At 38.2% G+C, this 72,089-nt stretch overlaps 3 protein-coding genes and 1 pseudogene across 3 annotated transcripts in view; 2 read left to right on the top strand and 2 right to left on the bottom strand.

Annotated features, from left to right (window-relative positions):
• The first annotated feature begins 15,272 nt into the window (after positions 1 to 15,272).
• LOC130071357 (general transcription factor II-I repeat domain-containing protein 2-like) lies at positions 15,273 to 17,085 on the top strand (annotated as a pseudogene).
• Positions 17,086 to 30,668: 13,583 nt separating this feature from the next.
• sstr2a (somatostatin receptor 2a) lies at positions 30,669 to 34,039 on the bottom strand. Its single transcript, XM_056236113.1, has 2 exons — positions 33,654 to 34,039; positions 30,669 to 31,936 (listed from the first exon to the last, which is right to left on the bottom strand). Exon 2 carries the CDS (start codon positions 31,867 to 31,869, stop codon positions 30,730 to 30,732), a length of 1,140 nt encoding a protein of 379 aa, XP_056092088.1. The 5' UTR covers positions 31,870 to 31,936; positions 33,654 to 34,039; the 3' UTR covers positions 30,669 to 30,729.
• Positions 34,040 to 44,651: 10,612 nt separating this feature from the next.
• On the bottom strand, positions 44,652 to 45,694 carry LOC130071371 (somatostatin receptor type 2). The gene has a single exon (XM_056236117.1). It carries the CDS (start codon positions 45,690 to 45,692, stop codon positions 44,664 to 44,666), a length of 1,029 nt encoding a protein of 342 aa, XP_056092092.1. The 5' UTR covers positions 45,693 to 45,694; the 3' UTR covers positions 44,652 to 44,663.
• An 8,142-nt stretch (positions 45,695 to 53,836) lies between these two features.
• LOC130071350 (zinc transporter ZIP11) overlaps positions 53,837 to 72,089 on the top strand; it is a 178,440-nt gene continuing 160,187 nt past the window's right edge. Inside the window, exons 1-3 of the mRNA XM_056236092.1 lie at positions 53,837 to 53,930; positions 54,659 to 54,771; positions 59,964 to 60,002. Coding sequence (XP_056092067.1) covers positions 54,664 to 54,771; positions 59,964 to 60,002 — 147 coding nt within the window. The 5' untranslated portion in view covers positions 53,837 to 53,930; positions 54,659 to 54,663. The remainder of the gene's footprint in view (positions 53,931 to 54,658; positions 54,772 to 59,963; positions 60,003 to 72,089) is intronic.

Raw genomic sequence — 72,089 nt, 5'->3', positions numbered from 1 at the left:
ATTGAATGAGTGCACTTGATAACATCAACTATGATAGTGCTCTATTTAAGGCTATGGGGGCGATTTCGGTCCGACACTTTTTCACAGCGCTCCATTGACTTTAACACAGGCGTCTCATATTTTTGGTCCCATTACCGTCGTAGTTTTATCAAAAATATGGTTAAACGTTGTGCCTGGGGCATTTGTAACACAGATACGCGTTTCCCAGAGAGGTTGGAGGGGGGTGTGCGTTTTTTCCCTTCCCAAACCGAACTCAAATCCTGACAAGTGTCGTCTAGCACACGCTGCTAATAAATACAACGTTATACTCGCGTAGTCCGTTTGCTTTGTAATAACGATTATAGAAGTGAATAGAGACCTACCCAGCTTTGCATGAACAGATATTGTGAGTCCCAGCCTCCGTCTCCATTAGTAGGATATGCGGTGGGTCATTTGTTGACTGTGACCGGTATGCTTTTGCCTTTATTTGGATGCCTTGTTCCTTGCGTTTCCCCTGTATGTCGTGAATAAAGCCTTCGAACGTATATTGCAGCCCCTTTTGCCTACTTCTATCGGACACTTTTATTTGCTGCTTTATGAAAGTTTGATCAAATTTCAGCAGGAAGAGCTGTCACAGCATAAGCCATGTTGATACCAGAGCCCAGATGAAGTTTGTTTGTCGGACGTAGCAACAGTAACTAAGGGGGGCGGGGCTTAGCCAAAGGCGAATTGCATCAACACGTTGAATAATGCTGCGCGTTTCAAGGCACTTCAGTGGGACTTTAAGGTGTGTTTGGCAGACCGATCGGTGTATGACATCAAAGAGCGATTCAAAAGCACTCACAGCTTAATATGTGGTATACGACATGGTGTGAACGCAGAAATAGTTGCCAATAAGCCATTATGAAAGAGGCAAAGAGCTATTTCTACCTGATTTACAATTTTTTTGGTAACGCTTTAGATTACAGCCCGGAAAGTACTGCGTAATTAAAGCGATTTTACAGCGTAACCTTCGGTAATTATAGTGTACTGTACTTACAATATAAGTATAAGGGAACAATATTTTAAGTTTGGGGAATAAAGGGGTAACATATAAAAATATTTATACTGTAAGTATCATAGAACTAAGGGGTACTTATTCTACTTTTATGATATAACAGTCTTACATTTGGGAGCAATTTAGCAAGAACATACACTGCGTACCTTTTTGAAATAATGGTGAACCAGTACATACTGTATAGGCTTTTTTTAAATTGCAGGGTACATATCTATGCATTTATAAAGTAATCTTTTTAACAAAAGTGCACTGAAAACGAAAACTATTGCAACTTTTGCTTAAATATCGGGGAAAGATACTCTTGTTTCATGTAGTGGTGCTTGTTACCCTCTTGTTCCATGTAGTTACAGGGTAAGTACAATAAAAATGCATACACAATCTTATATCACTGACTCGGAAACCTTTATTTATTATACAAGCACCACTTACCCTGTAACCACATGAAACCAGATATATTTACCAGTATATTAAAAAAAATGCAATAGTCTTAGCTTTTCTTGCATTGAAACATGTTAGCCCAAACATCTACACTTTTGCTATTTTTTTTAAATGCATAGATATGTATCCTATCATATTTAAAAAGCCTATACAGTATGTATTGGTACACAATTATTACAAAAAGGTACACAGTGCATGTTCTCGCTAAATTGCTCCCAAATGTAAGATTGATAATAGTAGAATAAGTTCCCCTTAGTTTTATAATACTTACAGTATAAATATTTGTTTATTTCTCCTGGTTGTTACCCCCTTTATTCCCCAAACTTTACATATTGTTCCCTTATACTTACATGTAAGTACTTTATAGGTACACTATAATTACCGAAAGTTACACTGTAAATTCCTCTTAATTACACAGTACTTTCCGGGCTGTAATCTAAAGCGTTACCGTTTTTTTTTTTCAATTGCTAGCAAGCGTTTGCCAATACTTAAAGTACTTTTTCTAAACTCTTAACACAGAGACACACCAAGGCTAGGTCACACAATTAGCCAAATAGTTCATTTTCGGGACAAAACCACATTTTGTTAAATAAATATAAACTCTACATTTCAAAACGCTAAAAACCTTTTTCTACATATACTAACTCTATCAAAATCGAATCGTTCGGTCAAAACACTAGCTTTTCTATCCAACATGAACATATAGTCAATCGTAGCACAACATCTGTCAAAATACTGACAATTGATGGCATTATGAAAACTGCATTACTTGTCATGTTTCAGTTCTCCATGCAGACAATGCTAAATATATATTTTATTTTATATATATATATATAATTCAGTTTCATACTGTAAGCCATTCTACATTTTTGGGTGTGTGCATTCTGGGCAACATACTATCTAAATGTGAAGGTATTACTTTATAAGGCCGTATATTCTGCGTATATAACAGTGGTACTGGAATCACTAAAAGCTTTATATGAAGCGTTTACTGAAATGAAAACATAAAATTGCTGCCATTGATCAACAACACGTCCAGCATGCATGGCCTTTGGTTACAATAGAAGCTTTCTTCTGCTATAGAATGAAAAAATAAAAAAGGTAATTGTGACTTTTTATATGCACAAATCAGACTTTTTTTCTTTTCTCAGAATTGTGAGATATAAACTCCCAATTACCTTTTTTTATTTTCTATTCTATATGGCAGAAATAACCCTCGGGTTCCACATGTGTAAGGGGAAAACATAAAGATGCACCACACATTATCCCCCTCTCCCCTAGCCTTTTATTCCTCTTATACATGAATGACATGCAAGCTGTTTGTGACTGTAAGTTGTGTTTATCTGCTCTGGGTTCAGACAAGGACGTCCTCAAAACACAAGTGATATTACTGTAGGTGAGGAGCTTTGCAGGGTGAACTTTTATTTAATTTAGGTAAAACTGAATCCATATTACAGTGTTTTACGGTCGCTAGGACACATTTCTCAATACTTAGGTCACTTTTTCTAAACTCTTCACACCGTGAGCACAACAGAAGTATATGTGAGCTAAACTGAGGATCATTTATCATTGCTTTGGCACAAAATGCATTCAATGACTACAATTTTTAAATTACTTTAATTCTTTTCTCACTTCAACAAAACAACCACCTAAACTCAGTGTACCTACAGGCCAATTTACACATGCTTACACACTGATTTCAAAACAATAACATAATACAAAACTGAATAAGACAGCATTTTGCCACATTTCTACAGTAATATTGTAATGAAATATATTTTGAATCTAAAAATTAAATGGTATATAAACAATTGGACCAACCACGGCTGATTCCTATTGTATCTGAATCGGTGGATGCACATTGTTGTACTTTGGAATTACTCCAAAAACATAAAATAAATAAAGTATTGAAGCATTCTGCATCATGTCTAACTCATTCTAGTCACATATATTGCAGTGAATGCTAAACCGTAGAGAGCTGGAAGAAAGAAAGCATTTACAGAGGAAAACACTGTATAAAGTTTCCTGTTGTTAGTGTTTTTTAGGTCATTGTTTTATGGGTGACAGAGTGTGTGTGTTTGCTGTCAACCTTATGAAGAATGTGTTGATTTGAGACATGTACGAAGTGATTTTGTAGTTTTAGTGCATTTTGAATGTGAAGTGAACTGCTGTGCCGAGCTGAACGCTGGTTAGGAGAACTGTGGGAAGAGTTTAGAGAAAGTGACCAAAGTATTGAGAAATGTGTCCTAGCGACTGTAAAAAACTGTAACTGAACACAGTCCTAACGTATCTATAAAGGTAAGGGGTTGTGTAATCAAATACAACCACTGTTAGTTATGTTGGATGTGTTCTGGACAATGGTTTACGGTAAGTGGTACAAGTATGGCTATGAACATTTTAATGCTACAAAATTTCTTGCCAGATGTGTTCGTTTTTTTGGATAAGCAAAATTAAAAAATACTTGCATGTTTAATACTATGTCATGCATGCATTTCTTGGATGTCTTGGATGTCTCGTCTATGGCTGGATATGTTACCGAGATCTCAAAATAAATTGATACGGTTGGTTTTAGGTTTTAGTAGTTTGACACATGATGTTGATGCTTCCCATTTTAGACATCTTAAGTGGTAAACAGAGTCGTGCACTTTAAATTAAAGATGGTACACAAGATAATTACAGTTTTTCTGAAGTGCTAAAACACATTTCTTGAAACAATCACTCACTTTATCAAAACCTTAAACGCAAAACCGAATTTTCAAAGCACATTCACAGAGCCTCTGACTCTTCTGGCAAAATCAAACAATCGCCTCAAAACCATTTTATCTGCTCAAAATCAAGCAATCTCTCAGATCATACACATGTGAGTCAATGTTATAAACTCTACAGATCATTGGTTAAAAGCTACATCAAAAAATGGAGAGCGCAGAATCCAAAGCATGCAGTTACAGAATAAAAGTAAACAAATTTTGCAATTACGTAAAAAAGTATAGTAATGACAACTTACAGTAAGGTGAATAAATTGTATATGGTATCCACTGCAAGTGTAGTGTTGTCCTGAATATTGAATAGTAGGCCCATCTTTACCTCTGTATATTCATCACTTGCTACTGTGAACATACAGTGACCAACTGCAAAAGCCATAAAGGTTAAAACGGTAGCCAACAATGAAAAGCATGTTACAGTAAAGTACACTCAGAGAGTCAGGGAGAGAGATTCAGCTTCAGCTTCACGTCGGTCCGGCCGGAGGAGTTTCTCCACTTCTCTCACACTCTTCCTCCTCTTACACACACTCTTCCTCCTCTTACACACACTCTTCCTCCTCTTACTCACACTCTTCCTCCTCTTACACACACTCTTCCTCCTCTTACACACACTGTCATCTCTGAGGGAAAGGGAAAAACACTATACACACCTGCTCTTCCTCTTACTCACACTCTTCCTCCTCTTACACACACTGTCATCTCTGAGGGTAAGGGAAACACACTATACACACCTGCTCTTCCTCTTACTCACACTCTTCCTCCTCTTACTCACACTCTTCCTCCTCTTACACACACTGTCATCTCTGAGGGAAAGGGAAAAACACTATACACACCTGCTCTTCCTCTTACTCACACTCTTCCTCCCATTACACACACTCTTCCTCCTCTTACACACACTCTTCCTCCTCTTACACACACTGTCGTCTCTGAGGGAAAGGGAAAAACACTATACACACCTGCTCTTCCTCTTACTCACACTCTTCCTCCCATTACACACACTCTTCCTCCCATTACACACACTCTTCCTCCTCTTACACACACTCTTCCTCCTCTTACACACACTGTCGTCTCTGAGGGAAAGGGAAAAACACTATACACACCTGATCTTCCTCTTCCTCACACTCTTCCTCCCATTACACACACTCTTCCTCCTCTTACACACACTCTTCCTCCTCTTACACACACTGTCGTCTCTGAGGGAAAGGGAAAAACACTATACACACCTGCTCTTCCTCTTACTCACACTCTTCCTCCCATTACACACACTCTTCCTCCTCTTACACACACTCTTCCTCCTCTTACACACACTGTCGTCTCTGAGGGAAAGGGAAAAACACTATACACACCTGCTCTTCCTCTTACTCACACTCTTCCTCCCATTACACACACTCTTCCTCCCATTACACACACTCTTCCTCCTCATACACACACTCTTCCTCCTCTTACACACACTGTCGTCTCTGAGGGAAAGGGAAAAACACTATACACACCTGCTCTTCCTCTTCCTCACACTCTTCCTCCCATTACACACACTCTTCCTCCTCTTACACACACTCTTCCTCCTCTTACACACACTCTTCCTCCTCTTACACACACTGTCGTCTCTGAGGGAAAGGGAAAAACACTATACACACCTGCTCTTCCTCTTACTCACACTCTTCCTCCCATTACACACACTCTTCCTCCCATTACACACACTCTTCCTCCTCTTACACACACTCTTCCTCCTCTTACACACACTGTCGTCTCTGAGGGAAAGGGAAAAACACTATACACACCTGCTCTTCCTCTTACTCACACTCTTCCTCCTCTTACACACACTGTCATCTCTGAGGGAAAGGGAAAAACACTATACACACCTGCTCTTCCTCTTACTCACACTCTTCCTCCTCTTACACACACTGTCATCTCTGAGGGAAAGGGAAAAACACTATACACACCTACTCTTCCTCTTACTCACACTCTTCCTCCTCTTACACACACTGTCATCTCTGAGGGTAAGGGAAAAACACTATACACACCTGCTCTTCCTCTTACTCACACTCTTCCTCCTCTTACACACACTGTCATCTCTGAGGGAAAGGGAAACACACTATGCACACCTGCTCTTCCTCTTACACACACTCTTCCTCCTCTTACACACACTGTCGTCTCTGAGGGAAAGGGAAAAACACTATACACACCTGCTCTTCCTCTTACTCACACTCTTCCTCCTCTTACACACACTGTCATCTCTGAGGGTAAGGGAAAAACACTATACACACCTGCTCTTCCTCTTACTCACACTCTTCCTCCTCTTACACACACTGTCATCTCTGAGGGAAAGGGAAAAACACTATACACACCTACTCTTCCTCTTACTCACACTCTTCCTCCTCTTACACACACTGTCATCTCTGAGGGTAAGGGAAAAACACTATACACACCTGCTCTTCCTCTTACTCACACTCTTCCTCCTCTTACACACACTGTCATCTCTGAGGGAAAGGGAAACACACTATGCACACCTGCTCTTCCTCTTACACACACTCTTCCTCCTCTTACACACACTGTCGTCTCTGAGGGAAAGGGAAAAACACTATACACACCTGCTCTTCCTCTTACTCACACTCTTCCTCCTCTTACACACACTGTCATCTCTGAGGGTAAGGGAAAAACACTATACACACCTGCTCTTCCTCTTACTCACACTCTTCCTCCTCTTACACACACTGTCATCTCTGAGGGAAAGGGAAAAACACTATACACACCTGCTCTTCCTCTTCCTCACACTCTTCCTCCCATTACACACACTCTTCCTCCTCTTACACACACTCTTCCTCCTCTTACACACACTGTCATCTCTGAGGGAAAGGGAAAAACACTATACACACCTGCTCTTCCTCTTACTCACACTCTTCCTCCCATTACACACACTCTTCCTCCTCTTACACACACTCTTCCTCCTCTTACACACACTGTCGTCTCTGAGGGAAAGGGAAAAACACTATACACACCTGCTCTTCCTCTTACTCACACTCTTCCTCCCATTACACACACTCTTCCTCCTCTTACACACACTCTTCCTCCTCTTACACACACTGTCGTCTCTGAGGGAAAGGGAAAAACACTATACACACCTGCTCTTCCTCCCATTACACACACTCTTCCTCCTCTTACACACACTGTCATCTCTGAGGGAAAGGGAAAAACACTATACACACCTGCTCTTCCTCCCATTACACACACTCTTCCTCCTCTTACACACACTCTTCCTCCTCTTACACACACTGTCGTCTCTGAGGGAAAGGGAAAAACACTATACACACCTGCTCTTCCTCTTCCTCACACTCTTCCTCCCATTACACACACTCTTCCTCCTCTTACACACACTCTTCCTCCTCTTACACACACTGTCGTCTCTGAGGGAAAGGGAAAAACACTATACACACCTGCTCTTCCTCTTACTCACACTCTTCCTCCCATTACACACACTCTTCCTCCTCTTACACACACTGTCGTCTCTGAGGGAAAGGGAAAAACACTATACACACCTGCTCTTCCTCTTACTCACACTCTTCCTCCCATTACACACACTCTTCCTCCTCTTACACACACTGTCGTCTCTGAGGGAAAGGGAAAAACACTATACACACCTGCTCTTCCTCTTACTCACACTCTTCCTCCTCTTACACACACTGTCGTCTCTGAGGGAAAGGGAAAAACACTATACACACCTGCTCTTCCTCTTACTCACACTCTTCCTCCTCTTACACACACTGTCGTCTCTGAGGGAAAGGGAAAAACACTATACACACCTGCTCTTCCTCTTACTCACACTCTTCCTCCTCTTACACACACTCTTCCTCCTCTTACACACACTGTCATCTCTGAGGGAAAGGGAAAAACACTATACACACCTGCTCTTCCTCTTACTCACACTCTTCCTCCTCTTACACACACTCTTCCTCCTCTTACACACACTGTCGTCTCTGAGGGAAAGGGAAACACACTATACACACCTGCTCTTCCTCTTACTCACACTCTTCCTTCTCTCCCTCTTATATTGTTTCCATCCATTGTTAGTATCAACATTTAGTGCAACATTTTGGGACTCTGAACTGACTATTTTAGTATTACTGTATGTACAGCTGGTTTGATCACATCATTGGAAATAAGTGTGAACAATTTTGAGTCGTTGTGTGTAAACGATGACAACAGTTGTGTTTAACTTTCGTAGTTGTGTTTAGTGTTTTGAAACATAAGTGCATCACAGTATTACAGGTTTTTACAGTCGCTAGGACACATTTCTCAATACTTAGGTCACTTTCTCTAAACTCTTCCCACAGTTCTCCTAACCAGCGTTCAGCTCGGCACAGCAGTTCACTTCACATTCAAAATGCACTAAAACTACAAAATCACTTCGTACATGTCTCAAATCAACACATTCTTCATAAGGTTGACAGCAAACACACACACTCTGTCACCCATAAAACAATGACCTAAAAAACAGGAAACTTTATACAGTGTTTTCCTCTGTAAATGCTTTCTTTCTTCCAGCTCTCTACGGTTTAGCATTCACTGCAATATATGTGACTAGAATGAGTTAGACATGATGCAGAATGCTTCAATACTTTATTTATTTTATGTTTTTGGAGTAATTCCAAAGTACAACAATGTGCATCCACCGATTCAGATACAATAGGAATCAGCCGTGGTTGGTCCAATTGTTTATATACCATTTAATTTTTAGATTCGAAATATTTTCATTACAATTTTACTGTAGAAATGTGGCAAAATGCTGTCTTATTCAGTTTTGTATTATGATCAGTGTGTAAGCATGTGTAAATTGTAGGTACACCGAGTTTAGGCGGTTGTTGTGTCGAAGTGAGAAAAGAATTAAAGTCATTGAATGCATTTTGTGAAAAAGCAATGATAAATGATCCTCAGTTTAGCTCACATATACTTCTGTTGTGCTCACGGTGTGAAGAGTTTAGAAAAAGTGACCTAAGTATTGAGAAATGTGTCCTAGCGACCGTAAAACACTGTAATATGGATTCAGTTTTACCTAAATGAAATAAAAGTTTATTCTCTTCTTCACCCTGCAAAGCTCCTCACCTACAGTAATATCACTTGTGTTTTGAGGACGTCCTTGTCTGAACCCAGAGCAGATAAACACAACTTACAGTCACAAACAGCTTGCATGTCATTCATGTATAAGAGGAATAAAAGGCTAGGGGAGAGGGGGATAATGTGTGGTGCATCTTTATGTTTTCCCCTTACACATGTGGAACCCATGAGGGTTATTTCTGCCATGGAATAGAAAATAAAAAAAGGTAATTGGGAGTTTATATCAGCTGTGGTTGGTCCAATTGTTTTGTTTTGTAAGTTGAACAGTTTTGAGATCAGTGTGTAGTGTGTAAATTGTCCTGTAGGTACACTGAGTTTAGGTGGTTGTTGTGTCGAAGTGAGAAAATAATTAATGTAATTTGAAAATTGTAGCCATTGAATGCATTTTGTGCCAAGCAATGATAAATGATCCACAGTTTAGCACACATATACTTCTGTTGTGCTCACGGTGTGAAGAGTTTTGTGACCTAAGTATTGAGAAATGTGTCCTAGCGACCGTAAAACACAGATTTGCAAACAGTGTTTTAACTTCCTGAACTTGCTTAATGTTTTACAGAAAGAGTGATTTATTCGACAAATTGGTCATTTGGTTCAGACAGAGAATGGGGTTTAGTGTTTTAGCAATTCAGAAAAACTGTAATAAGAGCTCCTTCATATTTTGTTATAATATAGGCAGAGTCTAATGGATATTACATTATGTCGTTTTAAAACAATGTACGTCGTGGGTCTTTTGAATACTCAGAATAAGTTGCCTCTAGATGCAAAGCGTATGTCAAATATGATTGGTTTTAGTATGAAAGTTAAAAGTTGGCTATTAGATAGGTTGTTTGGTGGATGTTTAATTGTGATGTATATTTTGGAAGTGTGTGTTCTAGACAGTGTTGTAAGTATAACAGTATGCAGTGTCTCTAGGAGTGAAGTTGTGCTTTACATCAAGGACCACAATGGAAATAAGTTTTGTTTAAACTTTATTGTGTTATCCTTGACAAATGAGTGTATTTTTCACTATTATTTTGTCTAATAAATCAAATCAAAAACTCTTCTTCTCCCTTGTCTTGATCCAACTAATCCTCTCCTTCAAATACTGATTAAAATGATTTTGTGGTGAAGTAAATACTACAGAAAAAAACAATGCAATTTACATGAAAAAGTTAGTTCAGGCAAGGATAAAAAAAAGCTATATTAGTATTAGTACTCAATTCAAGCGTGTAGAAATGAAAGCGTAAATATCAACGTTATACAATTAAGTAAAATTACTCAACTTTTCTGATTCTGGCGTTCCCATCATGCACTGGGCCTTGAATAATTCATGAGTCTGATTTGTCCAGCTGTATTTACACTGTTTCATCGTTGCTTCTGTTGTTAGGATTAGTAACTGGCCATTTTGTGACATTTGAGTTCATTTTCCACTCAAAATGACACATTCAAACACAAAAACAATCCATCAAATGTTATCGTCATTGTGTGTGTACCGGGGTCTCTGCGTTCATGTCTTATATCTTAGATATATCTGTAATAATAACTTGGATGTTTCTAAGTAAAGCATATCCTTTAAAAGTGTGGTTTTATTCAATGTTATATTATTTGAGTAAAATGTATTGAGGAAACTTCAACTAAATAGATATTACTCAACCTTTTACTATAGCCAAGTTAAAATGACTTATTTCCTTTGTTACTTTCACTTAACTTAGTTAAGTAGAGTTTACTTAATTCCATATGTGAACTTTACTTACTTTTTCTTTGGCAAGTTTTTGCACAAATATTTTTTAAGTAAATTTGACTTATTGTTTGTTTCAGTTCTCTCCTTTGTCCAAGCATTGTTATTTGATTCAGCTATCAATATTATATATTTCAGTGATCTGTTACCTAAAAATGCTTGAAAAGTTGTTTCAATATATCAACATGAATTGTGTTATTGATGTGTTCACATCAATAACACAATTCCATCTCCATCTGCGCATGCGCGTGCGGTGTTTGTTTGTGTTTAGAGCTCCGTCGAATTGATTCATTAATCCTTGATTTTCTTCTTTACCACTCATTTATTAACAAGCACTTTCTATTTTTATATCGTGTGAACCTATCCTCGATACTATTCCCTATAAAAAACAATCGGATTGCTTTGATATCGCTACTTAGATCCAACTTTGCGAATCTCGGCTACTAGCCTTTAGCCCGCTAGCATTTCACGCGTGGGCTCGCGCCTATTGACCGTCTGATTTTACACCCGTTTCACTGAAAGGATACAGGTTATATCCAGCATTCCAGTCCTAAATTAGTAGTGATATTGGTAGTAATGGTCTGTTATAATGGCGAACATATCGGATGTGTGTCTAACGTTACCTCTGAGTGCAGGTGAGGACACATTCGAGCTGATGTCGGTACGATTGGAACTGGAATCGGTGGAGAAACAGATCCGTGGTCTGCTGGAGAGGCAAGCCGAGCTGCGGGATCGGCGATCAGCGCTTGAAACGTCACGCGCCGATGCTCACAAGTCAGTGGTTAGTAACTTTTTGACTCCGACTTCCTCTACTCCGTGCGTTTCTCTGCCCAGGAGGACGCGATCATCTCTGGCTTCATTCACTCCGGCACCGACACAGCACCATGGACCCTGGGTGATCCCACAGCGGAAGACACGAGCCAGGACCAGAGCAAGAACCTCTCCGCCCCTCCCGGTCTTCGAGATCTCCACTCGGAACCGCTTCTCCCCTCTTCGCGAGTCGGAACGCGACGACGCCGTGATCATCGGCACTTCCATGGTCCGTCATGTCCGTGCTACCTCAGGTAAGGGTAAGGTGCGCACTCAATGCTTTCCTGGTGCTCGTGTTCTTGATGTCGCCGCACAGGTTCCCGAGATCCTGAACGGTGACGAGCGCGTCGGAGCCGTTGTCCTCCATGCGGGAACGAACGACATCAGGCTGCGGCAGACGGAGGTTCTGAAGAAGGACTACAGGAGCCTGATCGAGGCGGTACGCAGCACAGCGCCTGAGGCAACGATCATCGTGTCTGGACCGCTTCCCACGTACCGACTAGGACAAGAAAGGTTCAGTAGACTATTTGCTCTAAATGAATGGTTAATGTCATGGTGTAATGAACAGAAACTGCTCTTTGTAAATAATTGGAATCTGTTCTGGGAGCGACCTAGGCTCTTCCGTCCTGATGGCCTGCACCCCAGCAGAGTCGGAGCGGCTGTTCTGTCGGACAACATCTCCAAGACGTTGCACACCATCTGACTAGTAAGTCAAAGTCCAATTCACAGTCTTTGCTGTCCCAACTTAATTGATATAAGTAGTGTAGAACATTATATAGAAACTGTGTCTATTCCTCGTCTAGTGAGGCCAAACAATAAATCTAGTGTAGGATCTAGGAAAAATCTTATTGTAATTAAACCAGAAAATCTAAATATCAGTGAACAAAAACAATTTCTAAAACTAGGTCTTCTAAACATTAGATCGCTCACACCTAAGGCGGTTATTGTAAATGAAATGGTCACAGATAATAGCTTCGATGTACTTTGCCTTACTGAAACCTGGCTTAAACCAAATGAGTATTTCGGTCTAAATGAGTCTACTCCCCCAGGATACTGTTATAAACATGAGCCCCGTCTGATCGGTCGTGGCGGCGGTGTTGCAACAATCTATAGAGATATTCTTAATGTTACTCAGAAAACAGGTCACAGGTTTAATTCGTTTGAAGTACTTGTGCTAAATGTTACGCTCTTAGATGTAAGAAAGAAATCCCTATTATCTCTAGCCTTGGCTACTGTATATAGACCGCCAGGGCCCTACACTGATTTCCTAAAAGAGTTTGCAGACTTTCTCTCAGATCTATTGGTCAATGCTGATAAAGCAATAATTGTTGGAGATTTTAACATACACGTAGATAACACAAATGATGCGTTAGGGGCTGCGTTTACAGATTTATTAAACTCCTTTGGGGTCAAGCAGAATGTCAGTGGTCCCACTCATCGTCTAAATCATACACTAGATTTAATTATATCATACGGAACCAATCCAACCGATATAGATATTATACCGCAAAGTGACGATCTCACTGATCATCACATGGTAACTTGTATAATACGTACTGCTGAAATTTGTCATGTTGCGCCGCGTTATAGACCAGGCAGAACAATCCTTCCAACCACTATAGATAGATTCTGAAATAGCTTACCTGATCTATCTCAGCTGCTCAGTGAACCCAAACAAACAGATGAACTAGAGGAAATGACCAGCAGTTTGAGCACCATTTTCTCTAGTACATTAGATATTGTTGCACCAATTAGATTAAAAAAGGTTAGAGAGAAAACTAAAGCACCATGGTACAATAGTACTACACATGCTATCAAGAGAGAAACTCGTAACTTAGAGCGTAAATGGAAACAAACTAATTTAGAGGTCTTTAGAATCGCGTGGAAAGACAGTGTGTCACGTTATAAAAAGGCTCTAAAAGCAGCCAGGGCTGAGCATCTCCGCAAACTAATAGAAAATAACCAAAATAATCCAAGGTTTTTATTTAACACCGTGGCTAGACTAACAAATAAACAGACATCACCCGAGCAAATTATTCCGTTACAGTATAGTTGTAATGATTTTATGAATTACTTCAATGAGAAAATAGAAAGCATCCGAAATACAATTGTATATGTACAATCCTCTATGGTGTCTTATGATTCAGCCTCAATTATCGCCCCTCAAGAACAACTACACCGCTTTACAACTATAGGACAGGAAGAGCTAAATAAACTTATCATTGCATCTAAACCAACAACATGTTTATTAGATCCAATACCCACTAAACTACTGAAAGAAGTGTTACCTGTAGTGGAAGAGCCTCTTCTTAATATTATTAACTCGTCTTTATCTTTAGGTCATGTTCCAAAAATATTCAAGCTGGCAGTTATAAAACCTCTTATTAAGAAACCGCAATTAGATCAAAATAACTTAGCAAATTACAGACCCATTTCAAATCTTCCATTTATGTCTAAAATACTAGAAAAAATTGTGTCCGCTCAATTGTGCTCTTTCTTGCAAGAAAATGAGATATATGAAAAATTTCAGTCAGGATTCAGACCGCATCATAGCACAGAAACTGCGCTAGTTAAAATTACAAATGATTTACTTTTAGCTTCTGACCAAGGCTGTATCTCAATACTAGTTCTACTCGATCTTAGCGCTGCGTTCGACACTATAGATCACAAAATACTCTTGGATCGACTACAAAACTACACTGGTGTTCAGGGACAGGCATTAAGCTGGTTCAGATCGTACTTATCGGACCGTTACCATTTTGTTTGTTTAAATGGGGAAAAAATCGAAGATAACGTCAGTAGACTATGGAGTGCCGCAAGGATCGGTGTTAGGCCCTCTGCTATTCTCAATATATATGCTGCCACTTGGTAATATTATAAGAAAACATGGAATTAATTTCCACTGCTATGCTGATGACACTCAATTATATATTTCATCACGACCAGATGAAAACACTAACTCATCAAAATTGACAGAATGTCTTAAAGATATAAATTGCTGGATGACGTGTAATTTCCTGCTATTAAATCCAGATAAAACGGAGGTATTACTTATTGGTCCAAAAAACTACCCACAAAATCTCTTACAATACAACTTTAATTTAGAAGGATGTCCTGTTACCTTATCCTCTACAGCACATATGTCAGAGTCAAGGCCCGCGGGCCACATCCGGCCCGCGGGAAGGTTTTTTACGGCCCCTGGGATGATCTTGATTTATTATTAGAACCGGCCCGCAGACCGCAGCAAGCCGGCAGCCCGCAGATCTTTTACACGCACCAATACTACATTTCCCACAATGCAACGGTGACGCACCGAGCAGTAGGCTGCTTCATTTCAATATTTATTGGCACAGCAGTCGTCAGCATCACAGTAAAATTAACTTTCAGATACCCATCAAAAATGGCAAAACAGAAGGTGGACACTGAGAACCGGGGGTTTCAAACAAGGTGGGAGTCGGAGTATATGTTCACGGAGGTAGCTGGAAAACCTGTGTGTCTTCTGTGTGGAGAAAGTGTGGCGGTACTGAAAGAGTATAATCTGAGACGACATTATGAAACGAAACACGCGGACAAAAACAAGAATATGGACATGGAACAAAGGCTACAAAAGGCAGAGGAATTAAAACGAGGCCTCAAATCTCGACAGGCTCTGTTCAAAAAAGCCAAATCACAAGGCCAGGCTGCTGTCAAGGCCAGTTTTATTTTGGCAGAAGAGATCGCTAAATCAGCCCGGCCATTTACGGAGGGGGATTTCATCAAAAACTGCATGATTAAAGTTTGTGACGAAGTTTGCCCAGAAAAAAGGCAACTCTTTTTAAATGTGAGTCTGAGCAGAAACACCATTGCCGAGAGAGTAGACCATCAATCTAAAAGAGCAGCTTGTGAAAAAGGGAAAAGATTTCATTGCATATTCTTTGGCTGTGGATGAGAGCACCGACATTTCTGACATTGCCCAGTTGTCAATTTTCATCCGCGGAGTGGACTCCAGCCTAAGCGTGACAGAGGAGTTTTTGGCTTTACGTCCTATGCATGGCACAACTACGGGGCATGATTTGTATGAAGAGGTGTCAAGATGTGTAAATGAGATGGAGCTGCCTTGGGAAAAACTCGTGGGTTTGACAACCGACGGAGCACCTGCGATGTGTGGACACAGGAGCGGACTGGTGGCGAAGATACGGGAAAAGATGCAAGAGGAAAACGCGACAGGTGAGCTGACAGCTTATCATTGTATCATACACCAGGAAGCGTTGTGCGGTAAAGCCTTGAAAATGGAGCATGTAATGAGCATCATCACGCGCACAGTTAACTTTATCAGAGCCAAAGGTTTGAATCACCGCCAGTTCAAGGCATTTCTGACGGAGTTAGAAACGGAGCATGGTGATTTGCCTTATCACACAGAGGTGCGATGGCTAAGCCAGGGAAAGGTGCTTCAAAGATGTTTCGAGCTTCGTGAGGAGATTTGTCTGTTCTTGGACAGCAAAGGGAAAGACACAACACAACTCCGAGACGAAATTTTTCTGTGTGAAATGGCTTTTCTGTGTGACATTACGAGTCATCTGAATGCAATGAACTTGCAGCTGCAGGGTCGGGATCGTGTCATCTCTGATATGTACAGTACAGTGAAGGCATTTAAAACCAAACTGACTCTGTGGGAGACGCAGATGCGGAAAAAAAATTTGAGCTACTTTCCCAGCTGCCAGACCATGAAAGAGAAGCTCTCTACCAGTGCGTTCCCGAGCGCACAGTTGGCTGATAAAATAGGTATGCTTGCCGCTGACTTTCGACGCTTATTTGCTGACTTTGAAGCACAAAAAAGCAGGTTGGAACTGCTCGGTAACCCATTTGCTGTTGACATGGAAAGCTTACCACCAAACCTCCAAATGGAGTTGATTGACCTCCAATGCAATGATGCACTGAGGGCAAAATATGCGGCAGTGGGTGCTGCGGAGTTCGCCCGTTTCCTCCCCGACACAATGCCCCAGCTGCGCATCCAGGCTGCTCAAACGTTGTCTATGTTTGGCAGCACATACCTGTGTGAACAACTGTTTTCTTTGATGAACCTGAACAAAACATCACACAGAAGTCGACTTACTGCTGAACACCTCCACTCAATTCTGAGGATTTCCTCAGCTCAGAGCCTTACCCCGAACATTGATGAACTTGTGGAAAAGATGGGACACCACCAAGTATCACCCTCAACCTCAAACAAGTGAACATTACTGTGCAATCACATATTTAGAGTTTTTACTCAGTTCAAGTTTAAAAGTTAAAGTTTAATATTTGTTTTCACTGCATGTTACTTCTCCTTAAACAAAGTGTTGTTTTTGATTAATAGATTTCTGCACTTTATTTTATTGTATTTCAATCCAATTATATTTTAAAAATATTTCAGTTGAGTGGATGATAGAAAATTGCTATTATTGTTTTTTTCTTTGAAGTAAATTTAGCCCACTTTTGCTAAAATAGAAAATATAGGCTACTGATGGTGCCTTGAATACCGGTTTCTTTCATTTAATGTTCATGTTATGGGGATTTTTATATAAAGGAAATTTGTCTTTTGTGTCTGTTGAAAATTAAAGATTACTGACAGAGCCATAAGAAAATATTGCTTTATTTATCTGATCATATTGGAATATATTTGTTAGGTTTTCAGTAGGTTCAATTAGGTTCACTAGACTATATGCGTCATTTAAAAAATTTTCAATGAACATTCGAACAGTCCGGCCCTCGGCTTGTAGCTAAATTTTTTATTTGGCCCTCCGTCCATTTGACTTTGACACCCCTGCTCTACAGTAAAAGACCTGGGTGTTATACTAGGCCGCAACTTGTCTTTCGAAAATCATATTTCATATGTTACAAGAACTGCCTTTTTCCACCTTAGAAACATTGCTAAATTACGTAACATGCTATCTGTTTCTGATGCAGAAAAGTTAGTTCATGCATTCATGACCTCGAGACTAGATTACTGTAATGCTTTATTAGCTGGTTGTCCTGCATCCTCAATAAACAAGCTACAGTTAGTGCAAAATGCAGCCGCTAGAGTTCTTACTTTCGAAAGTAACAACAAAGATGAAGTTCTCAAGGTGAATGCATACCTTGACGCTAGGGGTCTAACAACTAAAAATCAAGTGAGGAATCTGGGTGTGTCTCTAGAGTCAGACCTTAGTTTCAGTAGTCATATCAAATCAATAACTAAATCAGCATACTATCATCTGAAAAATATTGCAAGAATTAGATGCTTTGTTTCCAGTCAAGACTTAGAGAAACTTGTGCATGCTTTCATCACCAGCAGGGTGGATTACTGTAATGGACTCCTCACTGGCCTTCCTAAAAAGACCATAAGACAGTTGCAGCTCATACAGAACGCTGCTGCCAGGATTCTGAGCAGAACCAGAAAATATGAACACATCACACCAGTCCTCAGGTCTTTACACTGGCTCCCAGTTACATTTAGGATTGATTTTAAAGTATTATTACTGGTATATAAATCATTTAATGGCCTAGGACCTAAATACATTGCAGATATGCTCACTGAATATAAACCCAACAGATCACTCAGATCATTAGGATCACATCAGCTAGAAATACCAAGGGTTCGCTCTAAGCATGGTGAGTCTGCTTTTAGCTATTATGCCAGCCGCAGCTGGAACCAGCTTCCAGAGGAGATCAGATGTGCTCCTACAGTAGTCACATTCAAATCCAGACTCAAGACACTTCTGTTTAGCTATGCATTTACTGAATGAGCACTGTGCCACTGTGTCCGACTGTTTGTACTGTATTTTATTTTATTCTTTATTCTAAACTGCTTTAATTATTCTTATTTCCTTTGATTATTTTAATCTCTTTATTCTTAACTGTTTTAATTATTCCTATTTCTTTTGATTTTTTTTATGTAAAGCACTTTGAATTGCCATTGTGTATGAAATGTGCTATATAAATAAACTTGCCTTGCCTTGCCTTGCCTACTAGGTCAAGAAAATATGACCATATAACACCGATTCTATCATCTCTGCACTGGTTACCTATTAAGTTCCGTATCAATTACAAAGTACTACTACTGACCTATAAAGCCCTAAATGGTTTAGCTCCTGTGTATTTAATGGACCTTCTATCGCCCTACAATCCATTGCGTTCTTTAAGATCACTAAATTCGAGGCTTCTGGTCATTCCTAGGATATCTAAGTCCACTAAAGGAGGGAGGGCGTTCTCACATTTAGCTCCTAAACTCTGGAATAGCCTTCCTGATACTGTTCGTGGCTCAGACTCGCTCTCCCAGTTCAAAACTAGATTAAAGACGCATCTCTTTAGCCAAGCATTCACATAATGCTTACCTTCTATTGTTGAATCAGATCGAATGCATTAATATTATGAACAGCAGCTACGCTAATTATTTCCCATCTGCTTTTCTGCTGTTATCTCGGGACGCTAGTCCCGAGATAAATAGCGTTCGTCAGCTCCAGTTTGTATCCAGACTCTCACGGAGACTTCAGATGCCCCAACACCTGCGATGAGACGACTCGACGCCTGTGAAGAGACGACTCAACGCCGGCGATATGTTATGCCCTAAATTAATACATGATGATTAACTAACTATATTCTTCTATGTACATTTCTGAAATGCACTTTCTGTGATGCTGCTTTGAAACAATATGTATTGTGAAAAGCGCTATACAAATCAATTTTAATTGAATTGAATTGAATTCACAGAAGACCGATGTTGTGCTGATTGTGTTTAGAGTTTTGAACATGTGACTATATTGCGCGACATGTTAGCAATTGTAAAACACTGTAACTCATAATATTTAGTTCTGTTGGTATAAATGAATGTAGGATGATTCAGCAATATTAAATTGTATTTAACTTAAATATTACCATTTTTTTATTGCAGTTTGGGCTGAAAACAAATGCCAAACATAACCTAGACATGTTTTGCCAACTATTAGCGACTTCAGACCCCTTAAGTGACTAAAAGAAATCTAGCGAATTTTGGACATCTAGTCAGTCACTCTATTATACTCTTTTCAGACAGTCCGTGGACAATCCTATAGGGTCCAGTTCTTCAGCATTTTCATACCCATATTGGCTGGGTAATTACAATGAGTCAAACATAGCGGCTTGTTTTTTTTTTTAAACACAAGAATTAAAACAAATGATCTCCCACTGAATGTTTGCATGAACTAAATGACTAGAGGAGCTCAGAGGGAGAGAAGTTGTTCATCTCAGCGCAGATGACTCAGATTTACAATAAAGATGCATAATCCTCTGGGGACTTCGCTCAAGTTTTGTTTCAAAAGATGAATATCTCTAGCCATTTTGCGCCACTGATGTTTCCCCCACATTGTTTTATTTCATAAATCCACAGTAAAATGAGTCGTGCTGTTGCAGCGTAAATGTAATTATTACTTAAGTATCTTTTTGGCAAATACGTTAGAAACTTTTACTCTCTTGACTACATTTTTGAACAAGCAAATGTACTTTTTACTCCAATACATTTGTGAAGAGTAATGCAATTACACATGACATTCTGCATGACACTAACTTTATCTGCTGCAGTTTCTGCTATAAAGAAGCGTTATCGCCGTCGAAGGAACTATATCTTGTGTGTTTCGCCTTTACTCACCCATACTGGTCCACAACGCTGCTTTACGTGAACTATTGGCATTAGCATTAGCATAAGTTTCTGAATCACTGGTGTTTGATTTAGGAGATGAGGACATGATGAGGCTCAAACCAGCTCGCAGTGCAAGTAGACTTTGCTGAACATTATTTTATGTATCCACTATATTGATGATACCTTTTTGAAGGATGTTGGTTTACTAATGACCTTTTTGTGCACTTGAGCTTAAAGGGATAGTTCACCCCAAAATGTAAACTCTGTCAGTAATTACTCTCCCTCATGTTGTTCAACCCCGTAAGACTTTCGTTCATCTTCAGAACACAAATTAAGATATTTCTGATTAAATCTGAGAGCTGGATCACTCCTCCATAGGCTTCTTAAGGGATTGAAACTGGCCGGCCCAGAAAGTTATTAAAGACATCGTTAAAATAGTCCGAGTGACTACAGTGGCTCAATCTTACGTTTATCAAGCGACGAGAATACTTTCTGTGCGCAAAAAATAACGACTTTATTCAACTATTTATTTTCTTCTCTGTTGGCCTCGAGATTTCGCGTAGTGTAACAGCGCAGCGCTTCTAGGTTGTACGTCACACGCATCACACACACACACACACATGACCAGCATCGGCCAATAGTGAGCCTACGTGTGACGTACAACCCAGAAGCGCTGCGCTGTTACACTACGCGAAATCTCGAGGCCAACAGAGAAGAAAATAAATAGTTGAATAAAGTCGTTATTTTTGTTTGTTTTTTGCGCACAGAAAGTATTCTCGTCGCTTGATAATCTTAAGGTTGAGCCACTGTAGTCACTCGGACTATTTTAACGATGTCTTTAATAACTTTTCCTGGCCGCAAGTTTCAACTACAATAGAAGCCTATGGAGGAGTGAGACAGCTCTCAGATTTAATCAAAAATATCTTAATTTGTGTTCTGAAGATGAACGAAAGTCTTACGGGGTTGAACAACATGAGGGAGAGTAATTACTGACAGAGTTTACAGTTTTGGATGAACTAACCCTTTAACTGAGACTTGAGAGTTTATAGACGTTTAAGATGCAATAAATGACCTTTATAATTGCAATATTTAGGTGCTCAGTTTTATTTTTAATTTTAGAAAATAAACATGATTTCTCATCTTACAAATCAACTGTTTCTTATTTTCACTGGCATGTCTCTTAGGTGAAGGACTAGTGCATCTTTAAGCCTACATTCAGTGTGAGTAAAATACTTTAAGTATTTTCCTCAAGTCGGATTGGAGTTGGTGACTTGTAACTTGTAATGGAATCACTTTTGCTGTAAGGTATCTGTACTTTTCCTCAAGTAGGTACTCTTTACACCTCTGTGCTGTTGTGTTCAAGCCGAAACTGATCACACACACTCATTTGAGCACATCCTTGCACCTGCCGTTCTTTTAAATAGACTTCATGTAGACATGTTGTTTCTTAGACGACCTACAGAAACTAGCAGAAGAACTATTATAAGGTCTGAGCGAGCATGACAGTGCAGTGTGTGACTGGGGTTCAGTGAAGCCAAACCACACACACAGATGGTGGATCGGGACAGGAAGAGCTCGCTCAACACACACACACACACACACACACACACCTGTTGACTCAAAATACAGTCAAAGCCTTAGTTTGTAGATGATAAACTCTGTATTGATTACAGTTTTTCTCAAATGCTAAAACACAAAAGCCAATCCTCTAAACCAGTAACCAGTTGTCAAATGACCAGTTGACCAGTTGTCTAAACACATTTACTAAATCTAGCCATCATTTTCCAATATCATAAACACATTTCACATGAAGACACAATTCACAAAACACAATCCTCCGTTCTCATAAATTTTAACACATTTTTCCTTGCTAAAACACAAGTTGCAAAAGAACTCTGCTCATATTCTCAGATGAAAGCTCATGTGATGCAAAATGCTTGCAACAGTCAGCAATATTTGAACACAATGAACACACCTGGCGTCATTCATTACACACAACGACTCAAAATTGAAGACACTTGTTGCTAATGCTGTGACCACGTGTATAAAAGTATGTTCAGAGTGCACAGTTTGCTGAAGATTCCAAACAAACACAATGGATGAAGGCAGAGTCAGGGGAAGAGGAATTCGAGTCAGAGGAGGGGAGAAGAGCTGGCCATGGAAGAAGAGGAGCAGGCCAACGAGGAAAAGGAGTTCAAATCAGAGGAGGAAGAGGAGCAGGCCAACGAGTAAGAGGAGGAGGCCAACAAGGGAGAGGAGGAGGCCAACGAGGAAGAGGAGGAGGCCAACAAGGGAGAGGAGGAGGCCAACAAGGGAGAGGAGGAGGCCAACGAGGAAGAGGAGGAGGCCAACAAGGGAGAGGAGGAGGCCAACAAGGGAGAGGAGGAGGCCAACAAGGGAGAGGAGGAGGCCAACGAGGAAGAGGAGGAGGCCAACAAGGGAGAGGAGGAGGCCAACAAGGGAGAGGAGGAGGCCAACGAGGAAGAGGAGCAGGCCAACGAGTAAGAGGAGGAGGCCAACAAGGGAGAGGAGGAGGCCAACGAGGAAGAGGAGGAGGCCAAGAGGGAGAGCAAGACAACCTCGCACCATCATTACGGACGAGATGTGAGCAACAGTCATTGACCATGTCATTGTCCATGGCATGACAATGGCTGAAGCAGGACTAAGAGTCTGTCCAAACCTGAGTAGGTTCACCGTGGCCACCATTATCAGGGCATTCAGACAACACAACAGGTATTGTACTCTATTGCTTTCTTTGTCACAATACAGTTTTACAAGTCTGTGAAAGTAGTCTATTGATTTCAAATCAGTTGTTACTGTATTGTAAAACATGTCAATTGACAACACATGTTTCTTTCTTTAGAGTTGAAAGAATACCACATAGAGGTGGGAGGGTTGCCATATACAGCGGCACAAGAAACCCTCATTGTGGAAATGGTTCGTGAGAACAACCTCATCAGAATCCCGGAGATCAGAGACAAAGTCATTGCCGATAATGTCAACTTTGAGAGCATTGATGATGTCAGCTTGGCCACAATAGACCGAGTTCTCCGGCGCCAAAAGATGCGGATGAAACAGGTGTATAGGGTTCCCTTTGAGCGCAACTCTGCGCGACACAAAGACCTACGTTACGAGTAGTGTTGGGGAGTAACGGAATACATGTACCGGCGTTACGTATTCAGAATACAAATTATGAGTAACTGTATTCCGTTACAGTTACAATTTAAATAGTTGGTATTTAGAATACAGTTACATTGTTGAAATCAATGGATTACATGATGATACTTCTCTGTTTATTCGAGTTTATTCACTCTCTAAATAAATTAAGGCAACTCAAAATTTCCCAGAAGCCCCAATATGAAAACGAAAAAAATGCGCGGTTTGCGTGCGTGATCAGTCAATGGAGTTGGAAGAGGTGCAGCGGGAGCAAGAGATGGAGCCGGAACAACAGCAGAGCAAGAATGCATTTATATCTTGGAAATTTAAACAGTATTTTACGTTAAAGAAAGAGAAGGGAGGGGGACGAAATCCATCTCCAACCTGAAGAAGCATCTTAAAGTAATTTTTTTAATATTTTTTTTATTAACGTTAGTCGTCTGCTGTAGTTTTACTGGTCACCTTGCTATTACAGTAATAGTTATATATCCAGTAGCTACCTGCTTAGTTGACGGGCGACTTCACATTCTCCTATGTGCTGATTTACTAGCCCCATTTGACATTAACGTTAGGGTGACCATACGTCCTCTTTTTCCCGGACATGTCTTCTTTTTGGACCTAAATAAATGCGTCCGGCCGCCCATTTCTAGATCACCCAAAATGTCGGGGATTCGGCTTTTGCCTTCTACAGTCGCCATTCATTATGTTTATGCACACCTTTTGTTTCAATCGGACTGAATTCATTCAGATTGATGAAACTGAATGTAATGTTTACATGAATGCTAAACAAGTGATTGCTGTTTTGATAGCAACCTAGAAGCCTACATAAGGAAAGTTAGCACTGAAATCTCTTTTTTTTTAAACTGAAATAGTGTTTTTCTGTAAAAAAAAAAAAAAAAAAATCTTTTAACCAATGGCCAAGAAAAGAAACTGTGTCATGTAAAAGGTGTTAAAAGCTAAACTCTTTTTAATTATTATTATTTGTTTGTCATTATTCTATTGTTGCAGGCAAAAAGTTGAATGGAAATTATGTATTACTTGTGGAAGTAATCCAAGTATTCAGAATACAATACTTAGATTGAGTAATGTAACGGAATACGTTACAAATTACATTTTTGGGCATGTATTCTGTATTCTGTAACGAAATACATTTTGAAAGTATCCTTCCCAACACTGGTTACGAGTATGTGCAAGTAAGTATACATCCATGTTCACAGTACAGTTAGTGGACATACTGTGTTGCTCAGTGGCCTACATTACTTCTGGACAATACTGTGCTACCTGATTGACTGTTGTTCTGAACACCTGTGCACTTTCACATTTTCACAGAGGATATTACAGTTGGACGCGATGGCCAGACCTCATGAGTACCTCTTCCTGGATGAGGCTGGCTTCAACCTGCAGAAACGAAGGCAAAGAGGCCGTAACATCATTGGCCAAAGAGCCATCACTGAGGTCCAACGAGGGGGTAATATTACCCTTTGTGTGGCCATGGGTTTGGAGGGGCTTGTCCACCGGCATGCTGTCCTTGGGTCTTACAACACCCAACGTCTCCTCACCTTCCTAGAGGAGCTAAAAGACATCCTCCTGGACCGCCAACAACACCATCCTGGGCCCGCACATCACATTTATGTGATCCTTTGGGACAATGTACTCTTCCACAGAACAAACCAAATCAGAGAGTGGTTCACCACCAACAGTAACCACTTTTTAAACGTCTGTCTGCCACCCTACTCCCCTTTCCTGAACCCCAGAGGAGTTCTTCTCATCGTGGAGATGGAAGGTTTATGACAGACAACCATACACTAGAGAGAACCTCCTAAGGGCAATGGAGCTGGCCTGTGTTGACATCCCAGTGGAGGCCTTCCAAGGATGGATTTGCCATTCCAGGGCGTTTTTCCCGCGGTGCCTGGCAAGAGACAATATAGCCTGCGATGTGGATGAGGTGATGTGGCCCGATGCCGCACAGTGATTGTGGTGTGTGTGGTGTGAATAAAGTAAATAAAAAACTTCACACCCTGATCATGTTTTCAAGAGTACTGTTGTGTGCAATAGATTCTGTTTTTGCATTGAGTTGTGTTACAGTAGTGTACATGCAGAATTTACTATAGATTTATACTCTTCATATGAAACTCACAAATCTAAATGCCTAATCCTCTGCAGAGATCTAAGAAGATCCATTACTGTAAAGTTTCTAAAAATACGCTTTGGCAGTTATGAAACAAAGAACCTTCTCACAAATTGAGCATTGTGTTTTCAATTGTTTTGCTGTAGTGTGTAATGATGTGTATAGTGTTTACATTTTTGAAAGCTTCGAGCTACTCTTTTGGTGTGAAAGTTTGAGTTTTGAAGTGAGAAGGTGTGGTTGTTTATGTAGCTTTAGAAAAGGGTGTTGTGTTTAGACATTGGGGAACATGGAGGAAACGTTTGTGAAATGTGTTTTAGCATTTGAGAAAAACTGTAATGTCTTTGGTTTCATTGTGTGTCAGACAATGAGAAATGCATGAGGAAGCTAAACATATACGAAGTTTTCATTACAGTGGGATTCATCTGATGTTTAATGTATTCATTGTTGATCATATTTTACAGTACTTTTATCTGGATAAATAATCATATATAGTACCGTTCAAACATTTGGAGTTAGTACGATTTTTATTTTATTTAAAGAAATTAATATTTTCAATCAGAAATGATGCATTAAACTGATCAAAAGTGACAGTAAAGACATTTATAATGTTACAAAAGTTAACTTTTGAACTTATCAAAGAAAATGAATGTTTCACCAAAATGTTTTCAACACTGATGATTAATAATTGGACAGCAATAATAATTGAGCATCAAATCATCATATTAGAGTGATTTCTGAAGGATCATGTGACACTGAAGACTGGAGTAATGATGCTGAAAATTCAGCTTTGATCACAGGAATAAATTACAGTTTAACATATATTGACAGAAAACATTGTAATAATATTTCAGTTACTGTATTACTGTTAGTAGTACTATCATAGTATTGCACATACACAAGTCAAATTGAGCATTGTTCACACATTAGTCTTTATTTGTTTGGTAAATTAATGTAATGCACTTCATTTTTGTCAATAACAACACTGAAAAAGTTTGGCGGATACTTGATCACGTTTCTCTACAATTGTCAATAATTACAGGTCATGAACATGATGCTTAATCCATAAACCAGCCAAACGATATAAAGCTAACACAAGTCCATCATTTTTAAAATATAAATCAACCCCCAAACTGGACAACAGAGGGAGACATTCTGCAACAAAAACGATTGCAAAAAAAAAGAGAAAAAGCTTATTTTGTCATCTTTATACATCAAGATTTTCTCATGTGTCAATACAGTATTTAGTCAGTTGTGTTAAAGGCTAAATTTAACTCAGAATGCACAAGATTAAACATAAGATTTATTTCTCTGTAATATTTTTGTACACTGGTATAGGAATTATTTTACATGATAATGTCCCACTAAAAGTCATTACCAGCCACTTTTAAACACAAATCCATACATACAACTTTACATAATTAATTATAATATATATAACATAATATTACAGGTTGGTCATGTGCATTATTTTGCATTTTTAAAAGGCAAGACTTTACATTATGGTTTAATTTAGTTAACTAAAAGCATAAACATAAACCAACAATGAACAATAGTTCTACAGCCTTTATTAATATAGTTAATATTAATTTGATCATTTAGTAATGTTTATGCAATGTGAACACATACACAAACAAACAATATAAAATTCTATTTACTAACCAATGTTAATAAACATATTGCTCATTGTTAGTTCGTTAATGCATTAAATAATGTTAACAAATGAGACCTTATTGTAAAGTGTTACCGTTAAAATGTTCTCTACTTAAAGAACGGCTGTGCCTTTGGAAAATTTAATTAAAACACAATACCGCTTTCTCCACAAATGACCTGACAACATGTTTGAAGAATCATTTAATTAAACCTGAGGATTATTCCGCTTGAGTGAATTGTAATAAATTAGATCTATAAAATAAATAACTGGGCAAAAATGACATCCAGCCACCAGGGAATGACAGGCACAGCCTGACTGAGTTTATATGATCCCACACACACACACACACACACATGCACGGCAAGAGAAAAGCAATACACAACCTTCAATCGAAGCAACTAATGAAGAGTATGAGTCATTTTTTCAAGGCTTGTTCACACAGCTGTATGGTAGGTGAAGAATGACATCTTTGAAATGTGTTATTAATATAATGCTATATTGCACCCACACACCATCAGACTGGGAACTATAGACAACTTAACATGAGATACAACACTAAAGCACTACACACTAACACACCCTATGGGCCAAAGGCACATTGAACACATTGTACTGATGGACGAATACTGCGATAACCACTTTGCTGTCATCAATACTTCCCCAGGTTTCAAAATATGTTTGTTTGGGTCCTAAAATGCTCCGAACATGCACTCGTTCACCTCAGACGTGCGTCACTCTGTAAGTCGGACAGAGTAAGTTCAGTCTGAACTGTTTTAGCCCTTCGCAAATGTTAAGATTCTCTAAACCCCTCAAATAGGCGAGAGCTGAAGACGTCCAGCTCAATATTTACACAGTATACAGCTCTTTAAGCGACAGGGATTTAAAATAAGTGTTTTATTTACAAGTGTAGGCCTATACACTCTAAAAAATGCTGAAATTTGGGTCAAATATGGACAAACCCAAATGTTGGGTTAAAAATGTAATAAAAAAAATTACAGTTCAAAGTGAAAGTTGAAGTTGGGTTAAAATTGTAAATTACATTTTTAACCCAACATTTGGGTTTGTCCATATTTGACCCAAATTTGGGTTAAAACAACCCAGCGTTATTAAGAGTGTAACAGTAGATGAATTGATTGTACATTCAGGGTTTATTGTTAAAGCTCTATGAAGGAATGAATGCACATGGTTACGCTTCTCTCATCCACGTGTGTCTTTTTGAGTGATTATTTAAGGCACTTGCAACGTCGTTTTATAATGAATAGTTGTTCATGTCCTCCGAGCGATGCAAATGTAAAGCAGCTGCTATTGAACAGTCCGTGTTGATGCTTCAACATTAGTGTGGCGGGATGCATTCATCACAATGATGGATAAAGGCTGAATATCTTACGTTTTATAATGAGGTATATTCAACATGTTGGCAAAAAGGATTGTGCACTTGTTTGAATACTTTTCTCAGAATAATGAATAATACAGTTGAATGCAGTGTATATGCCCTCCTTGCATTCTCTGTCATCATTGTCTGTCTGAGGCGAGTGAGCAAAAGGTTTGTATAGCAACTGGAACGAGAAGGATTGATTTGCATCTCATTTGCCAGCTGATGAATGTTAATTAAGTCCAACCAATGGTTATTGGTTAGGCCTACTAATCCAAACATTGAAAAATTGAGTGTTCAACAGAGGGGTACAACACCCTAGGACTTTTGTCGCACTTAAACAATTAATTTTTTTAATTGACTGGAGGAGTTTTGTGGTTGAAATTTCAAAAAAATTACAAATCTTTCCCTCGTGGGTCAATTTGACCCCCATAGGAATGAATGTAATGCGAGGAATGCTTCATAGAAAAACCTAAAAATGCTCAAAACAAACTAAAATTCTAAATATTTTGATAATGTCTACATGTGTATCTGAATGCATACTGAAAGAAATGACTTTAGGACCCAGCGGAACAGCTCCATATAGAGCCGTCTAGTGGCAAGAGTCATGAAATATCATGTTATACTATGATTTTCACGAGAGGTCCGCAAAGAGAGTAAGATATTTTGAGCTGAATTAAAAGGGTTATGCATGAAATTGTGAGTTATTTTGAATTTAAGTTGAAGGAATGTGAGGAATGTGCTTAAATTACTAATTACTTATTATTTATTGATCAAATCTAGTCATTTAAAGGTAAATAAAATTAAAAATAACAAAAAATCTCCAAAAAAATATTATCACAATAAAATAAAATAAGCTTTCTGGACCCCCTCTTTCTTAGGACTTCAGGTCATTTTGACCCGCGAGGGAAAGATATGTTACAAAGTGCGATTAATAAAAAGTTCTAAAACTTTCTCCAGGTCAGATAATAATTACTAAAGCTCTGTTTCAAAACCTAGAGAGTGTTTAAAGCCACAACTCACAACTGGTTCCTATAGAATTCAGCAACAACACACAGCACATACAAATATGCATCAAATAGTCCATTTTAACTGTGCAATTGGATTGCTTTTTCCATGAAGGATACACGTGATGCTCTATAAACGCTGTGAAAAGGAGGTTTCTTGACATAATGTTGCTGCCTACACCTTCTGGACCAGCATCCGATGCCTGAAACTGTCCATTAGCTCATTAAGTTTAGCAACAGAGCTCATCTTTCTCCTCCCCCTCTCCACTGAACATTGTGTACATTTCCAGTACCAAAATAAAACTCTACTGGGAACCAGAGGCGAAATATGATGAGGGAAGATTTTATAAATGTAAACAAGATATAAGCAGATGGCAGCCATCAGGTTTTGGTATAAGATATAACAAGCACAATTCACTAAATAAACAACAAATAAATAGGCCACAGAAATGTACATCTTTTCTTCGATTTTGGAGACCTTTTTATATATTCAGTGATGTGGTCCGGTCATCACAAAAGCCTTGAATAATAAGAAGCCTAACAAGCTTGTCCTATTTCCACAGAAGTCTTTAGAGAGTGAAATAATGTTTATCTAATAAGGGCCATGATCTTGAATATTGGCGCTACTGTATCTCTTAACTTTAAAGACAGTTTTGGCACTGAAGTGAACACACTTGCATAACAAATCACAACAGCTTCATCATTTCTTCAGACAGCAACACCAAACAAAGCAAGAGTTATTTACAGTAAATTACATTCATCGCTTAAATACATGAGATCCATCAGATCGAGCTCTCCAAAAGGATCATTTTAAGACATGCAGGTGTCCTAAAAACATCCAGATAAACTTTAATACTTAACGTTGATCTCTTGTAGTTTCTGACAGGTAGTCTTTGACTTTCTTCAAAGGACAAATTTCATGTAACATTTTTTCAGATGCTGGTCTGAAGGTTTCCATTGAGCAACGCAGCGTTTTGCGTTTCCGTCATGACGTCGTTGACCATTCGAGTCCTGTCCTGTCGACTATCGCTTCGGTCGATCTCATCCAAGCCACCGACTCTTTTCAGACACAAGACGTTTTGGAAACTCTTCTTGAAGTTGTCCGACAAGAAGGCGTAGAGGATTGGGTTGGCGCAGCTGTTGGCGTAACCCAACACCACCACGAAGTCAAACGTGCTTTTCAGCACAGGTGTTGTGGGAACGGTTCCGGTCACTGAGGTCACGTTGAATACGTAAAAAGGTAACCAGCAGAGCACGAACACGACCACTACGATAGAAACCATACGGGTGACTTTCCGCTCTGAACGCTTTCTTTTGGTGGAGCCGACCCGCATGCCAGAGGACTTCACCTTTATGACGATTAGCAGGTAGCACATGGAGATGACGATCAGCGGTAAGAAAAAGCCCAAGAAAAAGGTGTAGAAGATAAACGCGGTGTAGTAGGTGTTCTGTGGCTCCGGCCACAACATGGTACACGTCCGAGCCTCGTTTCTTTTCAAGTTCACTCCGCTGTAGATCATAATTGGTAGGTTGACCAAGAGAGACACGCTCCACATGGCCAGACTGATGGTTTTGGCCATGCGTGGCTTTCGCCATTTGGTGGATTTGATCGGATGCACCACGGCCAGGTAGCGATCAAAGCTCATGACGGTTAGAAAGAAGATGCTGGTGAACTGGTTCATGGAGTCTGCGGTTAGGACGACGCGGCAGATCGCGGATCCAAAGGGCCAGTGGAGAAGCAAGAGCTGAATCGCAATGAAAGGTAGACTTAGCATGCAAAGGACATCCGCCACTGCCAGGTTTAAAATGTATATATTCGTGACAGTCTTCATCTTGGCGTAACGCAGGATGACGTAAATGACCAGCGTGTTCCCGCACAGTCCCACCGCACAGACTACAAAGTACACAAATGTGATGACGACTGAACTTGTTTGGTCAAAGCCATGGTTGGTGCTATTGTGAGGGTAAATCTCCAGGCCAAAGTCAGACTCGTTCCCTGGGAAGAAGCTATTATTCACCAAGCGGTCAGGGAGGGATAGGTTGGAGTTGGGCATAAACGTCCATGTGTCCATTTTGGCAGTGTTTATTATTCACCGGGAAAAGGCTTATGAAGATTGAACCCACAGTTTAATACGAAACCTATGGGCATTTAAGAAAAAAAAGGAAGGAAATATGAGTTAACATCCAATCTGGAAATTGCGATAACTACTGTACATACATATGCCTTATTTGTCTCGAATCAAAGTAATCTAATCTAAGGGATGTTGCACGTGAGTGTAATTTTTTACACATAACTGAAGACTTTTGGAAGTTTTAATGGAAGTATTTGGAAGTATTAATGTAGCCCTGATTTCCATGTTAAACTCTTAAAAATAGTTTCCAAAAGGGGGAGATGCCATAGAAAAACCATTTTTGGTTCCCCAAAGAATTTTTTAGTGCACAGTTCTTAAAATATATAATTTTTCATATATACTGTGAATAATTTTAAAGGTTCTTCATGGAACCAGATGGCAAGAGAGTTCAACAGTTGGGTTTCGGAAGTAAAAACTCCATTCATTTTTCTCCATATGGAAATTGATTTTGAATGATAACTTCTAAACCTTTAGAGATAGCCCTGCTGTGAGCTAAGAGGTTGTTAATCCATGGCATTTCCATCTGTTTAAGCCGTCAGGCTGCGTTATTTCAGCTTATTTGTTTAATTATAATATTTAACAGTCGAATTCCTAGTGAAAAACTACATGATGCTGTACAGAAAATTACACCGATCAGTGAGTCACAAAAAAACTGAAGTTTAGGAATCCCACAACTCATGAGTGAGCAAGACCCATGGATGGAGCAACCACGAATCTCAAAAAATAATTGCAATATGGGGTATATCACCACAGAGGTGAATTCTGATGAGCATATTGCGAGAGACTGGATTTATATCCGTTCTGCTTAAATAAAAGCATTATTCAAGTAAAAAAGGGAAAGCGGGTCACATGCATGCAGCTAGAGAATCAATAGCTACTGCTCAGGTCTGATCTGCAACTTTGGATAAACAAGGACTTTACCTTGTCCGTCTGGTTTCTACAGCTCATTGACTTTTGCCCTAGCAAATATTGGTTTAATTGATCTTTACTGAGCAAACAGTAGGAATATTTGATATATAAGAGATAATCTAAAAAATTACGCGAACTTAATTTAGCTGTACAGCTCCTCCAAGGCTCGGATGAATGAATGAATATAAAAGTGAAGTAGGCTATACTGCAGTGTTCTAGATTGCAGAGATCCATCCAAATCGTCTCGGTCTCCATCATCCCACACAATATCACAACATCTTCAACTGAGAAAAATATCAGAAACCCAACCTAAATCAAATCATATAACTAATTTTCCTATTCAAAACCTCAATGATGGATCAGTCTAAACAGCCCATATTAAATAGACAATTAATTATGCTTACCGACTCTGCCTCTATAAGCGTAAGGCTACTGTGATTTCAGTACACGACATGTCTAAATAAATTGTGTAAAATATAGGCTATTTATAATGGAATATTATAGCAAGTGGGAAAAAATCATTATTTTGACATTAGCTAAAACAGACATCTACGACTGATCGAACTATTTTACATAAACACGTCTTTTACCAAATAATGTGTAGCCTAATTATCTGTAATTCTCCTCATTTTTTAAGTCACTTTGGTTAAAAACGTCTGCTAAAATGATTCAAATGTAATGTAAATATAAAAAATACTTTCTTTTTCTCAAATAAAATGTTAAACCGTCAACAAACGTGAATTGGTATGCTGTTAAAAAAAAAAAAAAGACCATTTTAAACTATCTGATTATTACATTTTTGCCTGTATAGTTACCTGTAGTTATGGGACACCTTTTGAGATCCATTCCTGGAATATGAACAGCTTCACATGTTTCAATTTGCCACCATAATATTACCGCAAAACTGTACGAACAAGCGCGAAATCCAGCAAAGAATAACCGTCACTCGCACTTGACACCTCCTGATAAACCCGCGCGTGTCCGTTTGTGAGTCAGGACAACGACAGTTCTCCTCAGATAACAAATGACCGTTATTTCAGTAGAAAATACACTAAAACATAAGTTTAGTAGCGAATGACGCTCTTGAACTCAATAAACTTAACATTTAAGTCATGAAAACTAAATTTCGAGGGTCAACAGTCGAATTCCTTTGGTATTTCTTAGTCTGAGCGGAACGATGTGAGTCAGGTCCTCGCGCGCGTGCGTGCGTGCGTGTGTGTGTTGCTGGAGCGCGAGCACGAGTGTGAGTGCAGATGGAGCTACTGATCCGTCGAGCGCGCGCTTCCTTCATATATCCTGCGCAGATACATTAATCTAAACGACATGAAAGGCTATATTCAGTTGTTTTTGCTGTGTGGTCTTGATAAGGAAGGATACGGGAATATGTCAGGGGTCAAAATAATAATTTATGAATCCCCCCCAAAAAAGATGTTTAAAATTAGATTAGATTGAAATAAATGCATGTGGGAATTAGAGACCTTAAATGAGTCATATCGTGAGAAATCAAATGTTCCCTCAATTCTTTGAGATAAAAGAATTTGATGGTAAATGGTTGTGCACTTAAAACTTGCACCATTTTTTGAAACCAAGCTTTAAAAATGACACTATGAAAACTCTACAACTCGCAGAAAGCTTCTTTCATCTTAATGGCATCCTCGGCTGGCTTATAGGACCCTGTGGAAGGTTTTTTTTTATTTTTTTTTATTGAACAATATGTCATGTGCAGACAATGGCAACAAAAATGTATCTTTACAATTTGATAGGATCAGGTGCACAAGTGCATTACAGAAACAAAAAATAGGAAAAACTAAATAAATAAAATAAAGGGAGCTAGGTTTTACTTTTCAAGTTGTAGGACCCTGTGGAAGTGTGCAACCTGAAATCTGCCATCTTTGGCATGTGACAATTGCCTGTAGAATGCAGCAGAAGGGGTTAAACATAATCCAACCAAGTGCATGCGCACAAATATAATTCACACTTTTGAATCTGTTTCAAATAACTGCTGAAAAAAAAACAAATCTTGACTATATGACAATTGCAGGCATGCATATGTGGGCCTACAGATAAATTGCATGACAAATAATGAATTTTTAACAGAAATTTCTGAGATTGCTTATAGAGAGTGCTTAAACAGAACTGAAATGCTCAATCCGAAAAGAAGAGAAGTGAACACATGAGCCTTCACCTTGGACAGCACGTAGTTAAACTGAATATATGGGGTTAAAGGTCAATGGCTGATAAGTCACGAAAAGCCTTGATGAAAGGTAAACTGTGGCAATGAAAATAAACAGACGCAACTTGACAAAAAAAGGTTAAATAAATCAAAATGATAAATGGAAAAATAAATAACATCCATTAGCCTATTTTTGATGAGTGGTTGACATAGACAGCCATTTGTTTTCTAACCTTGTTATAAAGCTCTAAACAAATGGAAGAAAAAGACAAAAGTAGGCCTAATAGAAATGGGAAATTCTTGTCGGGATGGGGTATTATGCATTAGTTATGAGAAATCAAAGCATTTTTGTGTTCTTTATTATTGGGGACTTTTATGTCCCAGTTGCTGATTTTTATTAAAACATACTTTTTACAATGCCTTTATTTTTTTATACTTTTTTTATTTTCTTTTTGACATATTTGATTAAGCTAGCGCCAAAAACATAAATATATTACCCTAAAAATCAGTATAATCATAAAACATTTCAATATGTATATACAATATTTATGATTTTACACAAATAACAAACAACACTTTTATTCAAGACCATACAAATACATAATTTCTTGGCATAAGAGTTCATCAGTGTTGAACCAGTGAAGATCATGCTTGAAACAAATTATGAGATGAAATGTGTGAAAAATGTCACTTTTTGTGCATCATATTTTTATTGTGCATCATTTTTAAGCGATTGTCAAATTATTTCAAAACTGTGAACAGATTACTGAATTTCGTTTGTATTAAGGATACATAAAATGTTGTAATTTCCAAAGGACTGTCTAATTTTATTCCAACAAATGTTTAAAATGCCATTTTATGTTTAAAGTGGGGTGAAATATTGCATGGTGGAAATGTTCATGACAAAATTCTCCACAAATTAAATAAACCTTAGAGAGTGTAAAACGTTTTTTTAAGACAGCTTATTTTCGACAAAAATAACAGTGATCTAACTGTGTTAAACAGAACACGGGAATCTCCATAGAGTTCAATTTTGCTGAATATTTATTGATTTTATTATTATAATTTAAAGTCCCGTCATTTTTATCACTTAAAACTCCAAACTGACACCAAAATGACATATTTAAATGTTTTTTATTTGAAAAAAATTCTTCATGCCTTAAAATATCTTGAATGTAACTCGACACCCTTGCCTCATTTAGTAGTATACACAGTTATATTAATATTTTTTTGTATTTTAACACTTATTGTGGGCACTTGAACTGTTTGAATCATCAAAAATATAATGGACTTTGGACACTAACTCCAGTGAGTGATAATTCATGTAACATTTCCATAAACAGTTTCCATTACATCTGTTCTTATTTTTAAATACCTCTGTTTTTAAACAGATACATACATCTGTTCTTATTCTTTTAAGAAGTAGCCTCAAAGGTAAATGATTTTATATAGCTAATTTTGAATGTAATTCATTTTTAAAGTGATACACCCAAAAGTGAAACTTATCCCATCATTTACTCGCTCAAACCATAGTTGTACTATATGAGTTTCTTCTTTCAGACGAATACAATCAGAGTTTTATTAAAAATTATCCTGGCTTTTCCCAGCTTTATAATGGGAGTGAATGTACCTGAGATTTTGAAACCCAAAAAAGCGCATCCATCCATCATAACAGTACGCCTCCAGGGGTTAATAAAGGCCTTTGGAAGCATTTTTGAAAGAAAAATATCCATATTTATGACTAATCACTGGCTTCCAGTAGCGGCCGTAGGCGAGTCTAGTTCCGGTTGAAGAGTGACCTCTGACCCCACGCATGACCTCTGACCCGACGCACGACCTCTGACCCGACGCATTTTTGAGTGAACTAACAATTTAAACTAATCGCCCTTTAAGCCCCAACTGTCTTGAATTGAGCTGACCTCTTCATTATGCGCCTGATATGTTTGAAACCTATACATTATAGGCCTAGACATGTGACGCCCAAGGGTCAAATTAAAAGCTTTTGTCAGTTTATAGGCACAGTGATAACTACTGATAAAGAAGGAGTCTAAAAGGCTGTTTTCTAAGGCACAAAGCCAAAGCCGGGTCATCAGGGATATAAAAGAGACAGCTGAACTGGCGGACAGTTTTGTTGTTTAAAAATGGTCAAATGTAGTGTTAACTAGAGCAGTGGTTCCCAACCTTTTTTTGTCTGAGACCCCCTTTTCCCAAGAAAATATTTTAGGGCCCCCCTTCACATTTAATGATATTATCGCTCTTGTAAGCTTGCAGCAAGGATGACAAAATTTGTCGTTTTCAAACAAACGGTATGTTTACTGATATGTTTATGCACAAATAATAGCCTGTAATATTGAAAATACAATTAAAAAAACATCAGTAGGCCCCTTGTAATTTAAAAACGTAAGCCTAAGAGAAGCCTATATATTGGCCTTATTTTTGAAATGCAAAAAAACTAAAATATTCACAGTGGTGTATTGGTAAAAAAATGAAAGAAAATAGGCTATTACTAAATGACTGCTGTCTGGGGCCTCAATACTTGCAAGTTATTTGTGAGGCTTTATCAATGTGAGGCTTTATTTTTTAAGTTTTTAGCGCTATAGTGAGCGAAAATAAACTTGCGTTTATTAACAGAATAATGCGTCTTTCGGAAGAACATTGTAGCCGGAACTACTTCTCTCTGTGTACGTCTATGACGAGTCACGCAGGCACTGGGCTACTCCGCGGCGGCAGCGATCCGAACCAGTGTAAAATAGTCCCAATGTAAACACTTATTATAGGTGTACCATAGTGGTTCAGGATAAGACAAAAACACGGTTTGAAAAATGGATTCATGATGAACTCGCTCATTATATACATTTTGAACAGAAAAAAGTTAAGGACTTTTGTTTAATGCTCATTGCTCTTGTGGGGCGCGACCCTCCTGTTGGGAACCGATGAAATAGAGTTGCGCTGTCAGCTGGACGGATAATTGCAGTTTTTTTTATTTCTTTATTTTTTTATTTACTTGTTTACAGAATAAAATAACAAGACAAGCTATGAGACAAGACAAGCTATAGTTTTAGCTTTAAAAATAAACATTTACCCAATAATCATATTCACAAAACTGTGTGCATTTACCCTCAAAGACACATACAAAATATTCTGAGGTGTGATTCGTAAAATAATATCCATAGACCTTAAGCATAACTGTATACTGACCCAAAACTTAGCCACATATGGGCAAAAATAAAACAAATGCACCAAGTCCTCCTCCTCCTCCCCACAGAACCTGCAACAGGGATCCTTTATATCTGCCATTTGAATAAAGATTTTTTTGTTGCAATAATTTTAAATATTCTGGAATATGAATCAATTGTAGTTCTATAAATCGTTCTAAAGTAATCTTTCCACAAAATTGGATCATTAAATTCATCTTCCCAAAACCGGCAGATTCTGTGTGGAAAAAGTGATATTTAAATTACAAATATACATTATTTTATTTATCTTTACACCAGACAACCATTTTTGGCATCTTATTGGTGGGAGACAAACCATTGATTAATTCTTCTTACCATTTTGCAATTTTATTTTTCCAAGTTTTAGGAATTGCAGAAATCAGCTGGTTGAATTGATAACCGATCGATAATTGCAGGGTTAAAGCAAAAGGTTTCTGGACAAGAAAAACCCACAAAACCACACTGTAAACCCCAATGTTATCATTAATAAAGAAATCAAGTTATCATAACTTAACATTACTTACAATAGCAAGTTTTTGCATCAAAAATGAAACAGTTGTGTTTAATGTACTCATTTGGCAGCAACAGTCTTTCAGATTAAGATTTTAAGTGTTATGAACTCAAAATTTCAAGTTATTTAAATGATTCACTATGTGTCGGTTTAATATGATTGGCCGTGCCTGAAATTCTGCCTTGACAACACGCTGATTGGTCGATACACAAGGCAGTATTTTTTTTGTTCATCGTGAATTTGTTGATGCAGGCAGCAGGCCAGAGGGACTGACTGACACTGCATAAAACAGTCATTTAGGGGTTAAATCGGTCCTGTCCATCACGTACAGACATTTCAGGCCTCGCATTTGGATCAAGACTTTCAATTCCTGACGCCTGTAAATGGAATCTTTTTTTAATCGACGACTGTCTCAAGTCTCGACTCTCGAGCCTGTTCTCCCCCCTCCCCCGCAGCAGCCCCTGACTCACTGTAGTTCTTCTTGCGCGCGCAGAGCGTCCGGTATTTTCTGAGGCTGAGAAAACGTATGGTAAGTGTGAATTCATAAAACTATTTTAAATAACATGTTTGCCAGAACATAACATCACAATTTGTTCAATGTTGTAACAGTTTTTTTAAACTGTATTTTCTAGCCCGACGTTGTTTTCGAGCCGTTTATTCCCGCCCCTGCTCCATTCAAATCTTGCGCGCTGACAGCGCCCGGTATTTTCTGTGAGATTTACATCAGACTAAGGTAAGTGTGAATTAATAAAATCATTGTATAATGTTTACCATAACACAACGGCAAAGTTTTTCAATGTCATATTTTTTTCTGAACTGTATTTTAGCCCATTGCCTTCAGTTACTGCGTGCACTGACAGCGTCCTGTTTTTCCTTTCCAGACATTTATATCAGACGAAGGTAAGTGCAAATAAAAACTTTTTCATAAAACCTTTTTAAATAGAGTATTTAACAAAAACATAAGATTGAGTGTTGTTGATTTAAATTGAGTGCGTTTATGTTTGAGTTGTTAACGTATTCTCCTTTGACAAATCAGCAGACACTTTCTTCTCAACTGTCCTCAGAGGCTTCAGAAACAGTAACTCACTGAAGGAAGAACTGCAGCTGACTTGATTCATGTGAGGCAAACAAGTTTTTTAGCAACATACTTAAAATGATATCATAATTGTTGAAGTGCAGTGTAAATTTCACTCCTTTTGTTTGTTTCAATGTTCTAGTAAGTGTAGAAATCTACCATGTACTTAGTTTTATTATGATGTAATTTACTGTGTATATATATATGATTGTTTTTAGGCCAGGTGGTAAACGCTGCCATTCTTCACGAATAGGCTACTGCTGCTCTTCAAAGATCTGAGTCATCAATAAGGTAAAGCACACAGAAAGAGTTTTTGTTTGAATACAATTCAGTTTCCCAAGTTATCTTGTATTTTATTTAGTTACTGAAACGGCAAGAAAGCACTTTGACTTGCTTTGATTATTTCCATTCTTGTTGCTGTCCAACTAGCAACATTCCTTTGTATTGTTACATTTTTATTATTATATCACTCTAACCTGTGCTTAAACAATGAGTACTGTACGATGTATTAAAAGAAAATGCGTCTTAATTATTTTTTTTATTTTAATCACAGGATCCTTCGATCCCTGCCCCAACCATTCATCTAAAGGACTGCGGCAATGAGACCCTTTGGACCAACAGTGGCAGTTTACCCAGGATGAGATCTCGCTGATGTTAGCCTGCAGTACTGACACATTTTTTGGTTTTCCAGCATATTTTGAAATTTTGAACCCATTCTAAAAGTGACTGTATGATGTTGAGATCTATCTATTGACACCGAGGACAACTGAGGGACACACACAACTATTACAAAGGGTGAAAGATAAGTAGATGACAATATTTACAATAACAGACAATGTCTGTTGTTGTTCATTACACTGTGTTTTTAATTGTTCTGGTCAATTGTTCTGATCTGGTCAATTTCACTTTTCAATTAAAATTTTTAATCAATTGATTTAATTTACTGCAAGTATTGTAATTGTATTTTTTACTGATTAAATGTTAATATACAATGTTCAGTCAGTATGCATTATAGAAGTTAAGATATGTAATGTAAGCCTAATAAAGCTGTTGTGAAAAACAAAACTTGGTTTAATGATTTATAATTTATTTAAAATGTATTTAATAATAAGTAAACAACAAAATATAACCTGGAAAATTTGAGTTTACTCCATTTGCCTTTTAAGTTATCTTTACTTAAACATTTAAGTTAATTCAATGAGAAGACCACATTAGGTCAACTCAATTAATTAAGTTTGAATTTTCCCATTACTCAAAAAAACTTACGCAACCACTTTCCTCAAATCATTTGAGTAGTCTCAACTTATTAGGGTTTACAGTGCAGGACGGTGAATTAAATTATATATTTTGTTCATGGCAATATGCATTTAAATTGAGTTGCAGTGCTTCCTCAGCCAAGATTTGTTAATACGTTTTCATTTTTATATTTATTCATATTATATTTTTTATTCATTTAGAATATTTTTGCTCAATGATGTGCTGATTCTGAATTCGTTATTCATAATAAAAATAAGTATTTCTATTCCGACACTTGTGACATAACAGATGCTTATCAGAGTGATGAGGGATGTGATCTCATAACCTCCGGAGAGATGTTATTTAAAATTGTTTTGGTACATAATGTGCGTGAGAGCAATCCCATAACCTTCTAATTTTGTATCTAAATCATTTTTTTGGGAAGATTTGATAAGCTTATTCCATCTGTTTTATGTCAGAGGTATACATTTTTGACAATCGTTAGGAAAACATATTCATCATGGAGTCATGGGATACTATTTTCCTACATTTGTACATGGGAATGAAGCATTTTAAGTGTTCTTATCTAGTGTCTCCCACCAAGTCTGTCTCATGCATTTTAGTTTTTTTTTTTTTTCACATGATGATGGACAAGAATGAGTGCGAGTACATTTTGTGCACGTGTGTGTGGTCATACCCTTGTTTTGATGAGTAACGTCTTCTGCTTCCAGATTCTACTTTAGCAGGGAATAAGGAAAGGTATGTTATTGCATTGCACCTCGGATGCCTATAAAACTCCTTAAAAACACACACATTTATAACAGATGTGAGCCAAAGAAGTGTTGTGAGACGTTTTCTCAACGTATTTCTCACACTCTAAAAAATGCTGGGTTGTTTCAACCCAAATTTGGGTCAAATATGGACAAACCCAAATGTTGGGTTAAAAATGTCATTTAAAATTTTAACCCAACTTTCACTTTCAACTGTAAATTTTTTAATTACATTTTTATCCCAACATTTGGGTTTGTCCATATTTGACCCAAATTTGGGTTGAAACAACCCAGCATTTTTTAGAGTGGTCCAAAGCCCTCAAGATATTAATACCAACCTCAGTCAAACTAGTATATGATTAATATTTCTCTGCAAAACCCATCAGTTATACATTTCAAAGCAGAAACGGCTCGAATTAAATGCACGTTTGTTTCTCTTTAAAGTTAAATATAGAGATTCATAAATGTTTAAATAAAACAGTATCCTTACATGAACAAAGAGAATTACACACTCTGTCATTAGCTGAACATTTTAATGTTTATGAACAATGATATTTACATATGTAGACAGGAATATAAAGAGAAACATGTTCTGGATGATTATATGCAAATATTCTATACATGCAATAAAGTAAAATATTGGCATAAAAGCATAAAATATTGTGATAAAACAAGGGTAAATGACTGATTTATAATATTCATAATATATTACAATACATTCAGAATATATTATAAAAAAAAAAAAAAAAAGAATAATTGCTTTTAGTTTCTTGGTCAAACAAAAAAAACATTTTTAACAAATATTTCCAAAAATGGTAACAAAACATATATAAAAATAAAAATAATAAAAACATTACCCTGTGTATGTATGTATGCATGTATATGTATGGCCATGTGCTATTAATAATTACATTTATTTTAGCAATATGGTCACTAAACCATGGCAGTGTTGGCTATTAGCATCAACATCAACTGTTTTCAAACAAATTCACACACAGATTCCTTATTCATGTGTCATTTAGCAACAGTCACACAAAAATCCTCAAATATTTGGTCCAAGCTGGATGCCATGACAACCATGACATCATCCAGAAAGCCACAATCAATTTGACAGCACTTGTACAGGAGGGCAGAAATTGCATAATCATCTTTACAACACGGCCTTTCCTTTGCATGGAAACCAACAACGTCAACTTTGCTTTTGTGCTTCCCCTTATCATGCCTCAGTCCGCTCATGTATTTTTCTTAATCGCACAGAAGCAAAGGCAGTCTCACAGGCTCATACTTTGAATTGCACTACAATACTGTGGCGCAGAAAGCAAGTAAGGATTGTCTGTTTACAAAATAAACATGTTGGATTTATGCTGGAATGTATTGCAACATATTTAAATCCCCCCTGTAGTCGATAATTTGATCCTTTAAAACTCATCGTTGATCACCAAAACGGTATATTAAAAAAAAAATTCCCGTGGAAAAAAAATTCTTCATACCTTAAAATAGCTGGAATGCAAATCTACACACGCTGCTTCATGAATATGCTAATTAGCCCCGCCTCCACTCAGAGATTCACTCGCCAACTTACTGAGGTAAACGCTGCACAATGGTATCGTATTGTTAGCTTGTTATCAATCGCGAGATACACTCAAAAAATGCTGGGTTGTTTCAACCCAAATTGGGGTCAAATATGGACAAACCCAACCATTGGGTTAAAAAAAATGTTATTAAAATTTGTAACCCAACGGTTGGATTCGTCCATAATTGACCCAAATTTGGGTTAAAACAACCCTGCATTTTTTAGAGTGATGAAGTCAGAATTGTGAGAAATAAAGTCGCAATTGCGAGAAATAAAGTCGCAATTGCGAGAAAAAAGACAGAATTGCGACTTTTTATCTCACAATTCTGACTTTTTTTCTCACAATTGTGAGTTTACATCTTGCAATTCTGACTTTATAACACATAATTGCAAGTTTATTTCTCGAAATTCTGACATCTTTTTCAGAATTGTGAGTTATCAGGCCAATTCTAAGAGGAAAAACTTTTTTCCCCTCAGACTAGTTTATATCTCACAATTCTGACTTTATAACACGCAATTGGGACTTTTATATCAATCAATTCTGACTTTATATCTCGCAATTGTGAGAAAAAAAGTCAGAATTGTGAGATAAAAAGTCGTAATTACCTTTTTTATTTTTCATTCTGTGGCGGAAACAAGCTTCCATAGTATCGCTCTTTACAACATGGGACACATAACGGTAATTAATATGATTAGCCTTTTGCTTGACTATGTTATTAGACAGCTAATAATGTGCTGCTAATGTTTACATTTATGCATTTAGCAGACGGTTTTATCCAAAGCGACTTACATTGCATTTCAAGGTACATATTTTACATTTTTATCAGTTCTCAGTTCTACCGGAAAGCTATGTCCCGTATCTCAGTCTGCCTTCTAACAATCATCAGAAACGCTTTCAACATAACAGAACGTCAGTGGAGAAAGGTATTTAGTTCATCATTATAACATCGTAATACACATCATATGGCTAAATCTACCTGATTTTTCATATCAACAGAAGAATATCCTGGAGACTCCCCTGCTAGTTAATGACAGGTTGATCTGATTGGTTACAAGGTCGTTTGTGACATCAGAAACACCGTCGATTTCAAACCGTGTTTTTGAGACTGTCTTTGTTTCACTGCAGTTTTAAGGAGAAAATACTCAGCAATGCTGTCGACTTATGAGTTGCCACATGGTTTGTCTTAAAGCGTATTAAAAACACCACATAGACACATAAACAACATTAAAAGCTGTATTTACACCACAGGGGGACTTTAAAACACAGATGCACTAAGCTAGCACGCCTTGCACGTTGGTGTCGCGCAGGACGTAGCCCTCGGTGTCTCGGTCACAGTGTGTCGGCGAGCTCTTATGGGGACAGAGGAGGGCGTGGAAATGCCTTCGAAAAGTTTCCGACAGACATGCGTACAGGATTGGATTGGCGCAGCTCCACGAATACGACAGCAGCACCACAAACTCAAAGCCACGTGTGAAATCCGGCGCCAGATCCGTTCGGTGCAGAGAGCAAAAGTTCAAGACGTAGAACGGCAGCCAGCAAACGCCAAACACCAAAACAACCGCCACCACCATCTTAGTAACCTGTTTCTCCAGCCTGTGACTCTCCAGCGAAGAAGACGTTTGCGTTCTGGCGTTTCTCAGAGTCACTAACAGTGCCGTGTAAAACACAATCATCACGGTGAAGGGCAAAGCAAAGCCCAATACAAACGTGTAGCTGAGAAAGGTCAACCACCAGGTGTCAGATGCGACGTGAGGGTCAACGGTGCACAAACCGTAGTTAGCAGAGAAGTTAATAGCCATTGGAAGCACGGGAAATAGAGAGATAAACCACATTAATGCAGCGATGATCTTCGCCCGTCGTGGCGTCCGCCAACGAGCGAATCGCATCGGGTCTACCAGCGCCATGTAGCGGTCAACACTCATTACCGTCAGGCAGAACACGCTTGTGAATTGATTAATGCCGTCTAGAACCATAACCAGCTTGCAAACGGCATCTCCGAAGATCCACTGGTCTTGGAAGTTTTGGATAGCGATAAACGGGAGTCCTACCATGAAAAGTCCATCAGCCAAAGCCAAGTTGAAAATGTAGACGGTGGTCGCCGAAGACATTTTGTCCAGCTTTAGGATGGTGATTATAACCAGCGAGTTCCCGGCCAATCCCACGATGCAAACTGCCAGGTACATCACGACCATGGTGACGCTGAACGCGTCGAAGTCCTCCTGGATGTAGACGTTGTTTATCGCGGCACCTAGAAGCGACACGTTGTCGTAAAACATTTCCAAAGGCACTGCCGTTTCCATTTGTAGTCCTTATAGTTCAAACGTATTACAAGAACCAGGGTTAGTTCTTGATCTCCACCTTGTCCTTGAAGGCTTACTTTCCCATCTTGAGAACTGAAGAAATTTCAAAGGTAAAACACATTTCACCCCAAAAAACCTGGGAGGATATTTGTTGAAATATCTCCAAACTCTAGTTGGTGTCAGACCCTCCTGTGGAGATCTTATATATCCCAAAGTGTATGTGTGTGTGTGTGTGTGTGTGTCTAAGTCATCCGTCGACTCTGATAAGCTGCGCCGGCTCGTTCCAATCCGCTGTTATGAGGTTTCCAGGGTGCCATCTGTTACAATACTTTTGTTTTCATAACTAAACACTCTTGTCAGAAGGTCCATCCAGCCTCTTTCTTTCACACTCCCTTGTTCACTCCCTCTCGTTTTCCTCCTTCACTCCACCCCTACGTTTCCTCCCTTTCCTCGCAGTTCAGTGGGGGGTCAATCTGAGCCGATCAACCCCCAACTTCTCCTATGGGCCACCCACTTTACAAATACGTCCCCATCGGATGAGTGATGAATCTGGCCTGTCTGCGTTTCCCCCCTCCACTGTTTATATTTCTGGCTGATTGTCTTTGTTTGTTGGTCAGTGAATCATCTATCACGCGCACAAGGCCTCAGTGGGTGGAAGCGCTTGCAGATAAAAGGGCAAGAGTAATGAGCGATCACCTTAGTCCTGTTCCTCTTCTGACACGCATTGTTGGAATGCCAGTGAACTTCCCAAGAAATGCGAGAAAACAGTAACTGAGGGAGGTAATGATTAGGCTCATACATACTCACCTCACTGACCACAAGCACTGTTTTAGGAGAGATTATGCAATATGCAAATTGTTTTGGAGGTCATTCTACTCCCAATTCCATGAATCATTCCTACAATTTTGGAACTTTCCATTGGCATGTTGAGCTTATGTCGAGGTTTAAGGGGCCTCAAGTGACTTTGTGTTGCTGAAGACAGGTATCAAGTCCTCTCCAATAAATCTACATGGCCAGCGTTTGGTTTCACTGTTCTGGGCTTGAGTTTTCTTGTATCTGTTAACTAGGAACATACCGGTTTTTACAAATACCATGCTGTAGTTTCTAAGAATTGTAAAAAAAGAACCAGGACGTGATTGGAAATATTCTGAAACCTTTCATTCAAAAGCATTTAATGCATGTTCTAAACAATGCTGGGTTGTTTTAACCCAAATTTGGGTCACATATGGACAAACCCAAATGTTGGGTTAAAATGTAATAAAAAAAATTAACCCAACTTCAACTTTCACTTTCAACTGTAAATTTTTTTAATTACATTTTTAACCCAACATTTGGGTTTGTCCATATTTGACCCAAATTTGGGTTGAAACAACCCAGCATTTTTTAGAGTGTCATCTGTGTTTCTTATCTTTATTCATTTGTCTTGTATGCTTTTGTTATATGTGTGTTCTTTAATTAGTAAAACAGTGTATGCTGAGGTACATTCAACAAAATGCTGGGTTGTTTCAACCCATGTTTGGGTCAAATATGTACAAACCCGACCGTTGGGTTTGAAATTTAATTTTAAAATTTAAACCAACGGTTGGGTTTGTCCATATTTGACCCAAACATGGGTTGAAACAAACCAGCATTTTGTAAAATGTAGTAAAAATGAATGAATGAAATGTAGTTGTGAAAAATGAATGAAAATTAGGTATTTAAATACAGCATGAGTCTTATTAAATAGCACTGCATTTGCTTCATCATATCACTTGATAGATTGTTTTGCCAGTTATCAAATTAAAGCATAGTTTAGGATATGGTTAATTGTAAGTGTTGCACTCACTCCAAACTTAATGAGTCTCTTATGCATGTAGATATAATGTATTTTAACATAAAAATGGCAGAGATTGTACAATCATTATATATTCAATATGAGCTTAGCATTAAAGGGTAAGTTCACCCAAAAATGAAAATTATTTTATAATTGAATCACCCTCAAGCCTTCCTAGGTGTATATGACTTTCTTCTTTCAGCCGAACACAATCAGAGTTATATTAAAACATTTCCAAACTTTATAATGGGAGTGAATGGTACCTTAGATTTTGAAACCCAAAAAAGCGCATCCATCCATCATAACAGTAATCCATACGACTCCAGGGGTCAATAAAGGCCTTCTGAAGTGAAGCCATGTGTTTTTGTAAGAAAAATATCCGTATTCATAACTTTATAAACTGTAATCACTGGCTGTAACGGCCGAAAGCTAGTCTAGTTCCAGCGGAAGAGTGACCTCTGACACGACTCATGACCTCTGACCCGACACATGACGTGGGAGTAGCGTAAGCTCAGGTGAGAGTCGACGACCTCTGACCCGACACATGACCTCTGACCCGACACATGACGTAAGAGTAGCGTAAGCTCAGGTGAGAGTCGACGACCTCTGACCCGACACATGACCTCTGACCCGACACATGACGTAGAAGTAGCGTAAGCTCAGGTGAGAGTCGACGACCTCTGACCCGACACATGACCTCTGACCCGACACATGACGTAAGAGTAGCGTAAGCTCAGGTGAGAGTCGACGACCTCTGACCCGAAACATGACCTCTGACCCGACACATGACGTAAGAGTAGCGTAAGCTCAGGTGAGAGTCGACGACCTCTGACCCGACACATGACCTCTGACCCGACACATGACGTAGGAGTAGCGTAAGCTCAGGTGAGAGTCGACGACCTCTGACCAGACACATGACCTCTGACCCGACACATGACCTCTGACCCGACACATGACGTAGGAGTAGCGTAAGCTCAGGTGAGAGTCGATGACCTCTGACCAGACACATGACCTCTGACCCGACACATGACGTGGGAGTAGCGTAAGCTCAGGTGAGTCGACGACCTCTGACCAGACACATGACCTCTGACCCGACACATGACGTAGGACTAGCGTAAGCTCAGGTGAGAGTCAATGACCTCTGACCAGACACATGACCTCTGACCCGACACATGACGTGGGAGTAGCGTAAGCTCAGGTGAGTCTACGACCTCTGACCAGACACATGACCTCTGACCCGACACATGACGTAGGACTAGCGTAAGCTCAGGTGAGTCGACGACATCTGACCCGACACATGACGTAGGAGTAGCGTAAGCTCAGGTGAGAGTCGATGACCTCTGACCAGACACATGACCTCTGACCCGACACATGACGTGGGAGTAGCGTAAGCTCAGGTGAGTCGACGACCTCTGACCCGACACATGACCTCTGACCCGACACATGACATAGAAGTAGCGTAAGCTCAGGTGAGTCGACGACCTCTGACCCGACACATGACCTCTGACCCGACACATGACGTAGGAGTAGTGTAAGCTCAGGTGAGAGTCGATGACCTCTCACCAGACACATGACCTCTGACCCGACACATGACGTGGGAGTAGCGTAAGCTCAGGTGAGTCGACGACCTCTGACCCGACACATGACCTCTGACCCGACACATGACATAGAAGTAGCGTAAGCTCAGGTGAGTCGACGACCTCTGACCCGACACATGACCTCTGACCCGACACATGACGTGGGAGTAGTGTAAGCTCAGGTGAGAGTCGACGACCTCTGACCCGACACATGACCTCTGACCCGACACATGACATAGAAGTAGCGTAAGCTCAGGTGAGTCGACGACCTCTGACCCGACACATGACCTCTGACCCGACACATGACGTAGGAGTAGTGTAAGCTCAGGTGAGAGTCGATGACCTCTGACCAGACACATGACCTCTGACCCGACACATGACGTAGGAGTAGTGTAAGCTCAGGTGAGAGTCGATGACCTCTGACCAGACACATGACCTCTGACCCGACACATGACGTGGGAGTAGCGTAAGCTCAGGTGAGTCGACGACCTCTGACCAGACACATGACCTCTGACCCGACACATGACGTAGGAGTAGCGTAAGCTCAGGTGAGAGTCGATGACCTCTGACCAGACACATGACCTCTGACCCGACACATGACGTGGGAGTAGCGTAAGCTCAGGTGAGTCGACGACCTCTGACCAGACACATGACCTCTGACCCGACACATGACGTAGGAGTAGCGTAAGCTCAGGTGAGTCGACGACCTCTGACCCGACACATGACCTCTGACCCGACATATGACGTAGGAGTAGCGTAAGCTCAGGTGAGTCGACGATCTCTGACCAGACACATGACCTCTGACCCGACACATGACGTAGGAGTAGCGTAAGCTCAGGTGAGTCGACGACCTCTGACCAGACACATGACCTCTGACCCGACACATGACGTAGGAGTAGCGTAAGCTCAGGTGAGTCGACGACCTCTGACCCGACACATGACCTCTGACCCGACACATGACGTAGGAGTAGCGTAAGCTCAGGTGAGGGTCGACGACCTCTGACCCGACACATGATGAAGGAGTAGCGTAAGCTAAGGTGAGAGTCGACACCTCTCGCGGTTCAAACAACAAACTCAAGCTCCTCCCACATTTCTCCTTAAAAACTCTCATTTTAGATTTATAATTCCTGACTCGTGTTTTGTTTTGCTCTATCCTCTACACTTCTGCATTCATCAATAGAGAGCCTAAGTCCCTCCCCTTCCGGTCGACCACCATGGGACCTTATTTCGGAAAAATATTGTATGGTAGTAAAATGGCGAGAGACAACAAATATTTTGATCTCGTTTGAATTGTGCCCTGAATTACACATATGATGTTTGTCAATTTAAAAGATACATTTTAAAGTCAAGAAAGTCGCAGTTTGATGTGAAACTGTTGAGGTATAAGACTGTGAAAATATGTAATTACAAAGACTACAAACCCCAAAGGCGCACATTTTCTCTCAATGAATGAAGCTAACTTTACTGAAGCTAACTTTACCGAAGCTAACTTTACTGAAGCTAACTTTACTGAAGCTCACTTTACTCTGAAGCTAACTTTACTGAAGCTAACTTTACTGAAGCTAACTTTACTGAAGCTCACTTTACTCTGAAGCTAACTTTACTGAAGCGATCTTTACTGAAGCTCACTTTACTGAAGCTAACTTTACTCTGAAGCTAACTTTACTGAAGCTAACTTTACTGAAGCTAACTTTACCGAAGCTAACTTTGAAGCTAACGTCTGTCATTGTTTCTATAGTCTTACGTTATAATCGTAATGTTACGCCGTCATGCCTGAGTGTTTTGTACCAGACTGCACACACACGAGCAGCGGATCTCGCTCGTTGTTTCGCTTCCCGGGAGATGTAGTTCATTGAGCGATTTTCACATACAACTAAATGTTACTCTTCTGTTTTATGACAAACTGCGACTTTCTTGACTTTCAGAATTATCTTTTAAATTGACAAACATCACATGTGTAATTCAGGGCACAGTTCAGACAGAATAAAAAGATAAGCTGTCTCTCGCATTGACTATCATACATATTTTTTCCAAAATAAGGTCCTGTGAGCCGGAAGCAGAGGGGAGGGACTTAGGCTCTCTATACATCAAGTGTCGGGTCAGAGGTCACTTGTCATGTGTCGGGTCAGAGGTCATGCGTCGGGTCAGAGGTCACTTGTCATGCGTCGGGTCAGAGGTCATGCGTCAGGTCAGAGGTCACTCGTCATGTGTCGGGTCAGAGGTCATGCGTCAGGTCAGAGCTCACTCATCATGTGTGGGGTCAGAGGTCATGCGTCGGGTCAGAGGTCACTTGTCATGCGTTGGGTCAGAGCTCACTCATCATGTGTCGGGTCAGAGGTCATGCGTCGGGTCAGAGGTCACTTGTCATGCCTCAGGTCAGAGCTCACTCATCATGTGTCGGGTCAGAGGTCATGCGTCGGGTCAAAGGTCACTTGTCATGCGTCGGGTCAGAGCTCACTCATCATGTGTCGGGTCAGAGGTCATGCGTCGGGTCAGAGGTCACTTGTCATGCGTCAGGTCAGAGGTCATGCATCGGGTCAGAGCTCACTCATCATGTGTCGGGTCAGAGGTCATGCGTCGGGTCAGAGGTCACTTGTCATGCGTGATTATAAAGTTATAAATATGTATATTTCTCTTACAAAAACGCATGGCTTCGCTTCAGAAGTTCTTTATTAACCCCTGGAGGCGTATGGATTACTGTTATGATGGATGGATGCGCTTTTTGGGGCTTTAAAATCTCAGGTACCATTCACTCCCATTATAAAGCTGGGAAGAGCCAGGATATTTTTTATAGTAATATAACGCCGATTGTGTTTGGCTGAAAGAAGAAGGTCATATACACATGGCTTGAGGGAGAGTAAATTATGGGATTTTTGGGTGAACTATCCCTTTAAGTGAATGATAATTCTACCTACAAATAAAAGCAGTATTTTAAAGTCGAATTGTGTTCTTTATTTATCTCATTAACATTATTTCTGTTTTTCAGTGATACTGAAATTACTCCCCTTTTATCTTACATCTTTCTTCTTTGATCTCATTTCTTATGGTTTATCATGGCTCTGAATTAGTTTAATTAAGTTAATTAGTTTATTAAAAAGTGATGCTTTATTTGCCATCTTGCATTTTACCTTGAGTTCGACAAATTTGTTTATGAGCTGCTGCAAAGCCACAACAATTGTACTATTTCAACTATTAGAGGAATCCAGTATAATTTATTCAAAGTATTTTGTCACAATAAAAAAACACAGTTCATGCTCTGTCATTTTAATATTTCAAAAAACTTCAAACCCTATTTCACAAAGATCAACATGAGCAGTTCATATGGTAAATGAATCACATTGTCATGAAAGAAACAAAAATATGCTCACCATAAAAAAAAATATAAAAAAATAAAATGTGATGTGAAGCATGAGGATACATAACCAGTGCGTTTCTAAGAAAGCCAATCGTTATCAAGAAAGAAAATTGGATCAAATAAACGAGAGCAGAGATGAAAGATAAGAGTAATAAGAGCAAATATAAAGGAACTAATAATTAAAGCACACACATGACAAAAATTAAAAGATAAAGGACTAGCGATGAGAGACTGATTATGCTGGAATATATATATAAAATACATTTTATAATTGTATCATTGAAGGGATTGGAAAATGATTTGAAAGGGGTTCAAACTCAGGTTGTCTGAATATAAAGCAACATGAAAATATCAGAGTTGCACTTAATTTTTAATAGTTAATTTAATTCACTTTTCTGACCACATGCAGCAAGTGACGTCACCATGTCAAGAAGTAAATTACAAGTTCTTTATGATTTTGAACCTTAATTAATGTTTAAATTTCTTTTAATTTAAGTAATGCCCTCTTTCTTTTTTCCCCATTCTCGTTTATTTTACTGTCTAGTTCTGTTTTTGTTTTGTGCTATGGTGTTTGTGAAGTGTTTTCTTTTACTTTTCTTTATATTTGTGTTATTTGTTACTAATTGTTGTGTTCTAATTTGGTTGTTTCACACAGTAAACTGAATGTTCAAATAAAGCATAAAAGAAGTTCTTTATGATATTATGTTTTCAGTGCTGTTGTATTCATTTTTACAAAAGGCTAACACACCATTTTCTCCCAATATAATGTTCCAACTTCTTCCAGAACAATCTTGCATGGAGGCAAATGTACAGCAACTGAAGTATTTTTTTAAAAAATTTGTTTACACCTGTACAAATTATTAACCTATATATGCAAACTTCATTTTTTTTTTGATTGAAGAAATATCAAAACAAACAATAGAAATAGAATACAATACAATACATTTCAAATGCTAGTGGGAGGTATAAACATAATACTTTAAAGAGTGTACATGTACAATCCTAATAGCTTTTTGTTTCTTCGAGGGCAATATGATATGATATAATGCTTCACTTCATTTTTAAATGCAATAAAACATGTTTTTTCCACTGAAAATTTGCATTCATGAATGTGAAATTTAGCCATCAAAATAAAAATAATAATACAATAAATGCGGGGTTGTTTCTCTTTGGAGTTTACAACAATACAAGTAGAACATCTTTCCACAATAATGTCAGATTTCCATCAACATTTCCAACAATGAGTCAAGTACATTTTGCCAAAAAAAAAAAAAGACACATAAGGACAGTGCCAAGATAAATGAACAGCTATCTCTGCAAACTATGCAAACCTCATCCGATGACATGTGGAACACAGCTGACGTGGCCACTTTAAAACTCCGCAGCGTGTGAATTACCCAATAGGAGCTCGAGGGGGGCGGGGCTTATGCCGTAACACAGACACGTGTACAGGGAAGCAGGAAGTGAAGCGGCTCACTTGGTGCCTGTATACAGTAAGTACTATTCAATAACAAATAGTCTATGCTGAGGTAAAAATGTCAAAGAATGAATGAAAACTAACCAAAAATCGGCTGTAGCTGCGTTTATTTTCCGTTTTTGAAATGTTTGAATGTTTAAATGCAGCAGAAGTTCACGATGGTCTGTAGCAGATAAACTTTATTCGGCACTGCACTCACTTTATCATATCACTAGATTGTTTAATAGTTGTTTTAACAGTTATTCAATAAAATATCAGTTGTTTCGATGCTTTGGTGTTGATTTGAGCATAATGACAGGTGCTGTGCTCACTCAGAAACAGTCTGTTTACACATCTGACACTAGTCTAGATATTGTATTGCTTACACTTTATTTTAAGAGGTCCGTGTTACAGTGTAATTCTACATTTAAGTGCTGAGTAATATTTGTAATGTACGTACTATAGGGTTAGGTTTGGTTTAGTTGCATGTAATTATGCATAATTTATAGTTAGTACTACATGTAACATGCATAACAAGGACACAAAAATAAAATGTTACCATATTTATTGTAATTATAACCACACAATTGTGTCACTGAGCTTGTCATTAAGTGAACGTTAATTCTACTTGCAAATAGTTAGAGTTGGGGCTTGTTTTAATCTCCAGTGCTTACAGGAATCCTGGATAAACAGGATTTGGTTCACACCCAACTCTGTGATGTCTAAACCGCATCTGCGTCTCTTGTCTGTTTTTCGTTTGCTCAGGCGTCATGCTTCCAGGCTTCAGTCCTGTGGTTCAGGCCCTGCTGGGGACCCTGTTCACCTGGGGGCTCACGGCAGCTGGAGCCGCTCTGGTCTTCGTGTTCTCCGGCAGACAGGTGAGCCGGGTCTCTGAAGAAACAAGCTTTCATTTAAAAAATGAGAACGACATGAGCATTAGGGCTGGGTATCGATTCAGATGTTCTAATTCGATTCGATTTTCGATTCCTGATTCGATTCTCGATTCGACTATAATAAATATAGATGTAATACAAATCCTATATTTATAAAAAAGAACAGTGGACATAAGTTTACAAGTGGTTAAATAATACAAAGAAATTAAGAGCCACAAACCTGTATATAAAACTCTTTTTATTTTAGGTTCACACACTAAATGCATTCACACACTAAATGCATACAATGAATAGACAGGATTTTGATGCAAGATGCAAAATTGATGCTGAAAATTGGACAAGTCAGAACAGTCACATGCCTTTGATCAAACAGGATCAGGTTATTTTATGTTTAAGATAGATCGATAAATAAATATCAGTTATCACTTTTTAGACATTTTTTTTTTTTTACATTGATCTCACCTAAATGTTTGTTTTTACAATGGGGTAATTTTTTTTGTTAAGAGTTTATGCAACACATGGAAGCTTGATTTCAATATTTGAGTTAAATTGAAAAAAGTAGCACAAATAAATACAATAGAATAAAGACACAAATAAAGAGACATAAAAAGAAAAGTTTTTGGGTAGGTCAGAAATACTACAGAAACTGAATAAAGTAATCCAATGTAAAATAACACTGGATAGTCTTTTAGTCCTGACTGAATTAAATACATTGGCTATTAATTCTGATTCCTTACAATTAATGCTATATTATGTTGTTTTGACAACAAAATTAATGACAGACACATATGGCTGCGTTCACTTTAAGAGCTAGTGCACGGATCCATTACTGTTTCATTATACTGTCTGTCACCAGTGTTGTGCTAGTTACTAAGAAATAGTAACTAGTTACAGTTACTAGTTACTTCATTCAAAAAGTAACTCAATTACTTTGTTGATTACTTGCACCAAAAAGTAATGCGTTACTGTGAAAAGTAACTTTTTAGTTACTTTTTTAAAGAAAGTTCTTTAATGTTCCCATTAATGCCCTTTTATGCGTTATGGTCTATACAAACACAAAACTGACTTAAACAGAAAGTAATTTTTAAACACTATTTTATTTAAGTCAGACCAGCACAAACTGAATATATCACAAGGATTTCTGAAATAAATAACAAAACAAGCATGTGTAAAGCTAGTGATGTGTTTGCTTTCTCAACATTGATATGTTCATGCAGCTGACAGTAATACGTTTTTACTGCATGAATGAATATTTGAGCAATACAATTGTACCTTGATCATTCTTGTTAGTTCATAGTAGGCTAATTAACTAAGGTAATAACAGATACAATAACAATTTAAACTCAATTTCAAATGTATTAAGTAAATGTTGAAATTAAAAAACTAACAATGAATGATACTTCTACAACATTTATTAACCATATTTAATGCTAAAATTGTAATCTCATTGTAAAGTGTTACCATTTTATATGATTCAAGCTTATAGAAGATGGCCATATTTAAATATCTGCAAAGGCCAGAGCATTAAAATTACATAAATGTAGACCTATATATTACATGTATAGTCTTTCACTTTATTTGCTTAAATTTTAGAACACTTGATTAGGAAACTTGATGTCGCTGCATGAACATATCAATGTAAGCAATCACGTCAGCTTTAAAAATACAACTTTGCCGGCTAATGAATGCATAACAGTGACCAGCTGGATATAAACTAATGCAAATAGATGGTAACAATTGCGACATAAAACATCTGGGTCAGGTCTGCGTGTGTTTTGGTCACATTGCTTTAATCGCTTGAGGTAAGTTAGCCGTTACTAATGTTATTCCTCTCAGACTCGACGGCAAGCTTCTGTTCTTTCTCAGTTGATGCAGCATCTAGACAAAATATTACTTTATAATGATATGGCAATGTGTACTTTAGTGTTCTGTATTCATACCGTTTCGCTGTCTGTGTTTTAAATGCGCATCTGAAGTGCTCAGCGCTCTCCGTGCAGCTTGTAATCTCCGTGCTCGCGCTGCCTCACGTGTTAACGTAAACAACTCAGCCAGTGAGTTTATGTGTCCTCTCGCTCTGTATAATGCTAGCAGTCTCTTCAGTGATCTCGTACTGTGTAATGACAGCGCACACTTCTCAGCCGCTCCAGCAACTAATTAATTTAAAAAAGTAACGGACAACGCACCATATGGTAACGATAACGGAGTTACTTTATTTAAAAAGTAATGCGTTACAGTATTAGTTACTGTCAAAAGTAACTGCGTTACAGTAACGCGTTACTAGTAACGCGTTACTGCCCAACACTGTCTGTCACAAGCTTTTTATGCTTATTTAAGACATAACCGACTGTCTTTACGAGGTTACTCACCAAGACCAGAGTTTTGACATCATTTTGCGTGTTTTTAACTGTTAAAGCGATATAATCCACGAAAAAGAACTTTCGTTACTGGCGAGCTGTTTGTGAAGCGGATTTACTGTATGTGCACGAGAGCGCGCGAGCACTGAATAGTTTAAAAATGCTTGAATGTTTAAACTGGTAAAACTTAAAAAGACTTGAAAATGATAAACGTTAGTTATGATGCAATGCTGGCTCGATTGTGCAAGTGAATATTCCGCCATGTCATGACTCCTAAACACGAGTGTGTATCAACGCTTGACGCTTGCCTTGTGCAGAGAGACACAAGACGCAGCACAGCGAGCCCTGAATATGGAAAAAATCGATTTGTGGCCATTGAGAATCCATTTTGAATCGACCACCTTTTTAAAAACGATTAATCGAAAAATCGATTTTTTTCCCCCAGCCCTAGAGCATATGATGACAGAAATGTCAATCTGATTCTGACCCAGACAGCAACATACAGTGCTTATCATAAGTGAACACACCCATGCTAAAGTTAACTTTGGAATTAAAATATCCCCACTTCATCACATACCTAGAGATCGGCATGGTTTTATTTCAGTTAGCCTATAGCTGGTTTGATTTGCATTGAGAGATGATCTTATGGAAAGGACCCCATGCCGATCTCTAGGTGTGGTGAAGGGTGTGTGATGAAGTGGGGATATTTTAATCCCAGAGGCCGAGGGAACTTTATCAGGACGCATAGTGTCCCGGATCCATGAAATAACTGGCCTTTAAAAATAAAAATCTGCCCCTCTATGGGAGTTTAACACAGGGGTGTCCTGACTTATGCCCCCTGTATTTTAAGGAAGAACATTTATTTATTCACGATACATTATTCATTCATAAAGAAAATTGGTGTCCTTAAAGGTTGGATTTTTCCTAATTTTTTTTAATTAAGGAATTAAGATCAATTTCCAAAAAATGATTTTTTATTCCTCTTTTTAGTTAACTTTAGCATGGGTGTGTTCACTTATGCTAAGCACTGTAGTGTCGGCCCACATCTGATACGTGTTGAAACAACATGTTTTGTGGGCCGACACTATGTTGCTGTCTGGGGAATGGCTTTCTTGTTTTCGTTGAACACAGAAAAAGGTATTTTGAATAATGTACTGATGACTTTTATCCACCTTAGTGAAAAAAGAACAACATTTATTTCATACTAAGTATAGTACAAACTCATTAACATTTTTACTGGCATATAACCTGAGACTTAATGATGTAAATATTGTAATTATACTTTATTTGGAGTACTTCTTTATTGCACAATGCACATTTCTTAATATTAAGCCTAAAATGTGTAATAATAATCAATAATTATCACTAATAGTATCTCTGTATAATATCAGCCATTACATGCTAGATATTTAAAGTGTATCTGAAGTATACTTGCAATAGTTACACAATCAAATATACTTAAGTTTATCTTTAGTTGGACTATTTCCAGATAAATAAAGTGCATTAAGTACAAAATTAATTGTTCCAATTTAGCAGATTTTAAGTATATCAATTTAGTAGATCAAAAGTACAATTGCAGGGTATTTTTATTAAGTACATAAATATGTAAATGTATTTGTAGTATACTTAGCATGAAATAAATGTATTTCAAACACATTTTTGTGTGTTTATTTTTCACTAGGGTAATTTTAGTTTTAATTTTAGTAAAAAATATTTTTAAGCATTTTTTTTTTTTAGATTTACACAATTGAAGTAATAGTTAAATTCCACCTAATTGAATTGAATAATCCTTATGTATTTTAATTGAATAACTGATTAAGGATTGTTCAGTTATTCAATCAAAAGTTGTATTTTTTTATTCAGTTCAATTTAAAAAAGGCTTAATTTTTTTTAAGCGAGTGTAGGCTGAGTAAATCTAAATCAGTGTTATTGTTGTTAACTAAGACTATTTCTGTTAATTGAAATTAAGTGGAAATGAATTAAAATATAAATATCAGTTGAAAAACTCAGCAGAGAAATGTTGCCTTGGCAATAAACTGAAATAAATTCAAATTAAAGCACTAAAATTATTAACTGGAAAAAGTCAAACTAAAACTGAAATAACAATAAATTAAACCTAAATAGCAATATTTAAAAAAAAAACACAAAAAATTACTAAAGCACAAAACGAAATTAATACAAATTAAACATGAAAACTAAAAATAAAAGATAATTCAAAATATTAATATAATTTTAATATAATAATTATATTATTATTTAAAACTAACACTCTTATTTGATTAAGTTTTCATCAATGATTCAGTTTTTTCCCTGTTTATTACTGTGAAGCTGCTTATATCGGTATATTTTAATGCGCTATAGTTAAAAATAAACGACGACTTTTTATTTTTAGTGTGAGTCAAAGCATTGAATCAAACTGTGCTAATGTGATGATTTGAGTTTTGTTTACAAGAAATATTGTAATTTTAACAGTAAAAAACTGTACAAATGCTACTATAAAAAAGTTACCTTGCTAGTACTTACAGTGAAAACTGTAATCGATCACATGGGACATTTCATGTAATTGTATTTTACAGTAAACTACTGTTAAATGTACAGTTTTTGGAAGTGAAATATATATTAGTATTTACCTCAGCTTGTGAAAAGCTGCTTCTGATGAACTTCATTCATCATGTCTCTCTCATCACCACCTTGTTTGAAGAATTTTTTTTAACCATTTTTTTTTTACGGTAAAGTTGTGGCGACTACAGCTGCTGCTTCTTTACTGTAAACTTTAAAAAAAATTTTTTTTTTACAATGTATCTTTTTCTGTCCTCCTCTCAGAAGCGGATCTTGGACGGCAGTCTGGGATTTGCGGCAGGGGTAAGAGACCCGCAAACCCTATTTTTTTACTTTCATTCTTTGCTTTATGTGTCCGTCATTTCTTCACCTTTTTGCCATCAATTCTTTTGGTGTCACCATCACACATCTCTTTAAATAAAACAGATATTTGACATCCGTTGGTAAGGGCAGGCAGGGCATGTTTTCTTCTCTTCTGCGCAGGGAAACTGTCAGTGAGGCTTAGAAAAGAATAGATGTTATTTATCTGTGACCCAGAGTTAATTACACTGTCTGGTTTTGATTATCCTGAATATCTAATGCAACATCAGGTTTGCAGAACTCTTGTTTCACAATTCATCCTTTGTGCTCGCCTGAAGGACTGTGGAAAATTATCTTGCATTGAAAATGAAAAATATAATTTCCTTGACATTAAATATGCATGGTTTGTAGATTGTAATTTAAAATCCAGTAAACTAATAAAGTGAATAAATGTTTATTTTCTGCATGCACGTTCAAGACATAATGAGAACTGTAATGATGCTCAATCTTTAGTTTAAATGCAGTCTTGTGTAGTTTTTTTCTCTTATTAAATCTGTTGCAGAGATTGAGATTGTTTCAACCTTTAGATATGATTGTACTTGACGACTGTTTGTCTTTTAAATCGCATATTGATCTACAATACTGGATGAGAATTTATTGTAGGAAATTGTTACTAACATCATTAAATTGATCAAAAGTAACAATAAAGACCTTTATAATAGAGAAAGAATCCTACTTCGTTTATCTGTCGTTCATAGAACTTTCTGTTCATCAAATAATCCTGAAAAAACTGGTTTTACGGTTTCCACAAAAATATTAAAGGTCCCGTTCTTCATGTTTTTTCGAAGCTTTGATTGTGTTTACAGTGTGCAATATAACATGTGTTCATGTTTTCACACAATTTACTTATCTGTATGCCGCTGTTTTCACTGTCCAAAAAACGGCCCGATGACTTCCTTGTTCTATGAAGTCCCTCCTTCAGAAACACGTAACGAGTTCTGATTGTGCCAGCGGGTCCTGTGTTGTGACTGGACAGCAGCTTATCGCACGTTCCCCGGAAAGGTCACGCCTCTTACCATAAATTGGAGATGCATGCGCAGCTGAAGTGCTTCTTCTCCGTGGGAGCGCAACAAGACCACGCCCCCTTTTTTGTGTATTCCTGTGGGCGGAGATTAGTCAAAAAGCTGTTCTAGTTACGTCATTAAAAAAGGAAGTAGAGGGATGTGGTCCAAACCGGCCGTTCGCTGTATGCTTTGAAAGGGGATATCTCGCTAGGCATTGAACTTTGAGCTTTATAATTTTACAGGTATTATTTATGCTCTAACAGCAGCATTACACACTAATTAGAGTTTGAAAAATGGAATCGCGAAGAACGGGACCTTTAAGCAGCAAAATACCGTCCGTCCATCCGTCCATCTATCATTCTGTCCGTCCATCCATCCATCCATCCATCCGTCCATCCATCCATCCGTCCATCCATCCATCCATCCATCCGTCCATCCGTCCATCCAATCCAATCGTCCATCCATCCATCCATCCATCCATCCGTCCATCCGTCCATCCAATCCAATCGTCCATCCATCCATCCATCCATCCATCCATCCATCCGTCCATCCGTCCATCCATTCAATCCAATCGTCCATCCATCCATCCATCCATCCATCCGTCCATCCGTCCATCCGTCCATCCGTCCATCCAATCCAATCGTCCATCCATCCATCCATCCATCCATCCATCCGTCCATCCGTCCATCCAATCCAATCGTCCATCCATCCATCCATCCGTCCATCCAATCCAATCGTCCACCCATCCATCCTATCCAACCACACATCCATCCATCCGTCCATTCAATCCAATCCAATCGTCCGTCCATCCGTCCATCCATCCATCCATCCATCCGTCCATCCAATCCAATTGTCCATCTTATCCATCCACACATCCATCCATCCGTCCGTCCGTCCGTCCGTCCATCCATTCAATCCAATCCAATCGTCCGTCCATCCGTCCATCCATCCATCCATCCATCCATCCGTCCATCCAATCCAATTGTCCATCTTATCCATCCACACATCCATCCATCCGTCCGTCCGTCCGTCCGTCCATCCATCCATCCAATCCAATCGTCCATCCATCCATCCATCCATCCAATCCAATTATCCAACCACACATCCATCCAATCGTCCATCCGTCCATCCGTCCATCCATCCATCCATCCATCCAATCCAATCGTCCATCCATCCATCCAATCCAATTATCCAACCACACATCCATCCATCCATCCATCCAATCGTCCATCCATCCATCCAATCCAATCGTCCATCCATCCATCCATCCATCCATCCAATCCAATCGTCCGTCCATCCATCCTATCCAACCACACATCCATCCATCCATCCATCTGTCCATCCAATCCAATCGTCCGTCCATCCATCCATCTGTCCATCCAATCCAATCCAATCGTCCATCCATCCATCCATCCATCCGTCCATCCAATCCAATCGTCCATCCATCCATCCTATCCAACCACACATCCATCCATCCATCTGTCCATCCAATCCAATCGTCCGTCCGTCCGTCCGTCCAATCCAATCCAATCGTGCATCCATCCATCCTATCCAACCACACATCCATCCATCTATTGTTGTATCGCATCACGTCCGTCCGTCCGAAACTTTTTAATTTGGTTTACAGAATTGACTGGAAGATTAGCTGAAGGCTCGTGCTTGTGAGCACGACAGACTCCATCATCATCATCATCATCATCATCATCATCATCATCATCATCATCATCATCATCATCATCATCATCATCATCATCATCATCATCATCATCATCATCATCATCATCATCATCATCATCATCATCATCATCATCCTCCTCCTCTTCTGAGGTCTGCTGTTGTCCATATAGTCCTTTAGTTTTGTGGTCTTGCTTTGCCTCAAGCAACTGTGTTCCTGTTAGATACACCACAGCATCTGGCATCATGACAATGCCAATAGCAAATACTCCTGAGGTCATCCTCTCTCTTTCTATGGTGAAGATATGGGAGGGTGAAGGCATCTGGACAGGCTGTTAGGGGCTTTAAGAAACGCCGAGGGGCTGTTAGTCTGATTTGTGTGGTCAATTATAACCATGTTTTCAACAATAGTCGTCACCAGAAATTAATGTGTTTAGAGGAAGCATTTGTTCTGTGTAGTCTTTGTTTGTCACTGAAGATTAATGGCTGTAATTTCTGGAAGTAGCAGTCGGTGTGTGTGTGTGTGTGTGTGTGTGTGTGTCTGTCAGTGCTTTTGCCTTTTTAGACAGAAAGTGTAGAGTGACAAAGTAATTAGGGAGCGTGAGTGATGTAAAGCAGTCCAGACTTGAACCTGAACCCGAACCCACTGCTATGCCACAACACTGACAAAAGAGTCGACTTTTAAAAGCATTACAATCGTTTTTTCATTATAAGGTCCACTTATAGTGTAATTGAGGTTTCTTGCACCAGAACATTTTTGGTTCATACCACCATTTTCCCTGGCCTGTTTTATGTCCACTTTTTCCTCCAGATGTTTAGAAAAAATGTGTCTATTTGCATCCTCATTATTACCTCATCAGGGTGTGTGATATTGATATCTCATAAATGATATCTTAATGTTTTCTATGAATGTGTTAATAATGATAATTAGACAATATTTTGCTGAGTGTGTTATTTTGCCGGTTTAGGTCAAGTTACCTTTATTTATAGCGCTTTATACAATACAGATAGTTTCAAAGCAGCTTCACAGTAATAAACAGCAAAATAACAACCAATATCTGTGAAAAAATATGAAATAATTTACAAAACATGCACAAAAAGTATGCTGCTCGTATGTTTGTCATATATAGTTTTTAAATAAGATATTTTTTAAAGAAATTAAGTGACTGTAAATACATGTATAATGTTACAAAGATTTCTATTTCAAATAAATGCTGTTCTTTTGAACTTTCTATTCAAAGAATCCACAAATATATGAAGCAGCACAACTGTTTTCAACATTGATAATAATCAGAAATGTTTCTTAAGCAGCAAATCAGCATATTAAAATGATTTCTGAATGTATAAGTACTAATGGTAAATGGACTGCATTTATATAGCACTTTCACCACCAAAGCGCTTTACATTTTTGCCTCACATTCACCCATTCACTCACTCATTCATACACCGATGTATAAGTACTATAAATACTTTTTTGAGTATTTGGATGTGTTCAGAAATTTGCTTACGTTCACATAGGATCCTTTCATGTACGTTTATAAGTAAGGCTCATGGTCTATTAGAACGTGTGAAAGATTTAAAGGTTAAAAGTAAAAATGCTGGAGATGCTTGAAAGCGATGCACTGATAATTATTGAGTGCTGTGAAAGATACTGAAGGCGTGTGTGTGTGTGTGTGTGTGTGTGTGTGTATAGTAGACTTCCTGGTTTTTCCCCCCTGACAGATTCAGTGTTGTGTAGGTCTGTATTAGGTGTTCACTTTGAAATAAAAAAGTATAGTTGTAACTTGAAATGCGCCTCCCATATGTAATCATCAGCTGCGTATCGAGCACCTCTGAGGGAAGGCGGGTAGATTTAATTATACAGAATGTAGAATTTAAATGCGGTCTAATGCTCTCCATCCCCGTCACTGAGCCCGATTACAAATCAATACCGGACCGATGAGTTCAGAGAAGAGCCTGGGATGGGATGGCTTGAAGTGTTGGATAAATACTGTGTGTGTGTGTGTGTGTGTGTGTGTGTGTGTGTTAGAGCTCAGACTGAGAGGAGAAGAAGGAATTCAATTACGGTTAAATTGGTAATAAAAACGTTAATGGCCAATTTGGATCTTAAATCTGATTTCAGTGCTTATTTCAATTCATACATTTCATTTTATTCATTCAGTTTAATTGCTGTAATTACTAAATGTCTATAAAATGCACGTAGCGCGGAAACCAATCAATGATTTTATCATGACCCCCTAAGTGATCGGGCAGACCAACACCGTAAGCCGTAGAGAGTTGAAACTTTGAGGGATGGTAGTGCACATCCTCGGCCTGATGGTGGCGCTACAGTGATCCAAAGTATGTAATGAGTCATGACTCCTAAACCGATCGCTCAATGTCTTATATTGATGGAGTTCTTGGCTCAAGACAAACAAAATGCATGTCACTGATTCGATCGTCACTCGTGGCGTAATTTTCAGGTATTATGGATAAAAAAAAATAAAAAAACGACTATTGCGAACTAGTCCGAGGTTTTTCGCCCGATTGGAACCAAACCATTGCAGAAATATTCTAAAAAGGTCGAAATTTTTATTAATGTCTGCGATGGGACACCAAAACGTTAAAAGTAGGCGTGGCCACTTTTACTAAAACGGCTATCCCTCTTGAACGGATTGAGATAAACTCGGCTTGGTCTGTGGTCGCGTAAAAAGTTGCGGCGACTGGCAAGTTGGTTGTGTTATACAATGAAAGAAAAACAGGTAATACTTTATTTGAAGGGGTGTGCATAAGACTGACATAACACCTTCATAATCATGACATGACACATGGTTTTATGCATGTTTATGACAACTGTCATTAAGTGTCATTCACTCAATTATGACATTTTGAATGCAAATATGAAATTGTTTGAGATGTCTTTGTTATGACAACTTGACATAAACCAATACATCATAACCTGTCTTGGTCATGACAACTTGACATTAACAAGACAACATAAATTGTCATAAATATGTCATAAACATGACATAGCAGATTAATTATCAAACTTAACAAACCACTTAGCTTTATGGGTTAACATTACATTAAACTGTCAGGTGGTTGGCTTTGACATTGGCTGTCATGAGGCATTATAACTGTATCATGAATATTTTTCTTGACCTCAACTACAGTGGTACACATTGAATTTGTCATTAAAATGTTATAATGGCCTCATGACAGCCAATGTCAAAACCAACCACCTGACAGTTTAATGTAATGTTTCGCACACACACGCCCAAGACATTCATACCATATGATAGAATAACGATAACTGATAAAAAGCTTTAAAACATATATTTCCTTAGTAAATGGCCTGGTTTGGCTGTAAATGGCTCAATTTCCATCTATGATCTACGTGGTTAAAGGTTTGCTTACAGCTGCAGTCCGTAGCTTTTTTGGGTTAAAAATTATCCAAAATCATTTTTTGAGAAAATATATAACCAGCCAGTGTTCAAAACTCTGCTTGCCGTAGCTCGACTCAAAACGGGAAGCTTGTAATAATGTTTTTAATTCCAGTGGTACTGGTGGATTTCCAGCATGTCTTTGCGTCATTACGTCACATCTGTACACACACATCTGTACACACACATCTGTACACACACATCTGTACACATAAAGAAGAGTCTCGGCTAGTAGGCTATGAGTGTGAGGATGCTGGAGGAGGAGATTTATAGCCTTTTCTCACAGCACTTGATATAATCAAACTTATTAATTTGATGGCGGATCCAGTAAGGTTCAAACGACGATCACCAGCGACAAATGGAAACTCACCCGCTGTAAAATACAAAAGACTTCGTTCGTACTTCGGAGTGGCTACAGAACAAAAGAGACTGCAAACGGCCCATGCGAAAACAAGGATACATATCTGAAGGGCATTACATGTAGTCACGCAATACGTTGTTAAGATTAACAATTTGAGAACAAAGTATAATTCGCACGGTTTTGCGTGATATGATAAGCGATCGTTAGATTTAATCAGCGCGATTTACTGCAATGTCAGAACCAGAACAAAAGTGGATGTTTCTTACTTGTTCAGATTACATTTTCCGGTGAAAATTCTTAAGTTGGTCATACTTCCAAAAAGAATAATCTGTGATTCTGAATGCCAGTATCCACACCGGCGGTGACTGACACACACACTCTCCTCAAACACTGTGTTCATCCGCGCTGTGCCGCGCCGAGGCACAACTCACGTAAAGTTAATAATTCTGCGAATGACTGCAATTGCAGATTTCCAACAGAGATGGCGACAGAGGAAAAACTGCGGACTGCAGCTTTAATTAAACAATAGTTTTTTACGCACACGCTTGAAGGCCTTAAGGCTTGCACCCCGTTAATTGCTGCTTGCAGATATATACAGTATATATATATAATTTTTTTTTTTTTTTTTTTTAGCTTAACCTGCATACTTAAACTTCCAATTAAGTTTTCTCTGGTGATTTTTAAATGGTTGAAGTCACACAAATTGTAAAGGATTATTAGATTACATGCTTATATAGTGTATACAGTGCAAAACTGGCAGATGTAATTTAAATTATAATTGTCTTTTGAAGAAAAAACAGGTCGCTCTAGTTGATTGTCTCTACTGTAAATGTAACTTTGTATTATATTCTGTATTGGCTTTGTATTGTACTCTGCACAATGACTGTGAAGCTGAATCTAAACTAATGTAATAGTTTGTGTTTTTTTGCATTTTAAAGGGGTCATATAATGGTACATGCACTTTTACAAGTTGATTGTACTGAAATGTGTGTTGGCAGTGCCTGTACACACACTGTAAAAAATGATCGTGATTTTAACGGTAAAAGACTGTAAAAATGCTACATTGAAAAACTGTTAATTGGTTAACAGAAAGTTTCCTTACTATATACGGTAAATAACTGTGATAGATCTAATGGTACATTTAATGTAATTTTACTGTAAAATACCGTTAAATTTACAGTTTTTGAAAGTGAAAAAGAACAACTCATTGTATAATTTACAGTGAAAAACCGTAATTTGACATTCCCACAATTCCCTGCGTGACACTTCACATTTGATTTATTTTTGTTGAAATAACTGTTTCTTCTTAGTTTTCTTAGATCTTTTCTTATCAGTTATGTACATTAGAGTTTTATGTTACATTTAATGTTGTTAAATTAATGTTTATTGCATTTTTAAAATTTCATGTGTTACCATGATGCTGTTTAGTGTTTGTGTGAATGAAACTGTGCAGCTTCTATATTAGTACTAACTTCTTCGTGGAAGTGCAGCTTGTGATGAGCTTTGATTTATCATGTGACTTTCTTCACTGCTGTGATGAATGTTGGTAGTCAGTGTAATACAATGGTACAAAACAGATATTAATACATAAATAGGTTGGAAAATTAACATTATATCAGATAATGAAATACGGTTTATTACTGTAAATTTTAAGTTAAGTCTGTAAAACCAATAACGTTTGTACCATATTTTTGACGGTAAAGTTCTGGCAACCACAGCTGCCGGTATTTTACCGTAAAAATGGCATTTTATTTTTTACAACCATCATATAATGATAAAAATCCATCCAGTGTTTTTGTTTTAATCTCCTTATATGTTTTCCCCTGCCTCAAATCGAGCCGTTCGTTTTTGTGACGTCAATAAAACGGAAGCCCCTCCCACGATTGTTGATTGACAGCAGCGTTTCAACACAGCCCCGCCCTGAGCGAGCGGTCATCATCATAGTCCGCCATTGTTGATACGCTGGAGCAGAATGGCGTCTAAGCGATTGTGGTGTTCTGTTCTTGGGTGTAATAACGAACACAGTCATTTTAATGTTCCTGAATCCGAACCGCTGAAGACGCAGTGGCTGAGTTTGTTTTTGAAGGGAATATTCCCCACGAGCAACGTCAATGCTCTCATGTTTGCGCGAATCATTTCACACACCAGACTGCTTTATAAACGAGGGTCAGTATAAAGCTGGTTTTGCTAAGAAGCTGCTCCTGGAAAAAGAATCGGCACTAACTATTCGTGTTCCTGCTGCACCTCCAGAAGAAGTGAGTGTAACGTTTTATTAACCTTTAACGTTATATTAATCGTTGCAAATCGCGAATAAAAGTTTTTCATGACCATTAGTTGTAACGTCAATCTGTCAATGAACTAACCTATACATCAGAAAACACACAGCGTTCGTATCTCACTTCTCTACCGTTACCCTGCCAGTGCATACAAAAATAGATCAAAGTGCCATTACGTTAACCAACCATTCTGAAACGTTTGAGCCTTAATTGTCGAACTTCTTCGGGCCGTCATCTTGTTCCGGGTGCGACTCCGGTTCAAATTGATACGGTTGCACAGATGTGGTGTCCTCAGAAACTCCCGCTGCCATTCTCCAAAATATACCCTCAACTGTTGTCAAGGAAACACTTCACGTGCGCTGTGTCGAAACGCCCGCAGAACAGAGGGGCGGAGTCAGCGAAGCTCATTATTATTTAAAGGCATATGCACTGAAACGGCGTGCTGAAAACAGAGTTGTTTTTGACCAGGTAAAATGAGTGTTTTCTTAAAATACTAATGAGAATTTTTAATAAAAGTACATTACAAAGTTTTCATTTAGACCCTAAACATTCATATTAACTTGTACAAAAATGGCATTATATGACCACTTTAATTTAGATTAAAGTTAGATATTTTTTAATATGTAAATATATATGTATATATGTAATATGGATGTGTGGACACTAGTGCAGTGCTGAAATATTTCTGCTGGCAACACAGAGGTCCAAGATTAAAAAATATCTGAAAATAACAGAGAGAGAGACACACACACACACACACACACACACACACATTGGGCGAGCGGCTCAACTGTGTGTGTGTGCGTGATGTTAGTGTGTGTGTGCATGTGTGGCTGCAGCAAACAGCGCATTTTATTGATGGTGCTTTAAGATGAGGAAAGGAAGAATCTCAACCTGAGGGCAGGGTAATTAATGAGTTTTCCTCCATTTTACAACATAGAAATGGGGTTTTCAAGAGGATTATATTTTCCTTCAGCTGCAGAAAGATAATAGGTTTTAGCTGTAGCTTCGTAATTGGACCGCAGTACAACAATCAACTAAAAGTGCTTTTAGTAGCGGCTGTGAGTTTAATACAAATAGACAAATACACAGATGTGAACAAAGAAAAGAAATTTTAAACAACTTTGTTTTACAGATAAGGAGAAGTTGTGCATTTTTGGACCTTTTTTTACCTTGATTTATATATTTTTTTGTTAAAAATAAGTTCAGTGTTATTTAATGCCATTATAGTTTGTATTAATATTTTTAATTGGCATTTATTTTATATTTTCAGTTTCTATTTTAATTTAGTTTCATAGTTCATGTAATTTTCTCCCCCCAATTTTTTTTAAAAACATTTTGTACTTTTTATTTCAGCTTTAGTCTTTATTTATTTCCAGGTAATAATTTTAGTGCTTCTTCTTAAAGTAAATGAAAATTAAAAAAGTTGCTTTGGCATCTAAATGTAGTGTCTTACTGGAATAATAATAATAATAAAAAAAAAGTTTTTTTTTTTTTTTTAATGTTAGGATCACAAGGAAGGGAATGCACTGTTTTTTCCACAACTTGGCATTTCAAAACATCTATCGTTTTGTTACTGGAGTAATCCTATTTCTCGTATTTACTTCTAGGCATTATGCGTAAATATGTGGGCGGGGCCACAGAGCCGATGATGTAGAAGTAGGCAGTTGGTCGCACTATGACATCATACTGAGAAAAAAAAAATCCGAAACGAGCTTGGTTTCAATAAAAGCTATTTATGGATTAACAAAACTTGCAGGATATTTTGAAAGTACGATGACCTCTTATATGTCAAAAGATCAAGATTTTTTTTTTTTGATTTCTCAATTCACGAGCCCTTTAACTGAAAGCACAAGGTTCACCTTTATCTCTGAAGGACAGCCGTGCATCATTGCTCGGGTCCTGAGATTGCCTGTTTGTCTTCTAGTTGTGTTTCGTCAGTCAGTCAATAGGCCTCTGAAGCCCTGTGCAATCACAGCGCCCGTAATGAGCCATTAACTGAGCAGGTATGTTCGTCTTTGTTCGGGAACATGTCTAGACACTCGACGTTATTATGCCGTCTTGTTCTTATTCGAAGCATTTCCTCTGGGGGGGAAAGAGGTGCACAAGAAAATGAAATAATGACCCCCTTCCAAAACGAAAATAAATAGCACACCATTTAGAGGTGTCAGAACCTCAGAGTTTAATTGACCTGAAATGCGCAGCTCAGATGAGTTCATTATAGTGACGGAGAATAGATTGTCATTATAGAAGAAGTCCTCGATTAACCTGCGTGTTTCACCCCTGATGTTAATAACTGCTTTGCCCTCAAAGGGAACAAAACAGATGTCAAATGGAGCAGGAAATTGAGGTTTTCCACAATACAATAATAATAATAATAATAATAATAATAACAATAAACGTAAAGTGCTGCTTTGGCTGCTATAGGGAATACAGGTGTAATTTCCAGAGACAGACAGCTTTCCATTAGCTTGTTTGAATGCTTTACCTTTTATGTAGGAATTTTTATTAGCTTTTAATTTTTTCTTTGTCTTGTCCTAACAGAATAGACTATTATTAATATTAGACTATTAGTCTAGTAATGTAGTATTTTATAGTGCTGCACGATTAATCCAAATGAAACTAAAATCACAACTCGGTAAAATGTTCTTAAAAATACCATTATTTTTTTTTATTGACAGTGTAATATTACAAAAGTAATGTTTTTTATGTTGTTAAATTTGTTAATTATTATTATTATTTACAACATTTACACTGTTATTGAACACTAAATTGAGCTGAATAATGACACTTCTCATAGCTGAATTAAATCAGTTTCATAACTTTTTATGAATTTTAATCTACAACAATAAAACTTTTCCTGTTTATTACTGAGAAGCTTCTTTTTGTATAATCTGTATTGTATAAAGCGCTGTAGAAATAAATGTTACTTGACTTATTTTATACAGTCATATTTATATATAATCAAAACATTTTTGCCCAAATTGTACAAACAAGTACAGCAAACCTGTACAAATACAATATGCAGTAAGACATTGATGTTTGGTACTTTAAGTAAGTGTGTAATATGTAATTTAAACATTTGAACACTAATCAGATTGTCTTAAAGTCAGACTAATCCTGTTGTGCTAAAGGGTTTCTGCAGTTATTAATGTTTTGTTTTTCAGAACTGTGATGATAGCTTAATGAACCATTAATGATAATCCGAATGATTTTTATTGTTTTGTTTATTTAAAAAAAATGTTAATTGTAGTACAGAGCTTCCCAGATGGGTTTGTTATGAACAAGAAGTT

This window comes from Rhinichthys klamathensis, unplaced genomic scaffold (assembly GCF_029890125.1).
Source record: "Rhinichthys klamathensis goyatoka isolate OS25496 unplaced genomic scaffold, OSU_Roscu_1.1 h1tg000438l_1, whole genome shotgun sequence".
NCBI lineage: Eukaryota > Metazoa > Chordata > Actinopteri > Cypriniformes > Leuciscidae > Rhinichthys > Rhinichthys klamathensis.
This window is presented reverse-complemented; position numbering and strand designations above follow the sequence as displayed.

Coding starts and splice junctions, on each gene's coding strand:
- sstr2a (XM_056236113.1), bottom strand. CDS start 31,869: ATGGACACATGGACGTTTATGCCCAACTCCAACCTATCCCTCCCTGAC.
- LOC130071371 (XM_056236117.1), bottom strand. CDS start 45,692: ATGGAAACGGCAGTGCCTTTGGAAATGTTTTACGACAACGTGTCGCTT.